Source organism: Engystomops pustulosus, chromosome 9 (genome assembly GCF_040894005.1).
Source record: "Engystomops pustulosus chromosome 9, aEngPut4.maternal, whole genome shotgun sequence".
NCBI lineage: Eukaryota > Metazoa > Chordata > Amphibia > Anura > Leptodactylidae > Engystomops > Engystomops pustulosus.
The window spans coordinates 1,089,147-1,155,006 of NC_092419.1; the positions used below are offsets into that span (position 1 = coordinate 1,089,147).

At 51.2% G+C, this 65,860-nt stretch overlaps 1 protein-coding gene across 1 annotated transcript; it reads left to right on the forward strand.

Annotated features, from left to right (window-relative positions):
• Positions 1-14,267: 14,267 nt before the first annotated feature.
• LOC140077456 (uncharacterized) lies at positions 14,268-60,648 on the forward strand. The gene is made up of 4 exons (XM_072124680.1): positions 14,268-14,431; positions 30,979-31,419; positions 55,286-55,362; positions 60,576-60,648. The coding sequence occupies exons 1-4, from the start codon at positions 14,315-14,317 to the stop codon at positions 60,646-60,648; spliced, it is 708 nt and encodes a 235-aa protein (XP_071980781.1). The 5' UTR covers positions 14,268-14,314.
• The last annotated feature ends 5,212 nt before the right edge of the window (positions 60,649-65,860 follow it).

A 65,860-nucleotide genomic window follows, 5' to 3' on the forward strand; every position in this document is an offset into this window, starting at 1 on the left:
TTATCTGGGTCGGAGGAGAATCTGTAGCTTGTATTGTGGGTCTGGTGATGGTCTTGGTTCCTCTATCTGGGTCGGAGGAGAATCTGTACCTTGTATTGTGGGTCTGGTGATGGTCTTGGTTCCTCTATCTGGGTCAGATGAGAACCTGTAGCTTGTATTGTGGGTCTGGTGAGAGTCTTGTTTCCTCTATCTTGGTCGGATGAGAATCTGTAGCTTGTATTGTGGGTCTGGTGAGGGTCTTGGTTCCTCTATCTGGGTCGGATGAGAATCTGTAGCTTGTATTATGGGTCTGGTGAGGGTCTTAGTTCCTCTATCTGGGTCGGATGAGAATCTGTAGCTTGTATTGTGGGTCTGGTGAGGGTCTTGGTTCCTCTATCTGGGTCAGATGAGAATCTGTAGCTTGTATTGTGGGTCTGGTGAGAGTCTTGGTTCCTCTATCTGGGTCGGATGAGAATCTGTAGCTTGTATTGTGGGTCTCGTGAGAGTCTTGGTTCCTCTATCTTGGTCGGATGAGAATCTGTAGTTTGTATTGTGGGTCTGGTGAGGGTCTTGGTTCGTCTATCTGGGTCAGATGAGAATCTGTAGCTTGTATTGTGGGTCTGGTGAGGGTCTTGGTTCCTCTATCTTGGTCGGAGGAGAATCTGTAGCTTGTAATGTGGGTCTGGTGAGGATCTTGGTTCCTCTATCTGGGTCAGATGAGAATCTGTAGCTTGTATTGTGGGTCTGGTGAGGGTCTTGGTTCCTCTATCTGGGTCGGATGAGAATCTGTAGCTTGTATTGTGGGTCTGGTGAGGATCTTGGTTCCTCTATCTGGGTCGGATGAGAATCTGTAGCTTGTATTGTGGGTCTGGTGATGGTCTTGGTTCCTCTATCTGGGTCGGATGAGAATCTGTACCTTGTATTGTGGGTCTGGTGAGGGTCTTGGTTCCTTTATCTGGTTCGGATGAGAATCTGTAGCTTGTATTGTGGGTCTGGTGAGGGTCTTGGTTCCTCTATCTGGGTCGGATGAGAATCTGTACCTTTTATTGTGGGTCTGGTGAGGGTCTTGGTTCCTCTATCTGGGTCGGATGAGAATCTGTACCTTGTATTGTGGGTCTGGTGAGGGTCTTGGTTCCTCTATCTTGGTCGGAGGATAATCTGTAGCTTGTATTGTGGGTCTGGTGATGGTCTTGGTTCCTCTATCTGGGTCGGATGAGAATCTGTACCTTGTATTGTGGGTCTGGTGAGGGTCTTGGTTCCTCTATCTTGGTCGGAGGATAATCTGTAGCTTGTATTGTGGGTCTGGTGAGGGTCTTGGTCCCTCTTTCTGGGTCGGATGAGAATCTGTAGCTTGTATTGTGGGTCTGGTGATGGTCTTGGTTCCTCTATCTGGGTCAGATGAGAATCTGTAGCTTGTATTGTGGGTCTGGTGAGGGTCTTGGTTCCTCTATTTTGGTCGAATGAGAATCTGTACCTTTTATTGTGGATCAGGTGAGGATCTTGGTCCCTCTTTCTGGGTCGGATGAGAATCTGTAGCTTGTATTGTGGGTCTGGTGAGGATCTTGGTTCCTCTATCTGGGTCGGATGAGAATCTGTAGCTTGTATTGTGGGTCTGGTGATGGTCTTGGTTCCTCTATCTGGGTCGGATGAGAATCTGTACCTTGTATTGTGGGTCTGGTGAGGGTCTTGGTTCCTCTATCTGGTTCGGATGAGAATCTGTAGCTTGTATTGTGGGTCTGGTGAGGGTCTTGGTTCCTCTATCTGGGTCGGATGAGAATCTGTACCTTGTATTGTGGGTCTGGTGAGGGTCTTGGTTCCTCTATCTCGGTTGGATGAGAATCTTTAGCTTGTATTGTGGGTCTGTTGAGGGTCTTGGTTCCTTTATCTTGGTCGGAGGAGAATCTGTACCTTGTATTGTGGGTCTGGTGAGGGTCTTGGTTCCTCTATCTGGGTCGGATGAGAATCTGTAGCTTGTATTGTGGGTCTGGTGAGGGTCTTGGTTCCTCTATCTTGGTCGGATGAGAATCTGTAGCTTGTATTGTGGGTCTGGTGAGGGTCTTGGTTCCTTTATCTTGGTCGGAGGAGAATCTGTAGCTTGTATTGTGGGTCTGGTGAGGGTCTTGGTTCCTCTATCTGGGTCGGATGAGAATCTGTACCTTTTATTGTGGGTCTGGTGAGGGTCTTGGTTCCTCTATCTGGGTCGGATGAGAATCTGTACCTTGTATTGTGGGTCTGGTGAGGGTCTTGGTTCCTCTATCTTGGTCGGAGGATAATCTGTAGCTTGTATTGTGGGTCTGGTAAGGGTCTTGGTTCCTCTATCTGGGTCGGATGAGAATCTGTACCTTGTATTGTGGGTCTGGTGAGGGTCTTGGTACCTCTTTCTGGGTCGAATGAGAATCTGTAGCTTGTATTGTGGGTCTGGTGATGGTCTTGGTTCCTCTATCTGGGTCGGATGAGAATCTGTAGCTTGTATTGTGGGTCTGGTGAGGGTCTTGGTTTCTCTATCTGGGTCGGAGGAGAATCTGTACCTTGTATTGTGGGTCTGGTGAGAATCTTGGTTCCTCTATCTGGTTCGGATGAGAATCAGTAGCTTGTATTGTGGGTCTGGTGAGGGTCTTGGTTCCTCTATCTTGGTCGGATGAGAATCTGTAGCTTGTATTGTGGGTCTGGTGAGGGTCTTGGTTCCTCTATCTGGGTCGGATGAGAATCTGTAGCTTGTATTGTGGGTCTGGTGAGGGTCTTGGTTCCTCTATCTGGGTCGGATGAGAATCTGTAGCTTGTATTGTGGGTCTGGTGAGGGTCTTGGTTCCTCTATCTTGGTCGGATGAGAATCAGTAGCTTGTATTGTGGGTCTGGTGAGGGTCTTGGTTCCTCTATCTTGGTCGGATGAGAATCTGTAGCTTGTATTGTGGGTCTGGTGAGGGTCTTGGTTCCTCTATCTGGGTCGGATGAGAATCTGTAGCTTGTATTGTGGGTCTGGTGAGGGTCTTGGTTCCTCTATCTGGGTTGGATGAGAATCTGTACCTTGTATTGTGGGTCTGGTGAGGGTCTTGGTTCCTCTATCTTGGTCGGATGAGAATCTGTAGCTTGTATTGTGGGTCTGGTGAGAGTCTTGGTTCCTCTATCTTGGTCGGATGAGAATCTGTAGCTTGTATTGTGGGTCTGGTGAGGGTCTTGGTTCCTCTATCTGGGTCGGATGAGAATCTGTAGCTTGTATTGTGGGTCTGGTGAGGGTCTTGGTTCCTCTATCTTGGTCGGATGAGAATCTGTAGCTTGTATTGTGGGTCTGGTGAGGGTCTTGGTTCCTCTATCTGGGTCGGATGAGAATCTGTAGCTTGTATTGTGGGTCTGGTGAGGGTCTTGGTTCCTCTATCTGGGTCGGACGAGAATCTGTAGCTTGTATTGTGGGTCTGGTGAGGTCTTGGTTCCTCTATCTTGGTCGGATGAGAATCTGTAGCTTGTATTGTGGGTCTGGTGAGGGTCTTGGTTCCTCTATCTGGGTCGGATGAGAATCTGTAGCTTGTATTGTGGGTCTGGTGAGGGTCTTGGTTCCTCTATCTTGGTCGGATGAGAATCTGTACCTTTTATTGTGGGTTTGGTGAGGGTCTTGGTTCTTATATCTGATGAAGGTTTCTACTGTTACCGTTCTATATTCTCTATCCCCCCCATTCATTAACTCTGGGAGTCACCTTGTTCCACAGAGAGGATGAAGGTGAAACAGAGAAAACAAGGTCATTGCGTTGCGTCGCTGCCGTTCCGTACATCTGCTCCTGCGTTGACATCACAAGCCGTCTGTGCCTGGGATGCCTCTGAAGTCTGGGGACCTGAGCTTGTCTATGTGTGACAATGCTGGCAGCGGGGGCGAGCTCATGGGGGACATTACAGCTAATGACGTGCGGTTTTATGTCCCCAGAGACGCTGCAGAGAGCCATCTGCCTCCAGCACCCATACACCTCACTGCACGCAAGGTCCGCACCCTCCTCGTACTTCCAGGATAATTCTATTAGGATCTTCCTTATATACAGACAGACATCTCCAGGTCTCCATTACATACTGGAATGTGATCTATGGTTCCCTATTATCAGGCATCTTACGCTTGAACGCGGGGACTTCCAGCTTCATTTGGCTTGAAGAGCTATTCTCTTCCATCCCGCCATTCACATACATTCTCAGCTCGGCAGGGCATACGTGTGCTCTTGTTGAGGAGAAGGGAATAAGTGGCTTAGAGCTCGCCAATAGGGAGATAAAAAAGGAAAAGTTGTATCACTGCCCCCCCCCCCCCTGAAACTGTATATAATGTGAAGTGCATTGTGGGGACACAGTAGCTACTATCACTACTGGGATATGTTCTGACCCCTGAGGCTGTAATGTGGGCACTGTAAGGAAGTAATGTGGGGCACTGTAAGGCTGTAATGTGGGCACTGTAAGGATGTAATGTAGGGCACTGTAAGGAAGTAATGTGGGGCACTGTAAGGCTGTAATGTGGGGCACTGTAAGGCTGTAATGTGGGCACTGTAAGGCTGTAATGTGGGCACTGTAAGGCTGTAATGTGGGGCACTGTAAGGCTGTAATGTGGGGCACTGTAAGGCTGTAATGTGGGCACTGTAAGGCTGTAATGTGGACACTGTAAGGCTGTAATGTGGAGCACTGTAAGGCTGTAATGTGGGGCACTGTAAGGCTGTAATGTGGGCACTGTAAGGCTGTAATGTAGGGCACTGTAAGGCTGTAATGTGGGGCACTGTAAGGCTGTAATGTGGAGCACTGTAAGGCTGTAATGTAGGCACTGTAAGGCTGTAATGTGGAGCACTGTAAGGCTGTAATGTGGGGCACTGTAAGGATGTAATGTGGGGCACTGTAAGGCTGTAATGTAGGGCACTGTAAGGCTGTAATGTGGGCACTGTAAGGATGTAATGTGGGCACTGTAAGGCTGTAATGTGGGCACTGTAAGGCTGTAATGTGGGACACTGTAAGGATGTAATGTGGGGCACTGTAAGGCTGTAATGTAGGGCACTGTAAGGCTGTAATGTGGGCACTGTAAGGATGTAATGTGGGGCACTGTAAGGCTGTAATGTGGGCACTGTAAGGATGTAATGTGGGCACTGTAAGGCTGTAATGTAGGCACTGTAAGGCTGTAATGTGGGCACTGTAAGGATGTAATGTGGGCACTGTAAGGCTGTAATGTAGGGCACTGTAAGGCTGTAATGTGGGCACTGTAAGGATGTAATGTGGGCACTGTAAGGCTGTAATGTGGAGCACTGTAAGGATGTAATGTGGGCACTGTAAGGATGTAATGTGGGCACTGTAAGGCTGTAATGTGGAGCACTGTAAGGCTGTAATGTAGGCACTGTAAGGATGTAATGTGGGGCACTGTAAGGCTGTAATGTGGGGCACGGTAAGGATGTAATGTGGAGCACTGTAAGGCTGTAATGTAGGGCACTGTAAGGCTGTAATGTAGGGCACTGTAAGGATGTAATGTGGAGCACTGTAAGGCTGTAATGTAGGGCACTGTAAGGCTGTAATGTGGGGCACTGTAAGGCTGTAATGTGGGCACTGTAAGGAAGTGATGTAGGGCACTGTAAGGCTGTAATGTGGGCACTGTAAGGATGTAATGTAGGGCACTGTAAGGCTGTAATGTGGGGCACTGTAAGGCTGTAATGTGGGCACTGTAAGGATGTAATGTGGGCACTGTAAGGCTGTAATGTGGGCACTGTAAGGCTGTAATGTGGGGCACTGTAAGGCTGTAATGTGGGCACTGTAAGGCTGTAATGTAGGCACTGTAAGGCTGTAATGTGGGCACTGTAAGGCTGTAATGTGGGGCACTGTAAGGATGTAATGTGGGCACTGTAAGGCTGTAATGTGGGCACTGTAAGGCTGTAATGTGGGCACTGTAAGGCTGTAATGTAGGGCACTGTAAGGATGTAATGTGGGCACTGTAAGGCTGTAATGTGGGCACTGTAAGGCTGTAATGTGGGGTACTGTAAGGCTGTAATGTGGGGCACTGTAAGGCTGTAATGTGGGCACTGTAAGGCTGTAATGTGGAGCACTGTAAGGCTGTAATGTAGGGCACTGTAAGGCTGTAATGTGGGCACTGTAAGGCTGTAATGTGGGCACTGTAAGGCTGTAATGTGGGCACTGTAAGGATGTAAAGTGGGCACTGTAAGGCTGTAATGTGAGCACTGTAAGGATGTAATGTGGGGCACGGTAAGGCTGTAATGTGGGGCACTGTAAGGATGTAATGTGGGCACTGTAAGGCTGTAATGTGGGGCACTGTAAGGATGTAATGTGGGGCACGGTAAGGCTGTAATGTGGGGCACTGTAAGGATGTAATGTGGGCACTGTAAGGCTGTAATGTGGGGCACTGTAAGGCTGTAATGTGGGCACTGTAAGGATGTAATGTGGGCACTGTAAGGATGTAATGTGGGGCACGGTAAGGCTGTAATGTGGGGCACTGTAAGGATGTAATGTGGGCACTGTAAGGCTGTAATGTGGGGCACTGTAAGGCTGTAATGTGGGCACTGTAAGGCTGTAATGTAGGCACTGTAAGGCTGTAATGTGGGGCACTGTAAGGCTGTAATGTGGGCACTGTAAGGCTGTAATGTAGGCACTGTAAGGCTGTAATGTGGGGCACTGTAAGGCTGTAATGTGGGCACTGTAAGGCTGTAATGTAGGCACTGTAAGGCTGTAATGTGGGGCACTGTAAGGCTGTAATGTGGGCACTGTAAGGCTGTAATGTAGGGCACTGTAAGGCTGTAATGTGGGCACTGTAAGGCTGTAATGTGGAGCACTGTAAGGCTGTAATGTGGGCACTGTAAGGCTGTAATGTGGGCACTATAAGGCTGTAATGTAGGCACTGTAAGGCTGTAATGTGGGGCACTGTAAGGCTGTAATGTGGGGCACTGTAAGGCTGTAATGTGGGGCACTGTAAGGATGTAATGTGGGCACTGTAAGGCTGTAATGTAGGGCACTGTAAGGCTGTAATGTGGGCACTGTAAGGCTGTAATGTGGAGCACTGTAAGGATGTAATGTGGGCACTGTAAGGCTGTAATGTGGAGCACTGTAAGGATGTAATGTGGGGCACTGTAAGGCTGTAATGTGGGGCACTGTAAGGCTGTAATGTGGGGCACTGTAAGGCTGTAATGTGGGGCACTGTAAGGCTGTAATGTGGGCACTGTAAGGCTGTAATGTGGGGCACTGTAAGGATGTAATGTGGGGCACTGTAAGGATGTAATGTGGGGCACTGTAAGGCTGTAATGTGGGCACTGTAAGGCTGTAATGTGGGCACTGTAAGGCTGTAATGTTGGCACTGTAAGGCTGTAATGTGGGCACTGTAAGGCTGTAATGTGGAGCACTGTAAGGCTGTAATGTGGGCACTGTAAGGCTGTAATGTGGGGCACTGTAAGGCTGTAATGTGGGCACTGTAAGGCTCTAATGTAGGCACTGTAAGGCTGTAATGTGGGCACTGTAAGGCTGTAATGTGGGGCACTGTAAGGCTGTAATGTGGGCACTGTAAGGCTGTAATGTGGGCACTGTAAGGCTGTAATGTGGGCACTGTAAGGCTGTAATGTGGGGCACTGTAAGGCTGTAATGTGGGGCACTGTAAGGCTGTAATGTGGGCACTGTAAGGCTGTAATGTAGGCACTGTAAGGCTGTAATGTGGGCACTGTAAGGCTGTAATGTGGGGTACTGTAAGGCTGTAATGTGGGGCACTGTAAGGCTGTAATGTGGGGCACTGTAAGGCTGTAATGTGGGGCACTGTAAGGCTGTAATGTGGGCACTGTAAGGCTGTAATGTGGAGCACTGTAAGGCTGTAATGTGGGGCACTGTAAGGCTGTAATGTGGGCACTGTAAGGCTGTAATGTGGGCACTGTAAGGCTGTAATGTGGAGCACTGTAAGGCTGTAATGTCGGGCACTGTAAGGCTGTAATGTAGGGCACTGTAAGGCTGTAATGTGGGCACTGTAAGGCTGTAATGTGGGACACTGTAAGGCTGTAATGTGGGCAGTGTAAGGCTGTAATGTGGGCACTGTAAGGCTGTAATGTAGGGCACTGTAAGGCTGTAATGTGGGCACTGTAAGGATGTAATATGGGGCACTGTAAGGCTGTAATGTGGGCACTGTAAGGATGTAAAGTGGGCACTGTAAGGATGTAATGTGGGGCACGGTAAGGCTGTAATGTGGGGCACTGTAAGGATGTAATATGGGCACTGTAAGGCTGTAATGTGGGGCACTGTAAGGCTGTAATGTGGGCACTGTAAGGCTGTAATGTAGGCACTGTAAGGCTGTAATGTGGGGCACTGTAAGGCTGTAATGTGGGCACTGTAAGGCTGTAATGTGGGGCACTGTAAGGCTGTAATGTGGGGCACTGTAAGGCTGTAATGTGGGCACTGTAAGGCTGTAATTTAGGCACTGTAAGGCTGTAATGTGGGGCACTGTAAGGCTGTAATGTGGGCACTGTAAGGCTGTAATGTAGGGCACTGTAAGGCTGTAATGTGGGGCACTGTAAGGCTGTAATGTGGAGCACTGTAAGGCTGTAATGTGGGCACTGTAAGGCTGTAATGTGGGCACTGTAAGGCTGTAATGTAGGCACTGTAAGGCTGTAATGTGGGGCACTGTAAGGATGTAATGTGGGCACTGTAAGGCTGTAATGTAGGGCACTGTAAGGCTGTAATGTGGAGCACTGTAAGGCTGTAATGTGGGGCACTGTAAGGATGTAATGTGGGCACTGTAAGGCTGTAATGTAGGGCACTGTAAGGCTGTAATGTGGGGCACTGTAAGGCTGTAATGTGGGGCACTGTAAGGCTGTAATGTGGGGCACTGTAAGGCTGTAATGTGGGCACTGTAAGGCTGTAATGTGGGCACTGTAAGGCTGTAATGTGGAGCACTGTAAGGCTGTAATGTGGGGCACTGTAAGGCTGTAATGTGGGGCACTGTAAGGCTGTAATGTGGGCACTGTAAGGCTGTAATGTGGAGCACTGTAAGGCTGTCATGTGGGGCACTGTAAGGCTGTAATGTGGGGCACTGTAAGGCTGTAATGTGGGCACTGTAAGGCTGTAATGTAGGGCACTGTAAGGCTGTAATGTGGGGCACTGTAAGGATGTAATGTGGGGCACTGTAAGGATGTAATGTGGGGCACTGTAAGGCTGTAATGTGGGCACTGTAAGGCTGTAATGTGGGCACTGTAAGGCTGTAATGTGGGCACTGTAAGGCTGTAATGTTGGCACTGTAAGGCTGTAATGTGGGGCACTGTAAGGATGTAATGTGGGCACTGTAAGGCTGTAATGTGGGGCACTGTAAGGCTGTAATGTGGGGCACTGTAAGGATGTAATGTGGGGCACTGTAAGGCTGTAATGTAGGCACTGTAAGGCTGTAATGTGGGCACTGTAAGGCTGTAATGTGGGGCACTGTAAGGCTGTAATGTGGGCACTGTAAGGCTGTAATGTAGGCACTGTAAGGCTGTAATGTGGGGCACTGTAAGGCTGTAATGTAGGCACTGTAAGGCTGTAATGTAGGCACTGTAAGGCTGTAATGTGGGCACTGTAAGGCTGTAATGTGGGGCACTGTAAGGATGTAATGTAGGGCACTGTAAGGCTGTAATGTGGGGCACTGTAAGGATGTAATGTAGGGCACTGTAAGGCTGTAATGTGGGGCACTGTAAGGCTGTAATGTGGAGCACTGTAAGGCTGTAATGTGGGCAGTGTAAGGCTGTAATGTGGGGCACTGTAAGGCTGTAATGTGGGCACTGTAAGGCTGTAATGTGGAGCACTGTAAGGCTGTAATGTGGGGCACTGTAAGGCTGTAATGTGGGCACTGTAAGGCTGTAATGTGGGCACTGTAAGGCTGTAATGTGGGCACTGTAAGGCTGTAATGTGGAGCACTGTAAGGCTGTAATGTGGGGCACTGTAAGGCTGTAATGTAGGGCACTGTAAGGCTGTAATGTGGGCACTGTAAGGCTGTAATGTGGGCACTGTAAGGATGTAATATGGGGCACTGTAAGGCTGTAATGTGGGGCACTGTAAGGCTGTAATGTGGGCACTGTAAGGCTGTAATGTGGAGCACTGTAAGGCTGTAATGTGGGCACTGTAAGGCTGTAATGTGGGCACTGTAAGGCTGTAATGTGGGCACTGTAAGGCTGTAATGTGGGGCACTGTAAGGCTGTAATGTGGGGCACTGTAAGGCTGTAATGTGGGGCACTGTAAGGATGTAATGTGGGGCACTGTAAGGCTGTAATGTGGGGCACTGTAAGGCTGTAATGTGGGGCACTGTAAGGATGTAATGTGGGGCACTGTAAGGCTGTAATGTGGAGCACTGTAAGGCTGTAATGTGGGGCACTGTAAGGATGTAATGTGGGCACTGTAAGGCTGTAATGTGGGCACTGTAAGGCTGTAATCTGGGCACTGTAAGGCTGTAATGTGGGGCACTGTAAGGCTGTAATGTGGGGCACTGTAAGGATGTAATGTGGGCACTGTAAGGCTGTAATGTGGGCACTGTAAGGCTGTAATGTGGGGCACTGTAAGGCTGTAATGTGGGGCACTGTAAGGATGTAATGTGGGCACTGTAAGGCTGTAATGTGGGCACTGTAAGGCTGTAATGTGGAGCACTGTAAGGCTGTAATGTGGGGCACTGTAAGGATGTAATGTGGGCACTGTAAGGCTGTAATGTGGGCACTGTAAGGCTGTAATGTGGGCACTGTAAGGCTGTAATGTGGGGCACTGTAAGGATGTAATGTGGGCACTGTAAGGCTGTAATGTGGGCACTGTAAGGCTGTAATGTGGGCACTGTAAGGCTGTAATGTGGGGCACTGTAAGGCTGTAATGTGGGGCACTGTAAGGATGTAATGTGGGCACTGTAAGGCTGTAATGTGGGCACTGTAAGGCTGTAATGTGGGGCACTGTAAGGCTGTAATGTGGGGCACTGTAAGGATGTAATGTGGGCACTGTAAGGCTGTAATGTGGGCACTGTAAGGCTGTAATGTGGGCACTGTAAGGCTGTAATGTGGGGCACTGTAAGGCTGTAATGTGGGGCACTGTAAGGCTGTAATGTGGAGCACTGTAAGGCTGTAATGTGGGCACTGTAAGGCTGTAATGTGGGCACTGTAAGGATGTAATGTGGGCACTGTAAGGCTGTAATGTGGGCACTGTAAGGCTGTAATGTGGGCACTGTAAGGATGTAATGTGGGCACTGTAAGGCTGTAATGTAGGCACTGTAAGGCTGTAATGTGGACACTGTAAGGATGTAATGTGGGGCACTGTAAGGCTGTAATGTGGGCACTGTAAGGCTGTAATGTGGGGCACTGTAAGGCTGTAATGTAGGCACTGTAAGGCTGTAATGTGGGGCACTGTAAGGATGTAATGTGGGCACTGTAAGGCTGTAATGTGGGCACTGTAAGGCTGTAATGTGGGGCACTGTAAGGCTGTAATGTGGGCACTGTAAGGCTGTAATGTGGGGTACTGTAAGGCTGTAATGTGGGCACTGTAAGGCTGTAATGTGGGGTACTGTAAGGCTGTAATGTGGGCACTGTAAGGCTGTAATGTGGGCACTGTAAGGCTGTAATGTGGGGCACTGTAAGGCTGTAATATGGGGCACTGTAAGGCTGTAATGTGGGGCACTGTAAGGATGTAATGTGGGGCACTGTAAGGATGTAATGTGGGGCACTGTAAGGCTGTAATGTGGGGCACTGTAAGGATGTAATGTGGGCACTGTAAGGCTGTAATGTGGGCACTGTAAGGCTGTAATGTAGGGCACTGTAAGGCTGTAATGTGGGCAGTGTAAGGCTGTAATGTGGGGCACTGTAAGGCTGTAATGTGGGCACTGTAAGGCTGTAATGTGGGCACTGTAAGGCTCTAATGTAGGCACTGTAAGGCTGTAATGTGGGGCACTGTAAGGCTGTAATGTGGGCAGTGTAAGGCTGTAATGTGGGGCACTGTAAGGCTGTAATGTGGGCACTGTAAGGCTGTAATGTGGGCACTGTAAGGCTGTAATGTGGGGCACTGTAAGGCTGTAATGTGGGCACTGTAAGGCTGTAATGTGGGCACTGTAAGGCCGTAATGTGGGGGTACAAAGGGGTCTGGGGAGGGCAGAGGAGTATGGGGGGCACAGGGGGGTCTGGAGAGGAGTATGGGGGGCACAGGGGGGTCTGGAGAGGAGTATGGGGGGCACAGGGGGGTCTGGAGAGGAGTACGGGGGGCACAGGGGGGTCTGGAGAGGAGTATGGGGGGCACAGAGGGGTCTGGAGAGGAGTATGGGGGGCACAGAGGGATCTGGAGAGGAGTATGGGGGGCACAGAGGGGTCTGGAAAGGAGTATGGGGGGCACAGTGGGGTCTGGGGAGGAGTATGGGGGGCACAGGGGGGTCTGGAGAGGAGTATGGGGGGGCACAGAGGGGTCTGGAGAGGAGTATGGAGGGTACAGAGGGGTCTGGAGAGGAGTATGGGGGGCACAGTGGGGTCTGGGGAGGAGTATGGGGGGCACAGGGGGGTCTGGAGAGGAGTATGGGGGGCACAGAGGGGTCTGGAGAGGAGTATGGAGGGTACAGAGGGGTCTGGAGAGGAGTATGGGGGGCACAGAGGGGTCTGGAGAGGAGTATGGGGGGCACAGTGGGGTCTGGGGAGGAGTATGGGGGGCACAGAGGGGTCTGGAAAGGAGTATGGGGGGCACAGTGGGGTCTGGGGAGGAGTATGGGGGGCACAGTGGGGTCTGGAGAGGAGTATGGGGGGTACAGAGGGGTCTGGGGAGGAGTATGGGGGGCACAGTGGGGTCTGGGGAGGAGTATGGGGGGCACAGAGGGGTCTGGAAAGGAGTATGGGGGGCACAGAGGGGTCTGCAGAGGAGTATGGGGGGTACAGAGGGGTCTGCAGTGGAGTATGGGGGGCACAGAGGGGTCTGGAGAGGAGTATGGGGGGCAGAGAGGGGTCTGGAGAGGAGTATGGAGGGCACAGAGGGGTCTGGAGAGGAGTATGGGGGGCACAGAGGGGTCTGGAGAGGAGTATGGGGGGCACAGAGGGGTCTGGAGAGGAGTATGGGGGGCACAGAGGGGTCTGCAGTGGAGTATGGGGGGCACAGAGGGGTCTGGAGAGGAGTATGGGGGGCAGAGAGGGGTCTGGAGAGGAGTATGGAGGGCACAGAGGGGTCTGGAGAGGAGTATGGGGGGCACAGAGGGGTCTGGAGAGGAGTATGGGGGGCACAGAGGGGTCTGGAGAGGAGTATGGGGGGCACAGAGGGGTCTGGAGAGGAGTATGGGGGGCACAGAGGGGTCTGGAGAGGAGTATGGGGGGCACAGAGGGGTCTGGAGAGGAGTATGGGGGGCACAGTGGGGTCTGGGGAGGAGTATGGGGGGCACAGGGGGGTCTGGAGAGGAGTATGGGGGGCACAGAGGGGTCTGGAGAGGAGTATGGGGGGCACAGGGGGGTCTGGAGAGGAGTATGGGGGGCACAGATGGGTCTGGAGAGGAGTATGGGGGGCACAGGGGGGTCTGGAGAGGAGTATGGGGGGCACAGGGGGATCTGGAGAGGAGTATGGGGGGCACAGAGGGATCTGGAGAGGAGTATGGGGGGCACAGGGGGGTCTGGAGAGGAGTATGGGGGGCACAGAGGGGTCTGGAGAGGAGTATGGGGGGCACAGGGGGGTCTGGAGAGGAGTATGGGGGCACAGAGGGGTCTGGAGAGGATTATGGGGGGCACAGATGGGTCTGGAGAGGAGTATGGGGGCACAGAGGGGTCTGGAGAGGAGTATGGGGGGCACAGAGGGATCTGGAGAGGAGTATGGGGGGCACAGGGGGGTCTGGAGAGGAGTATGGGGGGCACAGAGGGGTCTGGAGAGGAGTATGGGGGGCACAGGGGGGTCTGGAGAGGAGTATGGGGGGCACAGAGGGGTCTGGAGAGGAGTATGGGGGGCACAGAGGGGTCTGGAGAGGAGTATGGGGGGCACAGAGGGGTCTGGAGAGGAGTATGGGGGGCACAGAGGGGTCTGGAGAGGAGTATGGGGGGCACAGGGGGGTCTGGAGAGGAGTATGGGGGGCACAGAGGGGTCTGGAGAGGAGTATGGGGGCACAGAGGGGTCTGGAGAGGAGTATGGGGGGCACAGAGGACCCTGTGTAACAGAGGAGGGAGTCACACAGGTGGAGTTGGGAGGGTGGGGGTGATAGTCCAGAGGACACACAGAGGTAAACAGGAGGAGCACAGGCCGGTGACTGGGGGTGAGGGGGCACAGGGGGTGCAGACTAATGCCCCGGCTGTGGGGCAGATCCGGAGCCCCGCAAAGGGGAGGGGGCAGCACGAGGGGGCAATAGATGGGGGCGCAGAGCCAGGGGCATGAAGGAGCTGGAGGTAGAGAGGGAGGAGAGATGGAAAACGTCATGGACGGAGGGAGGAGAGACAAGACACAGACTGCAGCGACACAGCACAGGGAGACTCCCAGACACTGCAGGGGAACCACACGAGCTGACACTCTACCGGCCAAGGTGAGCACCTACAGCACTGCTACATCTACACACTGTCATCCCTGTACTGCAACCCCCTGCCAGCCCTGTACTACAACCCCTGCCAGCCCTGTACTACAACCCCCTGCCAGCCCTGTACTGCAACCCCCTGCCAGCCCTGTACTACAACCCCCAACACACTGCCAGCCCTGTACTACAACCCCTGCCAGCCCTGTACTACAACCCCCAACACACTGCCAGCCCTGTACTACACCCCCCTGCCAGCCCTGTACTACAACCCCCAACACACTGCCAGCCCTGTACTGCAACCCCCTGCCAGCCCTGTACTGCAACCCCCTGCCAGCCCTGTACTACAACCCCCTGCCAGCCCTGTACTACAACCCCTGCCAGCCCTGTACTACAACCCCCTGCCAGCCCTGTACTGCAACCCCCTGCCAGCCCTGTACTACAACCCCCAACACACTGCCAGCCCTGTACTACAACCCCTGCCAGCCCTGTACTACAACCCCCAACACACTGCCAGCCCTGTACTACACCCCCCTGCCAGCCCTGTACTACAACCCCCAACACACTGCCAGCCCTGTACTACAACCCCCTGCCAGCCCTGTACTGCAACCCCCTGCCAGCCCTGTACTACAACCCCCTGCCAGCCCTGTACTACAACCCCCAACACACTGCCAGCCCTGTACTACAACCCCCTGCCAGCCCTGTACTACAACCCCCAACACACTGCCAGGCCTGTACTGCAACCCCCTGCCAGCCCTGTACTACAACCCCCAGCCAGCCCTGTACTACAACCCCCAACCCCCTGCCAGCCCTGTACTACAACCCCCTGCCAGCCCTGTACTACAACCCCCAACACACTGCCAGCCCTGTACTACAACCCCCAGCCAGCCCTGTACTACAACCCCCAACACACTGCCAGCCCTGTACTACAACCCCCTGCCAGCCCTGTACTACAACCCCCAACACACTGCCAGCCCTGTACTACAACCCCCAACACACTGCCAGCCCTGTACTGCAACCCCTGCCTTCCCCGTACTACAACCCCCAACACACTGCCTTCCCCGTACTACAACCCCCAACCCCCTGCCAGCCCTGTACTACAACCCCCAACACACTGCCAGCCCTGTACTACAACCCCCTGCCAGCCCTGTACTACAACCCCCAACCCCCTGCCAGCCCTGTACTACAACCCCCAACACACTGCCAGCCCTGTACTACAACCTCCAACACACTGCCAGCCCTGTACTACAACCCCCAACACACTGCCATCCCCGTACTACAACCTCCAACACACTGCCATCCCCATACTACAACCTCCAACACACTGCCAGCCCTGTACTACAACCCCCAACACACTGCCAGCCCCGTACTACAACCCCCAACACACTGCCATCCCCGTACTACAACCCCTGCCATCCCCGTACTACAACCCCCAACACACTGCCAGCCCCGTACTACAACCCCCAACACTCTGCCAGCCCCGTACTACAACCCCTGCCATCCCCGTACTACAACCCCCAACACACTGCCATCCCCGTACTACAACCCCCAACACACTGCCATCCCCGTACTACAACCCCCAACACACTGCCATCCCCGTACTACAACTCCCAACACACTGCCATCCCCGTACTACAACCCTCAACACACTGCCAGCCCCGTACTACAACCATCAACACACTGCCAGCCCCGTACTACAACCCCCAACACACTGCCAGTCCCGTACTACAACCCCCAACACACTGCCAGCCCCGTACTACAACCCCCTGCCAGCCCTGTACTACAACCCCCAACACACTGCCAGCCCCGTACTACAACCCCTGCCAGCCCCGTACTACAACCCCTGCCAGCCCTGTACTACAACCCCCAACACACTGCCATCCCCGTACTACAACCCCTGCCATCCCCGTACTACAACCCCCAACACACTGCCATCCCCGTACTACAACCCCTGCCATCCCCGTACTACAACCCCTGTCATCCCCGTACTACAACCCCCAACACACTGCCATCCCCGTACTACAACCCCCAACACACTGCCAGCCCCGTACTACAACCCCCAACACACTGCCAGCCCCGTACTACAACCCCCAACACACTACATCCGTATCATGTCCTCCAACTCTGCTACATCTACACTCTACTACTCCCTAGCAGCACCTGGCATGATGCATGACACAGTTACCAGTCATTCACTACAATACTACATCTTCTGTCCTGTTCTCCAACTCAGCTATAGCTGCATCACTCTGCTATTCCGCCATGTCACTACACCCTGTGATGCTGTGAGCCCCGGTATCCATATACTACTGTGCCCATGTCACTCTGCTGTTCCTGGGTGTCACTACATCCAGTGCTCTGCTGTTCCTGGGTGTCAGTACATTCTGCGCTCTGCTGTTCCTGGGTGTCACTACATCCAGCGCTCTGCTATTCCTGGGTGTCACTACATCCAGCGCTCTGCTATTCCTGGGTGTCACTACATCCTGCGCTCTGCTGTTCCTGGGTGTCAGTACATCCAGCGCTCTGCTATTCCCGGGTGTCAGTACATCCCGCGCTCTGCTGTTCCTGGGTGTCAGTACATCCTGCGCTCTGCTATTCCCGGGTGTCAGTACATCCTGCGCTCTGCTATTCCCGGGTGTCAGTACATCCTGCGCTCTGCTATTCCTGGGTGTCACTACATCCTGCGCTCTGCTGTTCCCGGGTGTCACTACATCCTGCGCTCTGCTGTTCCTGGGTGTCAGTACATCCTGCGCTCTGCTGTTCCCGGGTGTCACTACATCCTGCGCTCTGCTGTTCCTGGGTGTCAGTACATCCTGCGCTCTGCTGTTCCTGGGTGTCACTACATCCCGCGCTCTGCTGGTTCTGGGTGTCACTACATCCTGCGCTCTGCTGTTCCTGGGTGTCACTACATCCCACGCTCTGCTGTTCCCGGGTGTCACTACATCCCGCGCTCTGCTGTTCCCGGGTGTCACTACATCCCGCGCTCTGCTGTTCCTGGGTGTCACTACATCCTTCGCTCTGCTGGTTCTGGGTGTCACTACATCCTGCGCTCTGCTGTTCCTGGGTGTCACTACATCCCGCGCTCTGCTGTTCCCGGGTGTCACTACATTCTGCGCTCTGCTATTCCCGGGTGTCACTACATCCCGCGCTCTGCTATTCTTGGGTATCACTGCATCCTGCGCTCTGCTGTTCCTGGGTGTCACTACATTCTGCGCTTTGCTATTCCCGGGTGTCAGTACATTCTGCGCTCTGCTATTCCCGGGTGTCACTACATCCCGCGCTCTGCTATTCTTGGGTATCACTGCATCCTGCGCTCTGCTGTTCCTGGGTGTCACTACATTCTGCGCTTTGCTATTCCCGGGTGTCAGTACATTCTGCGCTCTGCTATTCCTGGGTGTCACTACATCCTGCGCTCTGCTATTCCTGGGTGTCATTACATCCTGCGCTCTGCTATTCCTGGGTGTCACTACATCCTGCGCTCTGCTGTTCCTGGGTGTCACTACATCCTGCGCTCTGCTTTTCCTGGGTGTCACTACATCCCGCGCTCTGCTGTTCCTGGGTGTCAGTACATCCTGCGCTCTGCTATTCCCGGGTGTCAGTACATCCTGCGCTCTGCTGTTCCTGGGTGTCACTACATCCTGCGCTCTGCTGTTCCCGGGTGTCACTACATCCCGCGCTCTGCTGTTCCTGGGTGTCACTACATCCTTCGCTCTGCTGGTTCTGGGTGTCACTACATCCTGCGCTCTGCTGTTCCTGGGTGTCACTACATTCTGCGCTCTGCTATTCCCGGGTGTCACTACATTCTGCGCTCTGCTATTCCCGGGTGTCACTACATCCCGCGCTCTGCTATTCTTGGGTATCACTGCATCCTGCGCTCTGCTGTTCCTGGGTGTCACTACATTCTGCGCTCTGCTATTCCCGGGTGTCAGTACATTCTGCGCTCTGCTATTCCTGGGTGTCACTACATCCTGCGCTCTGCTATTCCTGGGTGTCATTACATCCTGCGCTCTGCTATTCCTGGGTGTCACTACATCCTGCGCTCTGCTGTTCCTGGGTGTCACTACATCCTGCGCTCTGCTATTCCTGGGTGTCACTACATCCAGTGCTCTGCTGTTCCTGGGTGTCACTACATCCTGCGCTCTGCTTTTCCTGGGTGTCACTACATCCCGCGCTCTGCTGTTCCTGGGTGTCACTACATCCTGCGCTCTGCTATTCCCGGGTGTCAGTACATCCTGCGCTCTGCTGTTCCTGGGTGTCAGTACATCCTGCGCTCTGCTGTTCCTGGGTGTCACTACATCCTGCGCTCTGCTGTTCCTGGGTGTCACTACATCCAGTGCTCTGCTGTTCCTGGGTGTCACTACATCCCGCGCTCTGCTGTTCCTGGGTGTCACTACATCCCGCGCTCTGCTGTTCCTGGGTGTCACTACATCCCGCGCTCTGCTGTTCCTGGGTGTCACTACATCCCGTGCTCTGCTGTTCCTGGGTGTCACTACATCCCGTGCTCTGCTGTTCCTGGGTGTCACTACATCCCGTGCTCTGCTTTTCCTGGGTGTCACTACATCCAGCACTCTGCTGTTCCTGGGTGTCACTACATCCTGCACTCTGCTGTTCCTGGGTGTCACTACATTCTGCGCCCTGCTGTTCCCGGGTGTCACTACATCCAGCGCTCTGCTGTTCCTGGGTGTCACTACATCCTGTGCTCTGCTGTTCCCGGGTGTCAGTACATCCCGCGCTCTGCTGTTCCTGGGTGTCACTACATCCTGCGCTCTGCTGTTCCCGGGTGTCCCCGTGCTACCACACCTGCCTAAAAACCTATCCGGCATCTCACTACATCCTTCTACTCCTGTATCTTGGCTCAGCTACATCTCCGCTCTGCTATTCCTCTGTCACTGAACTCTGCAGCTATGTAAGTATCGGCTCTTGATAATGTTTGCTATGGCTGCACTCAAGTACACTCTACTATTCCTTTGTACACTACACCCTTATAACCGCTTCCTACAATAAGACATAACCTCCATCACCAGGGAGTTCATAAGACGCTCAGTCTGCGGCACTGTTATTATACAGATGTAGCAGCGCTCAGGCTGCGGCATGTCCCTGCGCTGTTATTATACAGATGTAGCAGAGCTCAGTCTGCGCCATGTCCCTGCACTGTTATTATACAGATGTAGCAGAGGTCAGTCTGCGCCATGTCCCTGCACTGTTATTATACAGATGTAGCAGAGCTCAGTCTGCGCCATGTCCCTGCACTGTTATTATACAGATGTAGCAGTGCTCAGTCTGCGCCATGTCCCTGCACTGTTATTATACAGATGTAGCAGAGCTCGGGCTGCGGCATGTCCCTGCACTGTTATTATACAGATGTAGCAGAGCTCAGTCTGCGGCATGTCCCTGCACTGTTATTATACAGATGTAGCAGAGCTCAGGCTGCGGCATGTCCCTGCACTGTTATTATACAGATGTAGCAGAGCTCAGTCTGCGGCATGTCCCTGCACTGTTATTATACAGATGTAGCAGAGCTCAGGCTGCGGCATGTCCCTGCACTGTTATTATACAGATGTAGCAGAGCTCAGGCTGCGGCATGTCCCTGCATTGTTATTATACAGATGTAGCAGAGCTCAGGCTGCGGCATGTCCCTGCACTGTTATTATACAGATGTAGCAGAGCTCAGTCTGCGCCATGTCCCTGCACTGTTATTATACAGATGTAGCAGAGCTCAGTCTGCGGCGTGTCCCTGCACTGTTATTATACAGATGTAGCAGAGCTCGGGCTGCGGCATGTCCCTGCATTGTTATTATACAGATGTAGCAGAGCTCGGGCTGCGGCATGTCCCTGCATTGTTATTATACAGATGTAGCAGAGCTCGGGCTGCGGCATGTCCCTGCACTGTTATTATACAGATGTAGCAGAGCTCGGGCTGCGGCATGTCCCTGCATTGTTATTATACAGATGTAGCAGAGCTCAGTTACGGTATGTTGCGGCACATGATAAACTCGTCTCTGCTACATCCTCTTATGTCCATGATGTCCCGTCATAATACAGAGAGAATGGGGCGCAGGACCCTCCGTGACATTGGGTCCCCCGTCAGCGTACAGCTCTGCTGTGCCGTGCCGCACACTATGCGCCGGGTTGTTTATATCAGCCGTGTTATTAACTCTTACGTGTCTGCTCTCCGCCTGCAGCCATCATTAATGTGTCTGGATCGTCACTCTGCTGCTCCCGGGTTTGCTGTGGGTTGTTGGTTCCCGATGGCTGTCAGTGATTATTGATGGAGACCACCCTGCGCCGGAGCAGACCCTTCCAGGGGGGCGTACACAGGAGGTCCGGACATCACCCTGGGCCAATATGTGATAGAGATGTGTGTGAGCGACACCGAGGGGTGTTGTACCTGGTGGGAATTGCCCTTTAAGCTTATGCAGTCAAATCGCAGAAAGGCGAGATTGGTGGCGCTTGTGCCGTGGCTGTGGGTCGGAGGATGAGGTGAATGTCTGGCATTGGTTCTGCCCCTGCCAGGGCCTGGTACATGATTATATAGAGTGGGGCCCTCGCTATAATGGCGGTCATGTGGTTCGTAGGTTCACGTTATTCGGCTGTGGTAATCAGGCCATGAATGTAGCGTTGCCTCCGCGAGCTCTCCACAGGCACTTATTGTTCACCTCAAGTGGGCACAAGGCGTTCGCCATCGCTAAGCTGCCGCGGGTCTAAGGAGAAGAGATCTCCAGCTCTCCCCATCACCGTCGTGTATCCCTCTCCGCTCGCTTCCCGCACTCGTGTTTGTTGTGCGCTGATTATCACATCTGTACATCCATGTAAACCATGGCCGTGCGTGCGCCGTGCATGCGTGTCCCTGTCATGTCCGCCAGATGACAGATATATAAACAGACATAAATCTACGGAGGGTGAACGCCAGGCGATCGGCCGCGTCACGTGGCAGAATGAGCGGCTCCAGCTTTCTGTGTATTTTAGAATAAATTCTTTGCTTTTTATGGTTTTGGGAGTCGAATAGTTTTCCAGCGGTAATCAGTCCCTCCGTTTATAATGCACCGCGCCTCATAAATCACTCAACTTTCTCAGTTACTAAACTATTGCTATGTAATGAGGCAGCTCCTGGGAAAGCTGGGTTATAACCTGTAAGAGCCATAACTGCATCCATCTTGTGATCAATAGCAGTAATGAAAGGAAGGCTCCAGTGACCGTGTAGGCCTCACCACTGAAACAAGGCCTGCATGTAAGACCTGACCAGCATCCAATCACAGCGCAGCTATTACTTCTCCCAGGCAGTTTGTTTATTGTAAGCTGAGCTCTGATTGGCTGCTAAGGGCAACAAGCCCCATTTTTCGCTTTGAGGCCCCAGTGTGGTGTATGAGCGTCTCATGACCTGAGCGCTAGGCATTGTGGGTGCTCAGCCGTGGGGTCACATGCCTGACCGTGGGGCCGGGTTATACATGTGACCCTTAAGCGTCTTATTCCACCCTGGCGTGAGGTGCACTGTCCTATGCTCTGTGGAAAGACAACCCCTTTAAGGGCGAGTGCCTGATGGCGGATCATGGCACCCACCCATTGACCTGTATATGAAGGACAGAGGTCGGTTACACCCGCGGGGGGGCTGCCATGTTGTCCCCATGCAGGATAAGTATATAATTATCTAGTCACCGCGCTTGGGTCGCGCCGCCGTGGTAGCGCCACACTATTTTGTGTCTCGCCTCCGCACCCGCTTTAGTTCACATGAATAATAGTTTTTTAATTTACTGAATTTGTGTTGTTGATTTTGATTCAACATGGAAATTCAGTTCTGAGACATTTATTAAACTATTCCTAGAGCGGAGGACTCAGAGCACAGCAGTGTGAGGACCTCCTAAATAGTGAGGTATAAAAACTCTGCTCCACTCTGCTTGTAGATGCTGTGAGGGGCAGCTACTGGTAATGGGGTATCACATCCGCCATGCTTTACACTGCAGCCCTGATTCCTGTACGGTAGGTCGGTTATGTAATGGAGGCTCCTCCGCCATGCTTTACACTGCAGCCCTGAGTCCTGTACAGTAGGTCGGTTATGTGATGGAGGCTCCTCCGCCATGCTTTACACTGCAGCCCTGAGTCCTGTACAGTAGGTCGGTTATGTAATGGAGGCTCCTTCGCCATGCTTTACACTGCAGCCCTGATTCCTGTACGGTAGGTCGGTTATGTAATGGAGGCTCCTTCGCCATGCTTTACACTGCAGCCCTGATTCCTGTACAGTAGGTCGGTTATGTGATGGAGGCTCCTCCGCCATGCTTTACACTGCAGCCCTGAGTCCTGTACAGTAGGTCGGTTATGTGATGGAGGCTCCTCCGCCATGCTTTACACTGCAGCCCTGAGTCCTGTACAGTAGGTCGGTTATGTAATGGAGGCTCCTTCGCCATGCTTTACACTGCAGCCCTGATTCCTGTACGGTAGGTCGGTTATGTAATGGAGGCTCCTTCGCCATGCTTTACACTGCAGCCCTGATTCCTGTACAGTAGGTCGGTTATGTGATGGAGGCTCCTCCGCCATGCTTTACACTGCAGCCCTGAGTCCTGTACAGTAGGTCGGTTATGTGATGGAGGCTCCTCCGCCATGCTTTACACTGCAGCCCTGATTCCTGTACGGTAGGTCGGTTATGTGATGGAGGCTCCTCCGCCATGCTTTACACTGCAGCCCTGAGTCCTGTACAGTAGGTCGGTTATGTGATGGAGGCTCCTCCGCCATGCTTTACACTGCAGCCCTGATTCCTGTACAGTAGGTCGGTTATGTAATGGAGGCTCCTCCGCCATGCTTTACACTGCAGCCCTGAGTCCTGTACAGTAGGTCGGTTATGTGATGGAGGCTCCTCCGCCATGCTTTACACTGCAGCCCTGATTCCTGTACAGTAGGTCGGTTATGTGATGGAGGCTCCTCCGCCTTGCTTTACACTGCAGCCCTGATTCCTGTACAGTAGGTCGGTTATATAATGGAGGCTCCTCCGCCATGCTTTACACTGCAGCCCTGATTCCTGTACAGTAGGTCGGTTATGTGATGGAGGCTCCTCCGCCTTGCTTTACACTGCAGCCCTGATTCCTGTACAGTAGGTCGGTTATATAATGGAGGCTCCTCCGCCATGCTTTACACTGCAGCCCTGATTCCTGTACGGTAGGTCGGTTATATAATGTGCAGTAATGGAGGCTCCTCCCCGGATTCCTTCCCGGGCCCAGTGAATGGCGCCCTTCTTTCCGGGCCGCTCTCTGTGGTTGTGCGTGGCTGATTCCTGGCCCTATAATCCTGTGGTTAGAGGTCGCGGGTGCCGCTCCTGGCGCCTCTCTACATTAGGGAAAGTCAGCCGAATTTTGTGATATTAACTTTCAAAAACTTTTAGAATTTTAGAAGTTTGGTGTCCGGCAGATCTGATTGGCTCTCGCATATATTTTAGCGCAGATATTTAGGGAAAGATCAGATGTCCATGAGAAGACTCTGACACCAAAGATATTTCCTTTATAATGACAGAGAGCAGCCCATACAAATAATCTGTCCCTACAGCTTCCAGGGAGAGGTCCTGCGCCCTGTATACAGCGCCTTCCAGGGAGAGGTCCTGCGCCCTGTATACAGCGCCTTCCAGGGAGAGGTCCTGCGCCCTGTATACAGCGCCTTCCAGGGAGAGGTCCTGCGCCCTGTATACAGCGCCTTCCAGGGAGAGGTCCTGCGCCCTGTATACAGCGCCTTCCAGGGAGAGGTCCTGCGCCCTGTATACAGCGCCTTCCAGGGAGAGGTCCTGCGCCCTGTATACAGCGCCTTCCAGGGAGAGGTCCTGCGCCCTGTATACAGCGCCTTCCAGGGAGAGGTCCTGCGCCCTGTATACAGCGCCTTCCAGGGAGAGGTCCTGCGCCCTGTATACAGCGCCTTCCAGGGAGAGGTCCTGCGCCCTGTATACAGCGCCTTCCAGGGAGAGGTCCTGCGCCCTGTATACAGCGCCTTCCAGGGAGAGGTCCTGCGCCCTGTATACAGCGCCTTCCAGGGAGAGGTCCTGCGCCCTGTATACAGCGCCTTCCAGGGAGAGGTCCTGCGCCCTGTATACAGCGCCTTCCAGGGAGAGGTCCTGCGCCCTGTATACAGCGCCTTCCAGGGAGAGGTCCTGCGCCCTGTATACAGCGCCTTCCAGGGAGCGGTCCTGCGCCCTGTATACAGCGCCTTCCAGGGAGAGGTCCTGCGCCCTGTATACAGCGCCTTCCAGGGAGAGGTCCTGCGCCCTGTATACAGCGCCTTCCAGGGAGAGGTCCTGCGCCCTGTATACAGCGCCTTCCAGGGAGAGGTCCTGCGCCCTGTATACAGCGCCTTCCAGGGAGAGGTCCTGCGCCCTGTATACAGCGCCTTCCAGGGAGAGGTCCTGCGCCCTGTATACAGCGCCTTCCAGGGAGAGGTCCTGCGCCCTGTATACAGCGCCTTCCAGGGAGAGGTCCTGCGCCCTGTATACAGCGCCTTCCAGGGAGAGGTCCTGCGCCCTGTATACAGAGCCTTCCAGGGAGAGGTCCTGCGCCCTGTATCCAGCGCCTTCCAGGGAGAGGTCCTGCGCCCTGTATCCAGCGCCTTCCAGGGAGAGGTCCTGCGCCCTGTATCCAGCGCCTTCCAGGGAGAGGTCCTGCGCCCTGTATCCAGCGCCTTCCAGGGAGAGGTCCTGCGCCCTGTATCCAGCGCCTTCCAGGGAGAGGTCCTGCGCCCTGTATCCAGCGCCTTCCAGGGAGAGGTCCTGCGCCCTGTATACAGCGCCTTCCAGGGAGAGGTCCTGCGCCCTGTATACAGCGCCTTCCAGGGAGAGGTCCTGCGCCCTGTATACAGCGCGTTCCTGAGGTCCTATATACAAGGCCGGGAGGTATTTTGGAGGTAGTAGCGGAAGTATTTTGGGACCCAGTAGTAATTAATCCCCCGGTGCAGCGATGTTGAGGTTATTGGTTATGTAATAATCTGGATGTTAGAGAAAATCTCAGCGTCTTCACTTTCCACTGATGAAATCTACTTCAGACGCGTCTCAGTTACGTAACGTTGCTGTGTGCTGATTTCATGTGTCCCAGGTAGCAGTGCATTGTGGGAGCTTCACCAGGGTGACCTCAGGACCAGGGTGACCTCAGGACCAGGGTGACCTCAGGCCCAGGGACACCTCAGGCCCAGGGTGACCTCAGGCCCAGGGTGACCTCAGGACCAGGGTGACCTCAGGACCAGGGACACCTCAGCCCCAGGGACACCTCAGGCCCAGGGTGACCTCAGGCCCAGGGTGACCTCAGGCCCAGGGTGACCTCAGGCCCAGGGTGACCTCAGGCCCAGGGTCACCTCAGAACCAGGGACACCTCAGAACCAGGGTCACCTCAGAACCAGGGTCACCTCAGAACCAGGGACACCTCAGAACCAGGGACACCTCAGAACCAGGGACACCTCAGGCCCAGGGACACCTCAGGCCCAGTGACACCTCAGGCCCAGGGTCACCTCAGGCCCAGGGTCACCTCAGGCCCAGTGACACCTCAGGCCCAGTGACACCTCAGGCCCAGTGACACCTCAGGCCCAGGGTCACCTCAGGCCCAGGGTGACCTCAGGACCAGGGTGACCTCAGGACCAGGGTGACCTCAGGACCAGGGTGACCTCAGGACCAGGATCACCTCAGGACCAGGGTGACCTCAGGACCAGGGTGACCTCAGGACCAGGGTGACCTCAGGACCAGGGACACCTCAGGACCAGGATCACCTCAGGACCAGGGACACCTCAGGACCAGGGTGACCTCAGGACCAGGGTGACCTCAGGACCAGGGTGACCTCAGGACCAGGGTGACCTCAGGACCAGGGACACCTCAGGCCTAGGGTCACCTCAGGCCTAGGGTCACCTCAGAACCAGGGTCACCTCAGAACCAGGGACACCTCAGGCCCAGTGACACCTCAGGCCCAGTGACACCTCAGGCCCAGTGACACCTCAGGCCCAGGGTCACCTCAGGCCCAGTGACACCTCAGGCCCAGTGACACCTCAGGCCCAGTGACACCTCAGGCCTAGGGTCACCTCAGAACACCCCTTCACCCCTTAGGAAAAGTCTTACATGGTTTTTATTTCCTGATGACTTTGATCTTTGCTGCTGATAATGGAAATTTTACATCTTTATGAACTTGTAGTCGGGCACCAAAGTCCACAAAGCGACGTATAGAATATTCTCCGTCCTGGTGATGTCATCAGTAATGAAACGCGCGGTTTCCCATAATACGGCTCATGCCTCTTATTCCAAAACCACAGCTGATGTGAAATCGGTTCCCAAAATGTTAAACCCCATAAAATCCCTTCCCCCAATGATGTCCAGAGCTGAGATGAAGTCCACGGGGATATTAGAGGACCGTTACTCGTACCACTTCTTTATGTTCAGACCTGCAGAGAGAACCTCCCCATAAATACTGTATTATTCCCTCAGAGAAATGGTTGATCTGCGATCAGATGATTTTGGCGGGAAGCTGAGCTGACAGATGAGTGGTCACATGATCTATCCGAATATACAGCTGCTCCTGTGCAATGGATCCCCTGGTGGATATATATATAAGAGGTTACCAGAACTACTACTAAACTATAGAAAGGGCTCGTCCAAAAGCTTGCACTCTTGTACGCTGCGTTGCCTTAATTCTTTTATTTCTTTACAACATAACAAGGAGCGTTACGGCCGCGCCTCACTAAATAACCGCATCATAAACCTCCCAACGTCACAACACATCTATATGGACGTCACATAATCCCGCTGTCCTTCTGGTGCCTGGGTTGTTAAATAACACTTACCTCTTTCAGTAATATGACTCTCATGGGCAGCTATTGTAAAGCAGCGCGGTCCAGCCGCCGAGAGAGTAACCGGAAATATCCTGGTCAGCCTAAAATAACCCGAGCCGTCATAGTCAAGTCGTGGTTAACCCAAAGACAGAAGACATAAGTAGGGTAACTAAAAACCTCAAATATAATAGAGGTAAAATCTGTATGTGAGAAAGCAATGCAAACCAAAAAAGGAGGGTGGACCTGTGGTTAGGATGACCTAGAAACGGCTCGGTCAGGCCATGGGTCAGTTTCCCCAAAACATGATTAGTCATTTAGTGTGATACCCACATTCACCAGTGTGTAACCATAAATACAATGGTCACAAAGAACAGCATAGCCACCTGTGCTGGAGGATCTCCCCCAATCTATGGTCAGCTTATGAATAGGATAACCCTAGAACAGCATAGCCGCCTGTGCTGGAGGATCTCCCCCAATCTATGGTCAGCTTATGAATAGGATAACCCTAGAACAGCATAGCCACCTGTGCTGGAGGATCTCCCCCAATCTATGGTCAGCTTATGAATGGGATAACCCTAGAACAGCATAGCCACCTGTGCTGGAGGATCTCCCCCAATCTATGGTCAACTTATGAATAGGATAACCCTAGAACAGCATAGCCACCTGTGCTGGAGGATCTCCCCCAATCTAAGGTCAGCTTATGAATAGGATCACCCTAGAACAGCATAGCTGCCTGTGCTGGAGGATCTCCCCCAATCTATGGTCAGCTTATGAATAGGATAACCCTAGAACAGCATAGCTGCCTGTGCTGGAGGATCTCCCCCAATCTATGGTCAGCTTATGAATAGGATAACCCTAGAACAGCATAGCCGCCTGTGCTGGAGGATCTCCCCCAATCTATGGTCAGCTTATGAATAGGATAACCCTAGAACAGCATAGCCACCTGTGCTGGAGGATCTCCCCCAATCTATGGTCAGCTTATGAATAGGATAACCCTAGAACAGCATAGCCACCTGTGCTGGAGGATCTCCCCCAATCTATGGTCAGCTTATGAATGGGATAACCCTAGAACAGCATAGCCACCTGTGCTGGAGGATCTCCCCCAATCTATGGTCAACTTATGAATAGGATAACCCTAGAACAGCATAGCCACCTGTGCTGGAGGATCTCCCCCAATCTATGGTCAGCTTATGAATAGGATAACCCTAGAACAGCATAGCCGCCTGTGCTGGAGGATCTCCCCCAATCTATGGTCATCTTATGAATAGGATAACCCTAGAACAGCATAGCCACCTGTGCTGGAGGATCTCCCCCAATCTATGGTCAGCTTATGAATGGGATAACCCTAGAACAGCATAGCCACCTGTGCTGGAGGATCTCCCCCAATCTATGGTCAGCTTATGAATAGGATAACCCTAGAACAGCATAGCCACCTGTGCTGGAGGATCTCCCCCAATCTATGGTCAGCTTATGAATAGGATAACCCTAGAACAGCATAGCCGCCTGTGCTGGAGGATCTCCCCCAATCTATGGTCAGCTTATGAATGGGATAACCCTAGAACAGCATAGCCACCTGTGCTGGAGGATCTCCCCCAATCTATGGTCAGCTTATGAATGGGATAACCCTAGAACAGCATAGCCGCCTGTGCTGGAGGATCTCCCCCAATCTATGGTCAGCTTATGAATGGGATAACCCTAGAACAGCATAGCCACCTGTGCTGGAGGATCTCCCCCAATCTATGGTCAGCTTATGAATGGGATAACCCTAGAACAGCATAGCCGCCTGTGCTGGAGGATCTCCCCCAATCTATGGTCAGCTTATGAATAGGATAACCCTAGAACAGCATAGCCGCCTGTGCTGGAGGATCTCCCCCAATCTATGGTCAGCTTATGAATGGGATAACCCTAGAACAGCATAGCCACCTGTGCTGGAGGATCTCCCCCAATCTATGGTCAGCTTATGAATGGGATAACCCTAGAACAGCATAGCCGCCTGTGCTGGAGGATCTCCCCCAATCTATGGTCAGCTTATGAATAGGATAACCCTAAAACAACATGCAGAACTTTTGGTTAAAATAACCCAAAAATAATATGGTTTTTGAGTGGAGTAATGGAGAAACATCAAAGTCAACTTGTGTGTGGGATCACCGTCCCCAAAATACGGCTGACCTCTGCGTGGGATCATCCAAAACAACATGGGGAACCCTTGAAAAAAAAAGATTATAGGAACTTGTAGGTTGCACAGGTCTCTAAGGGTCTAATAACCCAAAATGAAGGTGGGAAATTCTGACTACAAGTCGGTCGCTCCATAGATGCTCGGATATAAAACCCAAAAATGACTTATATTATGAAGACTATTGTATACTGTAATATATTATAGGAATGTTTCATAATTTCTTGGGGACTTTTCTTGGGATTTGTTACATTTCATAGTATCGTAGTTTATACAATTGAAAAAAGACTCAACCGAGGAAGGGAAGGGATTGGACGAGGAAGGGATTGGACGAGGAAGGGATTGGACGAGGAAGGGATTGGGCGAGGAAGGGATTGGGCGAGGAAGGGATTGGACGAGGAAGGGATTGGACGAGCAAGGGATTGGACGAGCAAGGGATTGGACGAGCAAGGGATTGGACGAGCAAGGGATTGGGCGAGGGAGGGATTGGACGAGGAAGGGATTGGACGAGGAAGGGATTGGACGAGGAAGGGATTGCACGAGGAAGGGATTGGACGAGGAAGGGATTGGACGGGGAAGGGATTGGACGAGGAAGGGATTGGGCGAGGAAGGGATTGGGCGAGGGAGGGATTGGGCGAGGAAGGGATTGGACGAGGAAGGGATTGGACGAGCAAGGGATTGGACGAGCAAGGGATTGGACGAGCAAGGGATTGGACGAGCAAGGGATTGGACGAGCGAGGGATTGGGCGAGCGAGGGATTGGACGAGGAAGGGATTGGACGAGGAAGGGATTGGACGAGGAAGGGATTGGACGGGGAAGGGATTGGACGGGGAAGGGATTGGACGAGGGAGGGATTGGGCGAGGGAGGGATTGGGCGAGGGAGGGATTGGGCGAGGGAGGGATTGGGCGAGGGAGGGATTGGACGAGGGAGGGATTGGACGAGGGAGGGATTGGACGAGGGAGGGATTGGACGAGGGAGGGATTGGACGAGGGAGGGATTGGACGGGGAAGGGATTGGGCGGGGAAGGGATTGGACGAGGGAGGGATTGGACGAGGGAGGGATTGGACGAGGAAGGGATTGGACGAGGAAGGGATTTTGGGGACAGGTCCTGGCACCTGACCGCTGCTCCTCTTCTACGTGTGGTTTGTTTTACATACAGATGCCCTTAAAGAACTTTATTTACACATTCAAAGTGACCCCCAAACATGAGTAAAATGCATGACCTGCGCATAAATCTCATGGGGTTCTCCAGAATAGCACAATAGCCCCCAGTGTCCAAGGGACGTGTCCTCACACTGCTGTGTTCTGAGCTCTCTGCCTTGTGCTGCTCCATGGCCTCTCCCCTCCGCCCTAAATACTGTAACAGGTTTCTGCCTGAAAACCCTCGTGTGTTTAATTTGATTTTGCCCAGAGGGGATGAGCTGCGGAGCAGTAACATTCAGGGAGCTAAGAGGTTCTCCATCACTGGTCTAGACGGTCCAGGGTGTTATCTATTAAGATGGTCCACGAGAGGTTGAAGCATCTCCCAGGCCAAATATCATTGAGGAGGACCCATAACTGGTGGCCACCTCAGGAGGCTCTATAGACCCGATGTTAACACAAAATTTCTCTATTTCACAGATGCTACATGTATTTAATCCACTCCGGAAGTCTGGAAGTGACACCTGTCTCTCTCCCGATAACCCTCTACACTGGAAGCGCGTGGCTATCAGAAGACAACCTCCTCCTGATGTTCCCGACTCTTCCTCCAACAATGCTCAATCCTTGCCCGTCCCGGAGGTCCGGGTGGAAAGATCCTTCAGTGCTGGTAACTTAGCGTGCGACAGTGATGAAGAGGAAGGGGCTGATAGCAGAACTCTGGGGGTCCCGGGATCCATGTGGAGGACACGGAGTGAGTCACATTTGGACTCGGGCGGCAGGGTGCCAACCATTGGGGAGAAGGAGAAGTCTAGCAGTGGATGGAGTTTGCCATCACCAAAGACGATGAGAAAGAAGAGGAGGGCTGCCAAAGTGACCGCCGCTAAACAGAACCTCTTGTCCTTTTTTATGGGATCCTTTAAGGTAAATGAAGGGGTTAACCACTTAACCATTTATGAAACCAAACGTTGGATGTTGTTTAAAGGTTAGAAGAACATCTGCAGCGGCCCCCATAGAGGTATCGTCACTGAGGAGGTGCTGTCACAATGGCAAAGGCTCAGAGCAAATACTCACAGCTCTGCTGTTCTGCAGTGACCCCGTATAAGCGCTGACATTGACTAAACCAAACTTCTTAAAGGGAATGTGTCCGCAGCTTTAACCATGGAGCCCAATGGCATTGTCCATGGAGATCTGTGTAATCATAGCTTGGTGTGTGTTGTTGGTAGCAGCAGGACTGTGAAATGTGTCAGGATTGGGGGTTTGTCCTCGCACTGTTGTGCTCTTTCAGATAACCTCCTAATATAAGCAGTAACGGACCTTCCATGGACAATGCGTAATACTGTCTGCATGGTCAAACTGCTGATAGATTCCCTTTAGATCCCATAGACACAAGTACTCGTCACTGAAGGAAGGACGCACCAAACATGTGGTTGCCCTACGTCTTGTGAGAGTCTGTTTCACCTGTAGAATCCTGATATTAGGATGATCCCTAGGAAAAGGGAAGGAAAGTAACATAACATACGTGACAACCTTCATAGGTCCATGACCTAAAGCTTTTACAGGTTCCTCCTTCTCCTCAGTAATACTTGGGTGGGTTCTTCTTGCTCCTCAGTAATACTTGGGTGGGTTCTTCTTGCTCCTCAGTAATACTTGGGTGGGTTCTTCTTGCTCCTCAGTAATACTTGGGTGGGTTCTTCTTGCTCCTCAGTAATACTTGGGTGGGTTCTTCTTGCTCCTCAGTAATACTTGGGTGGGTTCTTCTTGCTCCTCAGTAATACTTGGGTGGGTTCTTCTTGCTCCTCAGTAATACTTGGGTGGGTTCTTCTTGCTCCTCAGTAATACTTGGGTGGGTTCTTCTTGCTCCTCAGTAATACTTGGGTGGGTTCTTCTTGCTCCTCAGTAATACTTGGGTGGGTTCTTCTTGCTCCTCAGTAATACTTGGGTGGGTTCTTCTTGCTCCTCAGTAATACTTGGGTGGGTTCTTCTTGCTCCTCAGTAATACTTGGGTGGGTTCTTCTTGCTCCTCAGTAATACTTGGGTGGGTTCTTCTTGCTCCTCAGTAATACTTGGGTGGGTTCTTCTTGCTCCTCAGTAATACTTGGGTGGGTTCTTCTTGCTCCTCAGTAATACTTGGGTGGGTTCTTCTTGCTCCTCAGTAATACTTGGGTGGGTTCTTCTTGCTCCTCAGTAATACTTGGGTGGGTTCTTCTTGCTCCTCAGTAATACTTGGGTGGGTTCTTCTTGCTCCTCAGTAATACTTGGGTGGGTTCTTCTTGCTCCTCAGTAATACTTGGGTGGGTTCTTCTTGCTCCTCAGTAATACTTGGGTGGGTTCTTCTTGCTCCTCAGTAATACTTGGGTGGGTTCTTCTTGCTCCCCAGTAATACTTGGGTGGGTTCTTCTTGCTCCTCAGTAATACTTGGGTGGGTTCTTCTTGCTCCTCAGTAATACTTGGGTGGGTTCTTCTTGCTCCTCAGTAATACTTGGGTGGGTTCTTCTTGCTCCTCAGTAATACTTGGGTGGGTTCTTCTTGCTCCTCAGTAATACTTGGGTGGGTTCTTCTTGCTCCTCAGTAATACTTGGGTGGGTTCTTCTTGCTCCTCAGTAATACTTGGGTGGGTTCTTCTTGCTCCTCAGTAATACTTGGGTGGGTTCTTCTTGCTCCTCAGTAATACTTGGGTGGGTTCTTCTTGCTCCTCAGTAATACTTGGGTGGGTTCTTCTTGCTCCTCAGTAATACTTGGGTGGGTTCTTCTTGCTCCTCAGTAATACTTGGGTGGGTTCTTCTTGCTCCTCAGTAATACTTGGGTGGGTTCTTCTTGCTCCTCAGTAATACTTGGGTGGGTTCTTCTTGCTCCTCAGTAATACTTGGGTGGGTTCTTCTTGCTCCTCAGTAATACTTGGGTGGGTTCTTCTTGCTCCTCAGTAATACTTCGGTGGGTTCTTCTTGCTCCCCAGTAATACTTCGGTGGGTTCTTCTTGCTCCCCAGTAATACTTCGGTGGGTTCTTCTTGCTGGTTCTTCTCAAGGGCTTTTCCCCGTGAAGCCCCTGTCTGGCTGGCTGGGAGTTTTTAGGGCCCTTGGGGTGCCTTCTGCAGGGGTAACAGATTTCATTTGACCAGAGCAGTGTGAACATGGAGTAGTGGTCTTCTACCCCATCGATCCATCACTGTCCAGTCTTCTAGAGATGTGAGATCCATGTGTGACCAAACATGACCACGGAAACACAATGATAAATCTGCCCTCTTCAGAGGAGACGCGTGCGACATCTGTTGGACCTGTAGATGTTTTTGTAAGAAGCCGATAGAACCGGTCCAATGCCGATACATAGACCTGATAATAGCCTCTGGAGATGCCTTCAAGCATTGGAGACAATGGGCTCCCTGAGGCTGCCAGTGTTGGAGGGTGTGGTGGCGGGTGGCCTTCTATCCAGTCTGACCACAATCCTGAGATTGTTCTAGAACAGACCGAAGAAGGAAGAAATGACTGCACTGATAATGGGGGATGTGCCAGATCTGGATCATGGTACTGACCTTCCTCTCACATATTTGGGGTATTGGAAGTCGTATTACTGGCTCTGCACTGGAAAAGGAGGAAATGAGAATTTTTGTAATATTTTCTTCAGATAAGAGGTGGTCCAGGTAGAGTCTAACCCCGGCCGGCTCTGGGGGCGTGGGGCCGGCTCTGGGGGCGTGTGGCCGGCTCTGGGGGCGTGTGGCCGGCTCTGGGGGCGTGTGGCCGGCTCTGGGGGCGTGTGGCCGGCTCTGGGGGCGTGTGGCCGGCTCTGGGGGCGTGTGGCCGGCTCTGGGGGCGTGGGGCCGGCTCTGGGGGCGTGGGGCCGGCTCTGGGGGCGTGGGGCCGGCTCTGGGGGCGTGGGGCCGGCACTGGGGGCGTGGGGCCGGCTCTGGGGGCGTGGGGTCGGCTCTGGGGGCGTGGGGTCGGCTCTGGGGGCGTGGGCCTTTCTAGAATGTCTTACTCTCATTTCCACATGTCACACAAGTTTATAAAAAACCATGGGAGATGTCAGAGTTTCTCGCCCGTTATTTGAGCTCTGATTGTTGATGACTTTTCTTTCACAGAAATCTCCTTAATCCATGATTACACCTCAGAGCAAAACTCCTCACCTGATGTCACACAGGTGCACGGATCATTATATCCCTGGTCATGTGATGTCACACAGGTGCACGGCTCGTTATATATTGCCCGGCATGTGATGTCACACAGGTGCACGGATCATTATATCCCTGGTCATGTGATGTCACACAGGTGCACAGCTCGTTATATCCTTGGTCATGTGATGTCACACAGGTGCACGGCTCATTATATCCCTGGTCATGTGAAGTCACACAAGTGCACGGCTCATTATATCCCCGGTCATGTGATGTCACACAGGTGCACGGCTCGTCATATCCCTGGTCATGTGATGTCACACAGGTGCACAGCTCGTTATATCCCTGGTCATGTGATGTCACACAGATGCACGGCTCGTTATATCCCTGGTCATGTGATGTCACACAGGTGCACGACTCGTTATATCCCTGGTCATGTGATGTCACACAGGTGCACGGCTCATGTCCCTGGTCATGTGATGTCACACTGGTGCACGGCTCATTATATCCCTGGTCATGTGATGTCACACAGGTGCACAGCTTGTTATATCCCTGGTCATGTGAAGTCACACAGGTGCACGTCTCATTATATCCCTGGTCATGTGATGTCACACAGGTGCACAGCTCGTTATATCCCTGGTCATGTGATGTCACACAGGTGCACGGCTCATTATATCCCTGGTCATGTGAAGTCACACAGGTGCACAGCTTGTTATATCCCTGGTCATGTGATGTCACACAGGTGCACGGCTCATTATATATCCCCCGTCATGTGATGTCACACAGGTGCACGGCTCGTTATATATCCCCCGTCATGTGATGTCACACAGGTGCACGGCTCGTTATATATCCCCCGTCATGTGATGTCACACAGGTGCACGGCTCGTTATATATCCCCCGTCATGTGATGTCACACAGGTGCACGGCTCGTTATATATCCCCCGTCATGTGATGTCACACAGGTGCACGGCTCGTTATATATCCCCCGTCATGTGATGTCACACAGGTGCACGGCTCGTTATATATCCCCCGTCATGTGATGTCACACAGGTGCACGGCTCGTTATGTCCCTGGGCATGTGATGTCACACAGGTGCACGGCTCGTTATATATTGCCCGGCATGTGATGTCACACAGGCGCACGGCTCCTTATATCCCTGGTCATGTGATGTCACACAGGTGCACGGCTCGTTATATCCCTGGTCATGTGATGTCACACAGGTGCACGGCTCGTTATATATCCCCCGTCATGTGATGTCACACAGGTGCACGGCTCGTTATATATCCCCCGTCATGTGATGTCACACAGGTGCACGGCTCGTTATATATCCCCCGTCATGTGATGTCACACAGGTGCACGGCTCGTTATATCCCTGGTCATGTGATGTCACACAGGTGCACGGCTCGTTATATCCCTGGTCATGTGATGTCACACAGGTGCCAGACTCGTTATATCCCTGGTCATGTGATGTCACACAGGTGCACGGCTCCTTATATCCCTGGTCATGTGATGTCACACAGGTGCACGGCTCGTTATATATCCCCCGTCATGTGATGTCACACAGGTGCACGGCTCGTTATATATTGCCCGGCATGTGATGTCACACAGGTGCACGGCTCCTTATATCCCTGGTCATGTGATGTCACACAGGTGCACGGCTCATTATATATTGCCCGGCATGTGATGTCACACAGGTGCACGGCTCATTATATATCCCCCGTCATGTGATGTCACACAGGTGCACGGCTCGTTATATCCCTGGTCATGTGATGTCACACAGGTGCACGGCTCGTTATATCCCTGGTCATGTGATGTCACACAGGTGCCAGACTCGTTATATCCCTGGTCATGTGATGTCACACAGGTGCACGGCTCCTTATATCCCTGGTCATGTGATGTCACACAGGTGCACGGCTCGTTATATATCCCCCGTCATGTGATGTCACACAGGTGCACGGCTCGTTATATATTGCCCGGCATGTGATGTCACACAGGTGCACGGCTCCTTATATCCCTGGTCATGTGATGTCACACAGGTGCACGGCTCATTATATATTGCCCGGCATGTGATGTCACACAGGTGCACGGCTCATTATATATCCCCCGTCATGTGATGTCACACAGGTCACGTGACTAGGGAAATTGATACAGAAAATATATTGGAAAATTGTATAAAATTTCATTATAAAAAGAATATCAATTATTTGCTGAAAATGGACGACCCCTTTAAGTTTTTACCAACTTTTCCTATCTGAATCACAATTTTTCACAGTTCTGCTGTTACTATTGACCATAGAAAGCTGCAGGTTTATAGTATCGGTGATTCCCCTGATGGATCTGATGTCCAGGGAATACTTCTATTTACCATCTGGGGTTATTTTAGGATTTGTGATGTTTACACAGAGCACAGAACATGAGAGAGCGCTGATCCGTGCGCACCGGCGGCGGCCATCTTTACACACTCTCGTAACTGGTGGGCAATGAGCCCTGTGTCCAGCGTCAACCTCGTGGCCTGGTGACACGTGGTTGTGTGTGCCTCATACGATGACTCTATACTCGTAGACTTATAGAGGGGCTTTGTCTGTAAGTTGGATACAGGCGCCGGTCTCCCTTTGTCTATACTGTTTAGGGTGTGGGTCACGTGTATATGATGTGGCCTCACATTGTGTGGAATGTTCCATTTGCGTCAATCTGGAAGATGTGAATGGTCCGATCCATTGCTAATGTCGTGTCTCGGTGACGTGGACAAGGTCGAAGGAGCCGGAAAGCCCCTCGGGTTATTTGGGAAACTCAAAATAGCAGAAAGAATGAAGGACCTTGTCACATAGTTCTGAGGCATTTACCTCAATTATTGGCGTTCATGTCAATACAAAGTGGCCTGAGGGCGCCAGTCCCATTGTCCTTTTTGATGTGGTTCTGCAGGACTTGCCTGTTTTTATCGAGTACATTTACTTTACCTGTTTTTTGTCAGTACAAAGTGGCCTGAGGGTGCAGATCTCCGTGTCCTTTTCTGCAGGACCTGCCTGTGTACCACTATTTTCTTAGCCGGTACAATGTGGCCTGAGGGTGCAAAGCCTTTACATCAATAGCTGCCGCATGAAAACCTTAGTACTGATGGCGCATTGCTATATATATCAATCTGCAACATTATGCTAATGATTTAATCCATAGTTCAGGTCTGGGAGGGTCCAATCAGAAGCGAGGATCCAACAACTTGGGCAACTCCCCGAGAGCTGATTTGGGACAGTGAAAAGCGCCCCAAACTGAAGGGACTTGTCACACCGGACGCGGCAATGCCCTTTCCATTATTAACCATTGAGTTCACTCCACCCATTTTTCAGTGAATACCAAGTTGCATGTGGGTGCAAATTTTTAACTGTGCCGGTGACTGAAAACGTTTTTACAAAATTCTTTGCATATAGAACAATTGTAGACGTTCTTATTGGATAATCACTATTTACTGTATATATACATTGTAGAGCTAGATTATCATTGTATACTCGTTCAGGTCATGCAATTCTTAACCCAAATTTTATTTATTCCTAAACAAGATCCGTGTCACCACGCGGCTCCAGGGCTGCGCCTCCCCGGTTGCGGCTCCAGGGCTGCGCCTCCCCGGTTGCGGTTCCTTGGCTGTGACTCCCCGGCTTCGGTTCCTCGGCTGCGGCTCCCTCGGCTGCGGCTCCCCCGGCTGCGGCTCCAGGGCTGCGGCTCCCCGGCTGCGGTTCCTCGGCTGCGGCTCCCCCGGCTGCGGCTCCAGGGCTGCGGCTCACCGGCTGCGGCTCCCCGGCTGCGGCTCACCGGCTGCGGCTCCCCGGCTGCTGCTCCAGGGCTGTGGCTCCCCGGCTGCGGTTCCTCGGCTGCGGCTCCCCCGGCTGCGGCTCCAGGGCTGTGGCTCCCCGGCTGTGGCTCCCCGGCTGTGGTTCCTCGGCTGCGGCTCCCCCGGCTGCGGCTCCAGGGCTGCGGCTCACCGGCTGCGGTTCCTCGGCTGCGGCTCCCCCGGCTGCGGCTCCCCCGGCTGCGGCTCCCCGGCTGCGGCTCCCCGGCTGCGGCCCCCCGGCTGCGGTTCCTCGGCTGCGGCTCCCCCGGCTGCGGCTCCAGGGCTGTGGCTCCCCGGCTGTGGCTCCCCGGCTGTGGCTCCTCGGCTGCGGTTCCTCGGCTGCGGTTCCTCGGCTGCGGTTCCTCGGCTGCGGTTCCTCGGCTGCGGCTCCCCCGGCTGCGGCTCCCCCGGCTGCGGCTCCCCCGGCTGCGTGCAGCAGCGAGTTGAGAGGTTAACAAATAGGGCACACATGGAGATTTCTTGTGGCGTGTCCAGCATGTCCTGCGTGTTGGGGTTCTGGCCCGGTCTGATTTGGCAGACACAGAACAGGGGCAGAGAGGACAGATGTAATATATAGAGACATTGTAGGATTGTATGCAGAGGATGTTTGGGGTCTGTATAAGCTGACCCTTATTTCCTGTCCCCCCGCCACTCCCGTGCTGGAACAGCTGATCATAACGCAGATGTTTTCCCATGACCCCTGACATTTAACCCTTTACTGGCTGGACCTATTTACCGCAGCGATTGACTTTGTGAGTGGCTGGGCTTGAGTATCAAATGGAGGAGAAAATCCACCGAGACATCAGGTTGCAGAAGAGCTGGTGACCATGTTGGCCTCTTCTGGTTGGGCTCTTCTCATGTCCTACTTGCACCATTTATAGACTCTTAGTATTGGCATCGGCCAGTGGTAGTGGCACATATGGCAGAGGTGGCACTCAGAGCCCTCTTTATGGGCACCCGGGCCACCAACCAAACCCAATCACCAGACAGGATTCAAGGCATCCTCCTGCAGTCCGAGGAAGTCCAGGACATGCCGAGCTCCGTGCTGCGACCAAAGGAGGAGGGAGAAGGTGGGGACAGATCAGCATTGTATACTCGGTCAGGTCATGCAATTCTTAACCCAAATTTCTCCTCCTTTCTACTGTACTGGTGTCCAGAGGGAGCCGATACAATGGACAAAGCAGAGAGCAAGGACCATGTTGGCCCTTTACGATAAATAAGTGGTTTTCATTGTAGTTTGGGCACTCGGTGTCTAAAAGGTTCTCCATCACTGGCTTAGGCCTTGTTCACAGTGGTGTAGTGCAATTACATCAAAGGTTCCCATACTTGCTGATGTCCCCAGGTTCAGGCACATCTCAGGACACCAGGATCCAGATCTCACTTGCGGCTTACTGTTTCCCAAAATTCAACATAACTCATGGCTTCACCTATGCCAGTTATAAGGAGCCAGCTTAACCCCTCATCTACCTAAAGTCATACACATTTTTATACACCCACACCCACAGGGGTCAGTATTGGGGCCACTTCTTTTTAATATTTTTATTAATGACCTTGTAGTTGGGACATCCTCTACACCTAGAGGAGAGGAGGTTCTACCATCACCATAGACAGGGGACATCCTCTACACCTAGAGGAGAGGAGGTTCTACCATCACCATAGACAGGGGGCATCCTCTACACCTAGAGGAGAGGAGGTTCTACCATCACCATAGACAGGGGACATCCTCTACACCTAGAGGAGAGGAGGTTCTACCATCACCATAGACAGGGGACATCCTCTACACCTAGAGGAGAGGAGGTTCTACCATCACCATAGACATGGGGGCATCCTCTACACCTAGAGGAGAGGAGGTTCTACCATCACCATAGACAGGGGACATCCTCTGCACCTAGAGGAGAGGTTCTACCATCACCATAGACAGGGGACATCCTCTACACCTAGAGGAGAGGAGGTTCTACCATCACCATAGACAGGGGCATCTTCTGCACCTAGAGGAGAGGAGGTTCTACCATCACCATAGACAGGGGGCATCCTCTACACCTAGAGGAGAGGAGGTTCTACCATCACCATAGACAGGGGGCATCCTCTACACCTAGAGGAGAGGAGGTTCTACCATCACCATAGACAGGGGGCATCCTCTACACCTAGAGGAGAGGAGGTTCTACCATCACCATAGACAGGGGGCATCCTCTACACCTAGAGGAGAGGAGGTTCTACCATCACCATAGACAGGGGGCATCCTCTACACCTAGAGGAGAGGAGGTTCTACCATCACCATAGACAGGGGGCATCCTCTACACCTAGAGGAGAGGAGGTTCTACCATCACCATAGACAGGGGGCATCCTCTACACCTAGAGGAGAGGAGGTTCTACCATCACCATAGACAGGGGGCATCCTCTACACCTAGAGGAGAGGAGGTTCTACCATCACCATAGACAGGGGGCATCCTCTACACCTAGAGGAGAGGAGGTTCTACCATCACCATAGACAGGGGACATCCTCTACACCTATAGGAGAGAATGTTCTACCATCACCATAGACAGGGGACATCCTCTACACCTATAGGAGAGAATGTTCTACCATCACCATAGACAGGAGGCATCCTCTACACCTAGAGGAGAAGAGGTTCTACCATCACCATAGACAGGGGGCATCCTCTACACCTAGAGGAGAGGAGGTTCTATCATCACCATAGGCAGGGGGCATCCTCTACACCTAGAGGAGAGGAGGTTCTACCATCACCATAGACAGGGGACATCCTCCACACCTAGAGGAGAGGAGGTTCTACCATCACCATAGACAGGGGACATCCTCCACACCTAGAGGAGAGGAGGTTCTACCATCACCATAGACAGGGGACATCCTCTACACCTAGAGGAGAGGAGGTTTTACCATCACCATAGACAGGAGGTATACTCTACACCTAGAGGAGAGGAGGTTCTACCATCACCATAGACAGGGGGCATCCTCTACACCTAGAGGAGAGGAGGTTCTACCATCACCATAGACAGGGGGCATCCTCTACACCTAGAGGAGAGAATGTTCTACCATCACCATAGACAGGAGGCATCCTCTACACCTAGAGGAGAAGAGGTTCTACCATCACCATAGACAGGGGGCATCCTCTACACCTAGTGGAGAGGAGGTTCTACCTTCACCATAGACAGGGAGCATCCTCTACACCTAGAGGAGAAGAGGTTCTACCATCGCCATAGACAGGGGGCATCCTCTACACCTAGTGGAGAGGAGGTTCTACCATCACCATAGACAGGGGGCATCCTCTACACCTAGAGGAGAAGAGGTTCTACCATCACCATAGACAGGGGGCATCCTCTACACCTAGAGGAGAGGAGGTTCTATCATCACCATAGGCAGGGGGCATCCTCTACACCTAGAGGAGAGGAGGTTCTACCATCACCATAGACAGGGGACATCCTCCACACCTAGAGGAGAGGAGGTTCTACCATCACCATAGACAGGGGACATCCTCCACACCTAGAGGAGAGGAGGTTCTACCATCACCATAGACAGGGGACATCCTCCACACCTAGAGGAGAGGAGGATCTACCATCACCATAGACAGGAGGTATACTCTACACCTGGAGGAGAGGAGGTTCTACCATCACCATAGACAGGGGGCATCCTCTACACCTAGAGGAGAGGAGGTTCTACCATCACCATAGACAGGGGGCATCCTCTACACCTAGAGGAGAGAATGTTCTACCATCACCATAGACAGGGGGCATCCTCTACACCTAGAGGAGAAGAGGTTCTACCATCACCATAGACATGGGGCATCCTCTACACCTTGTGGAGAGGAGGTTCTACCATCACCATAGACATGGGGCATCCTCTACACCTAGAGGAGAGGAGGTTCTACCATCACCATAGACAGGGGACAACCTCCACACCTAGAGGAGAGGAGGTTCTACCATCACCATAGACAGGGGACAACCTCCACACCTAGAGGAGAGGAGGTTCTACCATCACCATAGACAGGGGACATCCTCCACACCTAGAGGAGAGGAGGATCTACCATCACCATAGACAGGGGACATCCTCCACACCTAGAGGAGAGGAGGATCTACCATCACCATAGACAGGGGGCATCCTCTACACCTAGAGGATAGGAGGTTCTATCATCACCATAGACAGGGGGCATCCTCTACACCTAGAGGAGAGGAGGTTCTATCATAACCATAGACAGGGGGCATCCTCTACACCTAGAGGAGAGGAGGTTCTATCATCACCATAGGCAGGGGGCATCCTCTACACCTAGAGGAGAGGAGGTTCTACCATCACCATAGACAGGAGGCATCCTCTACACCTAGAGGAGAGGAGGTTCTACCATCACCATAGACAGGGGACATCCTCTACACCTAGAGGAGAGGAGGTTCTACCATCACCATAGACAGGGGCATCCTCTACACCTAGAGGAGGTTCTACCATCACCATAGACAGGAGGCATTCTCTACACCTAGAGGAGAGGAGGGTCTACCATCACCATAGACAGGGGGCATCCTCTACACCTAGAGGAGAGGAGGTATAGACAGGGGGCATCACCATAGACAGGGGGCATCCTCTACACCTAGAGGAGAGGAGGTTCTACCATCACCATAGACAGGGGGCATCCTCTACACCTAGAGTAGAGGAGGTTCTACCATCACCATAGACAGGGGGCATCCTCTACACCTAGAGGAGAGGAGGTTCTACCATCACCATAGACAGGGGGCACCCTCTACACCTAGAGGAGAGGAGGTTCTACCATCACTATAGACAGGGGGCATCCTCTATACCTAGAGGAGAAGAGGTTCTACCATCACCATAGACAGGGGGCATCCTCTACACCTAGAGGAGAGGAGGTTCTACCATCACCATAGACAGGGGGCATCCTCTACGCCTGGAGGAGAGGAGGTTCTACTATCACCATAGACAGGGGGCATCCTCTACACCTACAGGAGAGGAGGTTCTACCATCACCATAGACAGGGGGCATCCTCTACACCTAGAGGAGAAGAGGTTCTACCATCACCATAGACAGGGGGCATCCTCTACACCTAGATGAGAGAATGTTCTACCATCACCATAGACAGGAGGCATCCTCTACACCTAGAGAAGAGGAGGTTCTACCATAGACAGGGGCATCCTCTACACCTAGAGGAGAGGAGGTTCTACCAGCACCATAGACAGGGGGCATCCTCTACACCTAGAGGAGAGGAGGATCTACCATCACCATAGACAGGAGGCATCCTCTACACCTAGAGGAGAGGAGGTTCTACCATCACCATAGACAGGGGACATCCTCTACACCTAGAGGAGTGTAGGTTCTACCATCACCATAGACAGGGGGCATCCTCTACACCTAGAGGAGAGGAGGTTCTACCATCACCATAGACAGGAGGCATCCTCTACACCTAGAGGAGTGTAGGTTCTACCATCACCATAGACAGGGGGCATCCTCTACACCTAGAGGAGAGGAGGTTCTACCATCACCATAGACAGGAGGCATCCTCTACACCTAGAGGAGAGGAGGTTCTACCATCACCATAGACAGGAGGCATTCTCTACACCTAGAGGAGAGGAGGTTCTACCATCACCATAGACAGGAGGCATTCTCTACACCTAGAGGAGAGGAGGTTCTACCATCACCATAGACAGGAGGCATTCTCTACACCTAGAGGAGAGGAGGTTCTACCATCACCATAGACAGGGGACATCCTCTACACCTAGAGGAGAGGAGGTTCTACCATCACCATAGACAGGGGGCATCCTCTTCACCTAGAGGAGAGGAGGTTCTACCATCACCATAGACAGGAGGCATCCTCTACACCTAGAGGAGAGGAGGCTCTACCATCACCATAGACAGGAGGCATCCTCTACACCTAGAGGAGTGTAGGTTCTACCATCACCATAGACAGGGGGCATCCTCTACACCTAGAGGAGAGGAGGTTCTACCATCACCATAGACAGGGGGCATCCTCTACACCTAGAGGAGAGGAGGTTCTACCATCACCATAGACAGGAGGCATCCTCTACACCTAGAGGAGAGGAGGTTCTACCATCACCATAGACAGGGGACATCCTCTACACCTAGAGGAGAGGAGGTTCTACCATCACCATAGACAGGGGGCATCCTCTACACCTAGAGGAGAGGAGGTTCTTCCATCACCATAGACAGGGGGCATCCTCTACACCTAGAGGAGAGGAGGTTCTACCATCACCATAGACAGGGGACATCCTCTGCACCTAGAGGAGAGGAGGTTCTACCATCACCATAGACAGGGGGCATCCTCTACACCTAGAGGAGAGGAGGTTCTACCATCACCATAGACAGTGGCATCCTCTACACCTAGAGGAGAGGAGGTACTACCATCACCATAGACAGGGGGCATCCTCTACACCTAGAGGAGAGGAGGTACTACCATCACCATAGACAGGGGGCATCCTCTACACCTAGAGGAGAGGAGGTACTACCATCACCATAGACAGGGGACATCCTCTACACCTAGAGGAGAGGAGGATCTACCATCACCATAGACAGGGGGCATCCTCTACACCTAGAGGAGAGGAGGTTCTACCATCACCATAGACAGGGGACATCCTCCACACCTAGAGGAGAGGAGGTTCTACCATCACCATAGACAGGGGGCATCCTCTACACCTAGAGGAGAGGAGGTTCTTCCATCACCATAGACAGGGGGCATCCTCTACACCTAGAGGAGAGGAGGTTCTACCACCACCATAGACAGGGGGCATCCTCTACACCTAGAGGAGAGGAGGTTCTACCATCACCATAGACATGGGGGCATCCTCTACACCTAGAGGAGAGGAGGTTCTACCATCACCATAGACAGGGGGCATCCTCTACACCTAGAGGAGAGGAGGTTCTACCATCACCATAGACAGGGGGCATCCTCTACACCCTGAACCAGAACCTACTATTGGTCACCTCAAGGCCCAGTCAGCATAATGACCGAAACGTAAATATCTTGCAACGGTTTAATGATCTCAAAGCGTCCAAGATTCTGTGTCCCAAAAAATATCTGTGCCAATCTAGAAGGTTCCTTTTGGGCATGCATGTACCCACAGAGACCAAGCTGGAGGCCGAGACTTTAGAGTTACAGGCGCCATACACATAAGATGCCGCGTAGATCAGCTCCTGACCAGTTTGGACACCCGGGAACGTCCTATTGTGATGATCCCTTCCACCTATTGTTTGTCATGAAGGTGTAACCTCCGGTAAAGCGTTACACGTGGCACAGGAATGCCCATCCGTCTACTTGGAGCTTGAATAACAATGGAAAAGAGAAAATCTCTAGCCCTTGGCACCTGAGTCTTGATGGTAATCACTTGTATCGTACATCAGGAACTCCTTGTTTCTCCCAGGAATGTGGTCCGATGACTTTTTTTTTATGAAATGACTTGTGTAAAATCGGACAATGTACCGGATTCCAGACGCTGGATTGTTATGTTCTACCTGGGGGAAGGGGTGAAGCGTCTCCTGGTGATGATCAGAGGGTCACACCTGGGGGGAGGGGTGAAGCGTCTCCTGGTGATGATCAGAGGGTCACACCTCGGGGGAAGGGGTGAAGCATCTCCTGGTGATGATCAGAGGGTCACACCTCGGGGGAGGGGTGAAGCGTCTCCTGGTGATGATCAGAGGGTCACACCTCGGGGGAGGGGTGAAGTGTCTCCTGGTGATGATCAGAGGGTCACACCTGGGGGGAGGGGTGATGATCAGAGGGTCACACCTCGGGGGAGGGGTGAAGCGTCTCCTGGTGATGATCAGAGGGTCACACCTCGGGGGAGGGGTGAAGCGTCTCCTGGTGATGATCAGAGGGTCACACCTCGGGGGAGGGGTGAAGTGTCTCCTGGTGATGATCAGAGGGTCACACCTCGGGGGAGGGGTGAAGTGTCTCCTGGTGATCAGAGGGTCACACCTCGGGGGAGGGGTGATGCGTCTCCTGGTGATGATCAGAGGGTCACACCTCGGGGGAGGGGTTAAACGTCTCCTGGTGATGATCAGAGAGTCACACCTCGGGGGAGGGGTGAAGCGTCTCCTGGTGATGATCAGAGGGTCACACCTGGGGGGAGGGGTGAAGCGTCTCCTGGTGATGATCAGAGGGTCACACCTCGGGGGAGGGGTGAAGCGTCTCCTGGTGATGATCAGAGGGTCACACCTGGGGGGAGGGGTGAAGCGTCTCCTGGTGATGATCAGAGGGTCACACCTCGGGGGAGGGGTGAGGCGTCTCCTGGTGATGATCAGAGGGTCACACCTGGGGGAAGGGGTGAAGCGTCTCCTGGTGATGATCAGAGGGTCAGACCTCGGGGGAGGGGTGAAGCGTCTCCTGGTGATCAGAGGGTCACACCTGGGGGAAGGGGTGAAGCGTCTCCTGGTGATGATCAGAGAGTCACACCTCGGGGGAGGGGTGAAGCGTCTCCTGGTGATGATCAGAGGGTCACACCTGGGGGGAGGGGTGAAGCATCTCCTGGTGATGATCAGAGGGTCACACCTCGGGGGAGGGGTGAAGCGTCTCCTGGTGATGGTCAGAGGGTCACACCTCGGGGGAGGGGTGAAGCGTCTCCTGGTGATGATCAGAGGGTCACACCTGGGGGGAGGGGTGAAGCATCTCCTGGTGATGATCAGAGGGTCACACCTCGGGGGAGGGGTGAAGCGTCTCCTGGTGATGGTCAGAGGGTCACACCTGGGGGGAGGGGTGAAGCGTCTCCTGGTGATGATCAGAGGGTCACACCTGGGGGGAGGGGTGAAGTGTCTCCTGGTGATGATCAGAGGGTCACACCTCGGGGGAGGGGTGAAGCATCTCCTGGTGATGATCAGAGGGTCACACCTCGGGGGAGGGGTGAAGCATCTCCTGGTGATGATCAGAGGGTCACACCTGGGGGGAGGGGTGATAATCAGAGGGTCACACCAGGGGGGCTCCTCATTACTTACCTGTGTCGTCTGCAATCTTTGACATTTAAAGTTCTAGGAAGAATTTGTTAGAACTATGAATGAAATGTTCACTGAACCTTTATGAGAGATGGCGCCAGTCATGTGACCATAGGGACACATATAGACTATATACAGTGTAGACCAAAAGTCTATCTGTATACAAGAGGTAGTCACCTGGAATGGTCTCCCACAGTTGGAGGACTTCCCAGAGATGCTCAGGACATTTTGGGCCGTTAGACTTCACCCTGCGGTCCAGCTCACCCCAAACCATTGGGTTCAGGTCTGGTGACTGTAGGGGCCGGGTCATCTGGTGTAGACCCCATCACCCTTCCTCTCGGTCACATAGACCTCACACAGCCTGGAGGTGTTTTGGATCATTGCCCTGTTGATGGTCCAGGTAAATGCAAACCGGAAGGAATGGCAGCAGCTTCCTATAACCCCCAACAAACAGCATCACCAGCAAAGCCTTGCCCTCCGCAGCAGAGGTGGCCCTTGCCCTCCGCAGCAGAGGTGGCCCTTGCCCTCCGCAGCAGAGGTGGCCCTTGCCCTCCGCAGCAGAGGTGGCCCTTGCCCTCCGCAGCACAGGTGGCCCTTGCCCTCCGCCGCACAGGTGGCCCTTGCCCTCCGCCGCACAGGTGGCCCTTGCCCTCCGCAGCACAGGTGGCCCTTGCCCTCCGCCGCACAGGTGGCCCTTGCCCTCCGCCGCACAGGTGGCCCTTGCCCTCCGCCGCACAGGTGGCCCTTGCCCTCCGCCGCACAGGTGGCCCTTGCCCTCCGCCGCACAGGTGGCCCTTGCCCTCCGCCGCACAGGTGGCCCTTGCCCTCCGCCGCACAGGTGGCCCTTGCCCTCCGCCGCACAGGTGGCCCTTTGTCTTCGTTTCCCGAGGCGCTCCTCCCCCAGTTTCTTTGTAGTGTAATTTTTCAGACTGCGAGACCTTCATTTCTTAAAGTAATGGCGGCCACTCGCTTTTGCTTTTTACTGGCCATAATACAAGTTCTAGGAGTCTCTTCAGTAGGACGATCAGCCGACTCCTGCACAACTGATGCCCCCAACCCCATCTATAGGGCAAGAATTCTCCCTTATTACCCCTGACAGGGCACCTGTGATGGGAGGACCTCCAGGTGACTACCTCTTGTATCTCACCAAGAGAAGCAAAGACTGTGCAAGGACCCGGAATCACAGCGCAAGGACCCGGAATCGCAGCGCAAGGACCCGGAATCGCAGCGCAAGGACCCGGAATCTCCATAGTAAAAAAGACCAAACCAGGGACTTTCCTGCGCCCCTTAGAGGGTCTGCTTCATTGTTGGAGTCTAAGGACCTCACAGTTATGTGTTCAAACCCTTGCGTCTCGGTGGTCTATTGTCTTGGGGTCTCTGGGGGTTGTGTTAGGCTTTGGCCTCTAGAATGGGATTTTGGGGCGATCAGTAAGAAGCCGCCTGTTTATATAATGAACTCGTCATGAACCTTGACCTATGTCCCCGCTCCATGTCTTCTGTATGTATAGAGGTGACCTATGTCCCCGCTCCATGTCTTCTGTATGTATAGAGGTGACCTATGTCCCCGCTCCATGTCTTCTGTATGTATAGAGGTGACCTATGTCCCCGCTCCGTGTCTTCTGTATGTATAGAGGTGACCTATGTCCCCGCTCCATGTCTTCTGTATGTATAGAGGTGACCTATGTCCCCGTTCCGTGTCTTCTGTATGTATAGAGGTGACCTATGTCCCCGCTCCGTGTCTTCTGTATGTATAGAGGTGACCTATGTCCCTGCTCCATGTCTTCTGTATGTATAGAGGTGACCTATGTCCCCGCTCCGTGTCTTCTGTATGTATAGAGGTGACCTATGTCCCCGCTCCGTGTCTTCTGTATGTATAGAGGTGACCTATGTCCCCGCTCCGTGTCTTCTGTATGTATAGAGGTGACCTATGTCCCCGCTCCGTGTCTTCTGTATGTATAGAGGTGACCTATGTCCCCGCTCCGTGTCTTCTGTATGTATAGAGGTGACCTATGTCCCCGCTCCGTGTCTTCTGTATGTATAGAGGTGACCTATGTCCCCGCTCCATGTCTTCTGTATGTATAGAGGTGACCTATGTCCCCGCTCCGTGTCTTCTGTATGTATAGAGGTGACCTATGTCCCTGCTCCATGTCTTCTGTATGTATAGAGGTGACCTATGTCCCCGTTCCGTGTCTTCTGTATGTATAGAGGTGACCTATGTCCCCGCTCCGTGTCTTCTGTATGTATAGAGGTGACCTATGTCCCCGCTCCATGTCTTCTGTATGTATAGAGGTGACCTATGTCCCCGTTCCGTGTCTTCTGTATGTATAGAGGTGACCTATGTCCCCGCTCCGTGTCTTCTGTATGTATAGAGGTGACCTATGTCCCCGCTCCGTGTCTTCTGTATGTATAGAGGTGACCTATGTCCCCGCTCCGTGTCTTCTGTATGTATAGAGGTGACCTATGTCCCTGCTCCGTGTCTTCTGTATGTATAGAGGTGACCTATGTCCATGTCTTCTGTATGTATAGAGGTGACCTATGTCCCCGCTCCATGTCTTCTGTATGTATAGAGGTGACCTATGTCCCCGCTCCGTGTCTTCTGTATGTATAGAGGTGACCTATGCCCCCGCTCCGTGTCTTCTGTATGTATAGAGGTGACCTATGTCCCCGCTCCGTGTCTTCTGTATGTATAGAGGTGACCTATGTCCCCGCTCCATGTCTTCTGTATGTATAGAGGTGACCTATGTCCCCGCTCCGTGTCTTCTGTATGTATAGAGGTGACCTATGTCCCCGCTCCGTGTCTTCTGTATGTATAGAGGTGACCTATGTCCCCGCTCCATGTCTTCTGTATGTATAGAGGTGACCTATGTCCCCGCTCCATGTCTTCTGTATGTATAGAGGTGACCTATGTCCCCGCTCCATGTCTTCTGTATGTATAGAGGTGACCTATGTCCCCGCTCCGTGTCTTCTGTATGTATAGAGGTGACCTATGTCCCCGCTCCGTGTCTTCTGTATGTATAGAGGTGACCTATGTCCCCGCTCCATGTCTTCTGTATGTATAGAGGTGACCTATGTCCCCGCTCCATGTCTTCTGTATGTATAGAGGTGACCTATGTCCGTGTCTTCTGTATGTATAGAGGTGACCTATGTCCCCGCTCCGTGTCTTCTGTATGTATAGAGGTGACCTATGTCCCCGCTCCATGTCTTCTGTATGTATAGAGGTGACCTATGTCCCCGCTCCGTGTCTTCTGTATGTATAGAGGTGACCTATGTCCATGTCTTCTGTATGTATAGAGGTGACCTATGTCCCCGCTCCGTGTCTTCTGTATGTATAGAGGTGACCTATGTCCCCGCTCCGTGTCTTCTGTATGTATAGAGGTGACCTATGTCCATGTCTTCTGTATGTATAGAGGTGACCTATGTCCCCGCTCCGTGTCTTCTGTATGTATAGAGGTGACCTATGCCCCCGCTCCGTGTCTTCTGTATGTATAGAGGTGACCTATGTCCCCGCTCCGTGTCTTCTGTATGTATAGAGGTGACCTATGCCCCCGCTCCATGTCTTCTGTATGTATAGAGGTGACCTATGTCCCCGCTCCATGTCTTCTGTATGTATAGAGGTGACCTATGTCCATGTCTTCTGTATGTATAGAGGTGACCTATGTCCATGTCTTCTGTATGTATAGAGGTGACCTATGTCCCCGCTCCGTGTCTTCTGTATGTATAGAGGTGACCTATGTCCATGTCTTCTGTATGTATAGAGGTGACCTATGTCCCCGCTCCATGTCTTCTGTATGTATAGAGGTGACCTATGTCCCCGCTCCGTGTCTTCTGTATGTATAGAGGTGACCTATGTCCCCGCTCCGTGTCTTCTGTATGTATAGAGGTGACCTATGTCCCCGCTCCATGTCTTCTGTATGTATAGAGGTGACCTATGTCCCCGCTCCGTGTCTTCTGTATGTATAGAGGTGACCTATGTCCATGTCTTCTGTATGTATAGAGGTGACCTATGTCCATGTCTTCTGTATGTATAGAGGTGACCTATGTCCCCGCTCCGTGTCTTCTGTATGTATAGAGGTGACCTATGTCCCCGCTCCATGTCTTCTGTATGTATAGAGGTGACCTATGTCCCCGCTCCGTGTCTTCTGTATGTATAGAGGTGACCTATGTCCCCGCTCCGTGTCTTCTGTATGTATAGAGGTGACCTATGTCCGTGTCTTCTGTATGTATAGAGGTGACCTATGTCCCCGCTCCATGTCTTCTGTATGTATAGAGGTGACCTATGTCCATGTCTTCTGTATGTATAGAGGTGACCTATGTCCATGTCTTCTGTATGTATAGAGGTGACCTATGTCCATGTCTTCTGTATGTATAGAGGTGACCTATGTCCCCGCTCCGTGTCTTCTGTATGTATAGAGGTGACCTATGTCCCCGCTCCGTGTCTTCTGTATGTATAGAGGTGACCTATGTCCCCGCTCCATGTCTTCTGTATGTATAGAGGTGACCTATGTCCCCGCTCCATGTCTTCTGTATGTATAGAGGTGACCTATGTCCCCGCTCCATGTCTTCTGTATGTATAGAGGTGACCTATGTCCCCGCTCCGTGTCTTCTGTATGTATAGAGGTGACCTATGTCCATGTCTTCTGTATGTATAGAGGTGACCTACGTCCCTGCTCCGTGTCTTCTGTATGTATAGAGGTGACCTATGTCCCCGCTCCGTGTCTTCTGTATGTATAGAGGTGACCTATGTCCCCGCTCCGTGTCTTCTGTATGTATAGAGGTGACCTATGTCCATGTCTTCTGTATGTATAGAGGTGACCTATGTCCCCGCTCCGTGTCTTCTGTATGTATAGAGGTGACCTATGTCCCCGCTCCATGTCTTCTGTATGTATAGAGGTGACCTATGTCCCCGTTCCGTGTCTTCTGTATGTATAGAGGTGACCTATGTCCCCGCTCCATGTCTTCTGTATGTATAGAGGTGACCTATGTCCCCGCTCCGTGTCTTCTGTATGTATAGAGGTGACCTATGTCCCCGCTCCATGTCTTCTGTATGTATAGAGGTGACCTATGTCCCCGCTCCGTGTCTTCTGTATGTATAGAGGTGACCTATGTCCCCGCTCCATGTCTTCTGTATGTATAGAGGTGACCTATGTCCCCGCTCCATGTCTTCTGTATGTATAGAGGTGACCTATGTCCCCGCTCCGTGTCTTCTGTATGTATAGAGGTGACCTATGCCCCCGCTCCATGTCTTCTGTATGTATAGAGGTGACCTATGTCCCCGCTCCGTGTCTTCTGTATGTATAGAGGTGACCTATGTCCCCGCTCCGTGTCTTCTGTATGTATAGAGGTGACCTATGTCCATGTCTTCTGTATGTATAGAGGTGACCTATGTCCCCGCTCCGTGTCTTCTGTATGTATAGAGGTGACCTATGTCCCCGCTCCGTGTCTTCTGTATGTATAGAGGTGACCTATGTCCCAGCTCCATGTCTTCTGTATGTATAGAGGTGACCTATGTCCCCGCTCCGTGTCTTCTGTATGTATAGAGGTGACCTATGTCCATGTCTTCTGTATGTATAGAGGTGACCTATGTCCCCGCTCCATGTCTTCTGTATGTATAGAGGTGACCTATGTCCCCGCTCCATGTCTTCTGTATGTATAGAGGTGACCTATGTCCCCGCTCCATGTCTTCTGTATGTATAGAGGTGACCTATGTCCCCGCTCCGTGTCTTCTGTATGTGTAGAGGTGACCTATGTCCCCGCTCCATGTCTTCTGTATGTATAGAGGTGCCCTATGTCCCCGCTCCGTGTCTTCTGTATGTATAGAGGTGACCTATGTCCCCGCTCCGTGTCTTCTGTATGTATAGAGGTGACCTATGTCCCCGCTCCGTGTCTTCTGTATGTATAGAGGTGCCCTATGTCCCCGCTCCATGTCTTCTGTATGTATAGAGGTGACCTATGTCCATGTCTTCTGTATGTATAGAGGTGACCTATGTCCCCGCTCCGTGTCTTCTGTATGTATAGAGGTGACCTATGTCCCCGCTCCATGTCTTCTGTATGTATAGAGGTGACCTATGTCCCCGCTCCGTGTCTTCTGTATGTATAGAGGTGACCTATGTCCATGTCTTCTGTATGTATAGAGGTGACCTATGTCCCCGCTCCATGTCTTCTGTATGTATAGAGGTGACTTATGTCCCTGCTCCGTGTCTTCTGTATGTATAGAGGTGACCTATGTCCCCGCTCCGTGTCTTCTGTATGTATAGAGGTGACCTATGTCCCCGCTCCATGTCTTCTGTATGTATAGAGGTGACCTATGTCCCCGCTCCGTGTCTTCTGTATGTATAGAGGTGACCTATGTCCATGTCTTCTGTATGTATAGAGGTGACCTATGTCCATGTCTTCTGTATGTATAGAGGTGACCTATGTCCCCGCTCCGTGTCTTCTGTATGTATAGAGGTGACCTATGTCCATGTCTTCTGTATGTATAGAGGTGACCTATGTCCATGTCTTCTGTATGTATAGAGGTGACCTATGTCCCCGCTCCGTGTCTTCTGTATGTATAGAGGTGACCTATGACCTGTAGGATGATTTGATTAGAATACGTTTTTTTGGTCAGAGAGCGGGTGCAGATTTGGTCCTTTTTGTCTTAGATGATGCCGTGTGCCATCTCCCACATCTTACCGTATGTCACTAACATAAGTGATAGAACCACTGGAACCTATTTCAAACGGGTTTGGCCCAAAGCGTCTCGAGGCAAGGCCAGAATTTGGAGGAGGCGCCAGACATTGGTCCTGCGTTCAGGTCTATGGAAACCTCATGGTCCAGGAAGCTGCGAGATAAGAAAACCCCGATCCTTAAAGTCCTGTACTGGGATATTAAAATGGTTGTCCAAGATTTTAAAGGGGTTGTCCAGCAAAGTCAATGCTGCTTTGGGGGGGCTGAGCAGCAGAAAGCCTTCCTTCTGTTACGTCCCTCATCCTGAAGGAACGTTCTTGTACCCTCAGGGCGCGTTCACACGTTGCGTTTTGGTTGCGTTTTCATTGCGTTTGGAACGCATATACAACAGCTGATGTGAGGTAATTTGCCTAATTACATTACCGTTTACGTTTGTAAACGCAATGTTAACGCATGCGTTAACAAAACGCATGCGTTAACACCTTGTTAACGCATGCGTTAACAGTGATGAAATTAGGCAAATCACCTCTCCTCAGCTGTTGTATATGCGTTTCAAACGCAATGAAAACGCAGGTCAAAACGCAACGTGTGAACGCGCCCTCAGGGTGAAGACACACATGGCGTTTTTAGGCCGTTTTTGGGCCGTTTTTGGTTAGTGCGTTTTCAGATCGTTAAAAACGCATGCGTTTTTGAAAAATTTGAGCAATTATGCGTTTTTGACAGGTTTGAGCAATTATCTTAATCCAAACTGGTCAAAAACGCATATACAACTGATGAGAGGTGATTTGCATAATTACATCACTGTTAACATTTTCGTTTACAAAACGCATCGTAAACGCGATGTTAACGCATGCGTTAACATTTCATTTACAAACGTAAACGGTAATGTAATTAGGCAAATCACCTCTCATCAGTTGTATATGCGTTTCAAACGCAATGAAAACACGACCAAAACGCAGCGTGTGAACGCACCCTCAGGGTGATGGCACAAGTGGCGTTTTTGGCCCGTTTTTAAGCAGTCCGTCAAAAAACGCATGTATTTTTTGAGGACTACTTAAAAATGGGCCAAAAACGCGCTCAAAACACCACGTGTGCCGTCATCCTGGTCCCTTCTTGGAGATCACAAACCTTGCAATGAAGAAATGAGTTTAGAACTGACCACATTGGGGACATGCCCTGCGTCCTGCGCTGCGCACCCCTCCTGATTGTGCACTGACAGTAATCCGGTGTCATCCCTTCTCTTGCAGTCGCTGGCTTCCAGTGTGGAAACAGATATCGGATCGGGGTGTGAAACTGACAGAACTTCAAGGCACAAAAAGAAGGAGTGAGTATGACTGCCGAGACCCCACGGAGCGTCAGTCCTAGGAATGGCGCAGCGCTCGCTCAGGGAACTAGATTTCCCAGCGTTGTAGTAAAAATATAGTAAAATGAAATGTTCCCGTTGCGTCTCCGTTCCGGTCCCCCCTGGGTCTGTGTGTAGGTGTCAGAGTCCCTATGGATGCAATGTTACCTTTACTCCTCGTCCCCAGCGACATATAATGTATAGGTGACCCTATAACAACGCGGCCAGTGCGGACCCTCAGTGCTCCCAGTATTGGACCAGCGCCACCTCATGTGCATGTCCACCTCCCACCCAGATTGATCTCAGCTGATCCGCTATCCTCATCAAGACTACATGCACCCTCAGCTGGGCCAAGTGTGCGTGTGTGAGGAGAGCAGCTGGAGTACGACACGATGAGAGTGAGTGCAGGTCTCAGAGGTCTCCCAGGGGATCACACTGCTGGATTTCGGCGTGTCCAATCCCCTTGTTCACCATTTAGCGGACACTAGAGGTTTCTGAGCAGCTGTCTCCCCTCCGGAGGGCTTGGGCTGTATTCACATGCTGCACATGCGCTTCTCCCCATCACAGGTGCATTTAACCCTTAACGCTTGTGATCGGAAATAAACAACAGGTTTTTCCGGTAAGCAATGGAAAAGCCACGCATCTGCACCCGGGAGGAAATCCTCCACGCTGAGCCCCAATAATAACGGATATATATGATGTATCTCCCCCTGTGACTGTGTATAGGGGGTAATAACGGATATATATGATGTATCTCCCCCTGTGACTGTGTATAGGAGGTAATAACGGATATATATGATGTATCTCCCCCTGTGACTGTGTATAGGAGGTAATAACGGATATATATGATGTATCTCCCCCTGTGACTGTGTATAGGGGGTAATAACGGATATATATGATGTATCTCCTCCTGTGACTGTGTATAGGAGGTAATAACGGATATATATGATGTATCTCCCCCTGTGACTGTGTATAGGAGGTAATAACGGATATATATGATGTATCTCCTCCTGTGACTGTGTATAGGGGTAATAACGGATATATATGATGTATCTCCTCCTGTGACTGTGTATAGGGGTAATAACGGATATATATGATGTATCTCCTCCTGTGACTGTGTATAGGGGGTAATAACGGATATATATGATGTATCTCCCCCTGTGACTGTGTATAGGAGGTAATAACGGATATATATGATGTATCTCCTCCTGTGACTGTGTATAGGAGGTAATAACGGATATATATGATGTATCTCCCCCTGTGACTGTGTATAGGGGGTAATAACGGATATATATGATGTATCTCCCCCTGTGACTGTGTATAGGGGGTAATAACGGATATATATGATGTATCTCCCCCTGTGACTGTGTATAGGGGTAATAACGGATATATATGATGTATCTCCTCCTGTGACTGTGTATAGGAGGTAATAACGGATATATATGATGTATCTCCCCCTGTGACTGTGTATAGGAGGTAATAACGGATATATATGATGTATCTCCTCCTGTGACTGTGTATAGGAGGTAATAACGGATATATATGATGTATCTCCCCCTGTGACTGTGTATAGGGGGTAATAACGGATATATATGATGTATCTCCCCCTGTGACTGTGTATAGGGGGTAATAACGGATATATATGATGTATCTCCCCCTGTGACTGTGTATAGAGGTAATAACGGATATATATGATGTATCTCCCCCTGTGACTGTGTATAGGGGGTAATAACGGATATATATGATGTATCTCCTCCTGTGACTGTGTATAGGAGGTAATAACGGATATATATGATGTATCTCCTCCTGTGACTGTGTATAGGGGCAATAACGGATATATATGATGTATCTCCCCCTGTGACTGTGTATAGGGGGTAATAACGGATATATATGATGTATCTCCTCCTGTGACTGTGTATAGGGGGTAATAACGGATATATATGATGTATCTCCTCCTGTGACTGTGTATAGGGGGTAATAACGGATATATATGATGTATCTCCTCCTGTGACTGTGTATAGGGGTAATAACGGATATATATGATGTATCTCCCCCTGTGACTGTGTATAGGAGGTAATAACGGATATATATGATGTATCTCCTCCTGTGACTGTGTATAGGGGGTAATAACGGATATATATGATGTATCTCCTCCTGTGACTGTGTATAGGAGGTAATAACGGATATATATGATGTATCTCCTCCTGTGACTGTGTATAGGAGGTAATAACGGATATATATGATGTATCTCCTCCTGTGACTGTGTATAGGGGTAATAACGGATATATATGATGTATCTCCTCCTGTGACTGTGTATAGGGGGTAATAACGGATATATATGATGTATCTCCTCCTGTGACTGTGTATAGGAGGTAATAACGGATATATATGATGTATCTCCCCCTGTGACTGTGTATAGGAGGTAATAACGGATATATATGATGTATCTCCTCCTGTGACTGTGTATAGGGGTAATAACGGATATATATGATGTATCTCCTCCTGTGACTGTGTATAGGGGGTAATAACGGATATATATGATGTATCTCCTCCTGTGACTGTGTATAGGAGGTAATAACGGATATATATGATGTATCTCCCCCTGTGACTGTGTATAGGAGGTAATAACGGATATATATGATGTATCTCCTCCTGTGACTGTGTATAGGAGGTAATAACGGATATATATGATGTATCTCCTCCTGTGACTGTGTATAGGGGTAATAACGGATATATATGATGTATCTCCTCCTGTGACTGTGTATAGGGGGTAATAACGGATATATATGATGTATCTCCTCCTGTGACTGTGTATAGGAGGTAATAACGGATATATATGATGTATCTCCCCCTGTGACTGTGTATAGGAGGTAATAACGGATATATATGATGTATCTCCTCCTGTGACTGTGTATAGGGGTAATAACGGATATATATGATGTATCTCCTCCTGTGACTGTGTATAGGGGGTAATAACGGATATATATGATGTATCTCCCCCTGTGACTGTGTATAGAGGTAATAACGGATATATATGATGTATCTCCTCCTGTGACTGTGTATAGGGGTAATAACGGATATATATGATGTATCTCCCCCTGTGACTGTGTATAGGGGTAATAACGGATATATATGATGTATCTCCCCCTGTGACTGTGTATAGGGGTAATAACGGATATATATGATGTATCTCCTCCTGTGACTGTGTATAGGAGGTAATAACGGATATATATGATGTATCTCCCCCTGTGACTGTGTATAGGAGGTAATAACGGATATATATGATGTATCTCCTCCTGTGACTGTGTATAGGGGGTAATAACGGATATATATGATGTATCTCCCCCTGTGACTGTGTATAGGGGTAATAACGGATATATATGATGTATCTCCTCCTGTGACTGTGTATAGGGGTAATAACGGATATATATGATGTATCTCCCCCTGTGACTGTGTATAGAGGGTAATAACGGATATATATGATGTATCTCCCCCTGTGACTGTGTATAGGGGGTAATAACGGATATATATGATGTATCTCCCCCTGTGACTGTGTATAGGGGGTAATAACGGATATATATGATGTATCTCCCCCTGTGACTGTGTATAGGAGGTAATAACGGATATATATGATGTATCTCCCCCTGTGACTGTGTATAGGGGGTAATAACGGATATATATGATGTATCTCCCCCTGTGACTGTGTATAGGAGGTAATAACGGATATATATGATGTATCTCCCCCTGTGACTGTGTATAGGGGTAATAACGGATATATATGATGTATCTCCCCCTGTGACTGTGTATAGGAGGTAATAACGGATATATATGATGTATCTCCCCCTGTGACTGTGTATAGGAGGTAATAACGGATATATATGATGTATCTCCCCCTGTGACTGTGTATAGGAGGTAATAACGGATATATATGATGTATCTCCCCCTGTGACTGTGTATAGGAGGTAATAACGGATATATATGATGTATCTCCCCCTGTGACTGTGTATAGGAGGTAATAACGGATATATATGATGTATCTCCCCCTGTGACTGTGTATAGGAGGTAATAACGGATATATATGATGTATCTCCTCCTGTGACTGTGTATAGGAGGTAATAACGGATATATATGATGTATCTCCCCCTGTGACTGTGTATAGGGGTAATAACGGATATATATGATGTATCTCCTCCTGTGACTGTGTATAGGAGGTAATAACGGATATATATGATGTATCTCCTCCTGTGACTGTGTATAGAGGTAATAACGGATATATATGATGTATCTCCCCCTGTGACTGTGTATAGGGGTAATAACGGATATATATGATGTATCTCCCCCTGTGACTGTGTATAGGAGGTAATAACGGATATATATGATGTATCTCCTCCTGTGACTGTGTATAGGGGTAATAACGGATATATATGATGTATCTCCCCCTGTGACTGTGTATAGGGGGTAATAACGGATATATATGATGTATCTCCCCCTGTGACTGTGTATAGGAGGTAATAACGGATATATATGATGTATCTCCCCCTGTGACTGTGTATAGGAGGTAATAACGGATATATATGATGTATCTCCCCCTGTGACTGTGTATAGGAGGTAATAACGGATATATATGATGTATCTCCCCCTGTGACTGTGTATAGGAGGTAATAACGGATATATATGATGTATCTCCCCCTGTGACTGTGTATAGGAGGTAATAACGGATATATATGATGTATCTCCCCCTGTGACTGTGTATAGGAGGTAATAACGGATATATATGATGTATCTCCCCCTGTGACTGTGTATAGGGGTAATAACGGATATATATGATGTATCTCCTCCTGTGACTGTGTATAGGAGGTAATAACGGATATATATGATGTATCTCCTCCTGTGACTGTGTATAGAGGTAATAACGGATATATATGATGTATCTCCCCCTGTGACTGTGTATAGGGGTAATAACGGATATATATGATGTATCTCCCCCTGTGACTGTGTATAGGAGGTAATAACGGATATATATGATGTATCTCCTCCTGTGACTGTGTATAGGGGGTAATAACGGATATATATGATGTATCTCCTCCTGTGACTGTGTATAGGGGGTAATAACGGATATATATGATGTATCTCCTCCTGTGACTGTGTATAGGGGTAATAACGGATATATATGATGTTTTTCTTCCTTATCCTAGACAGAAGCACAAGAGAAGTCATTTGTCTCTGTTCAGACTGTGGCCGTCTCACTCGTCTCACATTACACGGTAATCGCTTATTATGTCTATGTGATGTGCGGGGGGGGGGGCGGGACAGAGGTGTAATGTAATGTATGCAGCATCTATACCATGTGACACAATCTGCTATAATGTATGGGGGGCCCATCTCCCACTGACCCTATGGAATAGGCCCCAGGGCCGGGGGGGGGATGATATCTGGGCCCATATAATGCATTATTACAGACATTGGGGCTCATTTACCTACCCGGTCCAGTCACGATCCCGCGGTGCGTTGTCCGACGAGGATTCAGATCTGCCGGGAGTCACTAAGATCCTGCACCCGATATCCTGCATGTGTCACTTCCCCGCTCAGGTCCCCGGAGTTCACCTTCTTCTTCCTGGTGCATGTAAGTGCATTGTCCGTGTATAATGCGCTGTGCGGGGAGTCACTAAGATCCTGCACCCGATATCCTGCATGTGTCACTTCCCCGCTCAGGTCCCTGGAGTTCTCCTTCTTCTTCCTGGTGCATGTAAGTGCATTGTCCGTGTATAATGCGCTGTGCGGGGAGTCACTAAGATCCTGCACCCGATATCCTGCATGTGTCACTGCCCCGCTCAGGTCCCCGGAGTTCACCTTCTTCTTCCTGGTGCATGTAAGTGCATTGTCCGTGTATAATGCGCTGTGCAGGGAGTCACTAAGATCCTGCACCTGATATCCTGCATGTGTCACTTCCCCGCTCAGGTCCCTGGAGTTCACCTTCTTCTTCCTGGTGCATGTAAGTGCATTGTCCGTGTATAATGCGCTGTGCGGGGAGTCACTAAGATCCTGCACCCGATATCCTGCATGTGTCACTTCCCCGCTCAGGTCCCTGGAGTTCACCTTCTTCTTCCTGGTGCATGTAAGTGCATTGTCCGTGTATAATGCGCTGTGCGGGGAGTCACTAAGATCCTGCGTCCGATATCCTGCATGTGTCGCTTCCCCGCTCAGGTCCCCGGAGTTCACCTTCTTCTTCCTGGTGCATGTAAGTGCATTGTCCGTGTATAATGCGCTGTGCGGGGAGTCACTAAGATCCTGCGCCCGATATCCTGCATGTGTTGCTTCCCCGCTCAGGTCCCTGGAGTTCACCTTCTTCTTCCTGGTGCATGTAAGTGCATTGTCCGTGTATAATGCTCTGTGCGGGGAGTCACTAAGATCCTGCGCCTGATATCCTGCATGTGTTGCTTCCCCGCTCAGGTCCCTGGAGTTCACCTTCTTCTTCCTGGTGCATGTAAGTGCATTGTCCGTGTATAATGCTCTGTGCGGGGAGTCACTAAGATCCTGCGCCTGATATCCTGCATGTGTCGCTTCCCCGCTCAGGTCCCCGGAGTTCACCTTCTTCTTCCTGGTGCATGTAAGTGCATTGTCCGTGTATAATGCGCTGTGCAGGGAGTCACTAAGATCCTGCGCCCGATATCCTGCATGTGTCGCTTCCCCGCTCAGGTCCCTGGAGTTCACCTTCTTCTTCCTGGTGCATGTAAGTGCATTGTCCGTGTATAATGCGCTGTGTGGGGAGTCACTAAGATCCTGCGCCCGATATCCTGCATGTGTCGCTTCCCCGCTCAGGTCCCCGGAGTTCACCTTCTTCTTCCTGGTGCATGTAAGTGCATTGTCCGTGTATAATGCGCTGTGCAGGGAGTCACTAAGATCCTGCGCCCGATATCCTGCATGTGTCGCTTCCCCGCTCAGGTCCCTGGAGTTCACCTTCTTCTTCCTGGTGCATGTAAGTGCATTGTCCGTGTATAATGCGCTGTGCGGGGAGTCACTAAGATCCTGCACCTGATATCCTGCATGTGTCACTTCCCCGCTCAGGTCCCTGGAGTTCACCTTCTTCTTCCTGGTGCATGTAAGTGCATTGTCCGTGTATAATGCGCTGTGCGGGGAGTCACTAAGATCCTGCACCCGATATCCTGCATGTGTCACTTCCCCGCTCAGGTCCCTGGAGTTCACCTTCTTCTTCCTGGTGCATGTAAGTGCATTGTCCGTGTATAATGTGCTGTGCGGGGAGTCACTAAGATCCTGCACCCGATATCCTGCATGTGTCGCTTCCCCGCTCAGGTCCCTGGAGTTCACCTTCTTCTTCCTGGTGCATGTAAGTGCATTGTCCGTGTATAATGGGCTGTGCGGGGAGTCACTAAGATCCTGCACCCGATATCCTGCATGTGTCGCTTCCCCGCTCAGGTCCCCGGAGTTCACCTTCTTCTTCCTGGTGCATGTAAGTGCATTGTCCGTGTATAATGCGCTGTGCGGGGAGTCACTAAGATCCTGCGCCCGATATCCTGCATGTGTTGCTTCCCCGCTCAGGTCCCTGGAGTTCACCTTCTTCTTCCTGGTGCATGTAAGTGCATTGTCCGTGTATAATGCTCTGTGCGGGGAGTCACTAAGATCCTGTGCCCGATATCCTGCATGTGTCGCTTCCCCGCTCAGGTCCCCGGAGTTCACCTTCTCCTTCCTGGTGCATGTAAGTGCATTGTCCGTGTATAATGCGCTGTGCGGGGAGTCACTAAGATCCTGCGCCTGATATCCTGCATGTGTCGCTTCCCCGCTCAGGTCCCTGGAGTTCACCTTCTTCTTCCTGGTGCATGTAAGTGCATTGTCCGTGTATAATGCGCTGTGCGGGGAGTCACTAAGATCCTGCGCCCGATATCCTGCATGTGTCACTTCCCCGCTCAGGTCCCCGGAGTTCACCTTCTTCTTCCTGGTGCATGTAAGTGCATTGTCCGTGTATAATGCGCTGTGCGGGGAGTCACTAAGATCCTGCCCCCGATATCCTGCATGTGTCACTTCCCCGCTCAGGTCCCCGGAGTTCACCTTCTTCTTCCTGGTGCATGTAAGTGCATTGTCCGTGTATAATGCGCTGTGCAGGGAGTCACTAAGATCCTGCCCCCGATATCCTGCATGTGTGTTGAGATGTGGGGTCTTCTGGCCGTTAAAAAAAAAATAAATCTTTACTCAGGCTTCAGGTCCAAAGAAAAGGCTTGCATTTATTTGCACAAAAATAAAATGTACAGAACAAAAATGCTGATAATTCAGGGGATAGATTGCAGCTACCTTGGAACAAGCAGCTCCCCTGTGGTCAGATCAGACACTCTGACCTAGAGACAATCCATGTACACACAGGTGTCATTAAATACCCAACTATTTCCCTTGAGTTTTAAAGGGATACACCCCTGGGTTGCACCTTTAACAACAAACATCACACAAAGATAGATTTCTTACTTAATATACATAATGCCACAATACAATATAATACACAATATAAAAATAAAAGGGGAGTTTACAATATACACAAAGTAACCAAAGTTAGAAATGCAAACATAAACCACATGGCTTCAGCTCAGCATCACCTGGCAGTAATCAGGTGCAGCTATATAACCCCAGCTCACCCTCTGCTCAGGTTTTGCACACACAGGTAAGATCAGGTAATGCTGAGTGGTGGCTGCTGAACTGGTTTGTCTGGTGAAACAATAGTGGACAGAGACAAAGGTTTGCTGGCCAGCAGGAGGAGAAAAAGAAGAAAAGTTAAACACACAGAGAAGACAAACAGTTCACCATTCACCCCCCAACATACCTCCCTGCTTAAGTGGAAGCTTGCCCTTCCACAAAGTAGTTCTCTTGGACTTGGGTACCAAATCGGGATAAGTGATCGGCATTCTTATGCCGACTCCCTGGTTTGTACTGTACCAAGAACCGGTAAGGCTGTAAGCCCAAGTACCAACGTGTTAGACGAGCATTATTACCCTTCACTGTATGCAACAAAAATAAAGGATAATGGTCAGAAATTAACACAAACTCTTTACCCAATAGATAATAACTTAACGTCTTAAAATTGCAGTTTCGACTTTTTTAATTTTCAGCGTCATCAGTCCTCATCTGGCTATATGCCTGCTGTGCTTTGCTGGTGAGGAATGGCACTAAATGAAGGACCCATTGATCTTCAGGCCAGTTGTTCGCATGAGCCACTCTTTCAAATACTTTTAGATATGACTCTATATCATCAGTCTCTGTTAGCTTGGTCAGCTTTAATTTTGTGGCAGGAGAAAGATTATGCTGCATGGCTTGTAGTGCCTGGATAAACTGTTCATCTCTCCTTGCTCTTTCCACCTCTTGTTGCTTGATGTCAATTCTGCGTTGCTCCTCCTCCTTGTCTCGCCTCCATTGCTCTTTTTCACGGTAGAATTTTTCCTCCTCTTTTCTACGTTGATCACTTAACTCTTGGCGCTGGACCAACCATACAAGGAGTTCCTCCATGCTTTTTGGAGCAGTTGCACTCACTGGTGGATCAGTACCAGCTGCAGCGCCCTCCTCTGGAATCACAGGTTTGCATACCTCTGGCTGGGTGCTCTCCATCTCCAATACAGGAACTGCTTTTGCCTTTTGGCGAGATCCTTCTACCAGTTTGGGACGTGCAGATGCTTTAGCGCGCTGCGGTGGTCTAGCAGACTGCGTCGTTATAAACCTCCTGGTACGTCCTGCCATCAGCTGAGTAGTAAACTGTACTTAGTCCAGTACAAACAGCCATCCCACTGCTGCCACCATATGTTGAGATGTGGGGTCTTCTGGCCGTTAAAAAAAAATAAATCTTTACTCAGGCTTCAGGTCCAAAGAAAAGGCTTGCATTTATTTGCACAAAAATAAAATGTACAGAACAAAATGCTGATAATTCAGGGGATAGATTGCAGCTACCTTGGAACAAGCAGCTCCCCTGTGGTCAGATCAGACACTCTGACCTAGAGACAATCCATGTACACACAGGTGTCATTAAATACCCAACTATTTCCCTTGAGTTTTAAAGGGATACACCCCTGGGTTGCACCTTTAACAACAAACATCACACAAAGATAGATTTCTTACTTAATATACATAATGCCACAATACAATATAATACACAATATAAAAATAAAAGGGGAGTTTACAATATACACAAAGTAACCAAAGTTAGAAATGCAAACATAAACCACATGGCTTCAGCTCAGCATCACCTGGCAGTAATCAGGTGCAGCTATATAACCCCAGCTCACCCTCTGCTCAGGTTTTGCACACACAGGTAAGATCAGGTAATGCTGAGTGGTGGCTGCTGAACTGGTTTGTCTGGTGAAACAATAGTGGACAGAGACAAAGGTTTGCTGGCCAGCAGGAGGAGAAAAAGAAGAAAAGTTAAACACACAGAGAAGACAAACAGTTCACCATTCACCCCCCAACAATGTGTCACTTCCCCGCTCAGGTC

What these genes read in the sequence shown, in the direction of transcription:
- LOC140077456 (XM_072124680.1), top strand. Translation starts at nt 14,315, where the DNA reads ATGGAAAACGTCATGGACGGAGGGAGGAGAGACAAGACACAGACTGCA. An exon ending in CTGACACTCTACCGGCCAAG is followed by an intron (nt 14,432 to 30,978) that starts GTGAGCACCTAC and finishes TCTATTTCACAG; the next exon opens with ATGCTACATGTATTTAATCC. An exon ending in TTTTTATGGGATCCTTTAAG is followed by an intron (nt 31,420 to 55,285) that starts GTAAATGAAGGG and finishes CTTCTCTTGCAG; the next exon opens with TCGCTGGCTTCCAGTGTGGA.